The sequence below is a fragment of the Setaria italica genome, chromosome II (genome assembly GCF_000263155.2).
Source record: "Setaria italica strain Yugu1 chromosome II, Setaria_italica_v2.0, whole genome shotgun sequence".
NCBI lineage: Eukaryota > Viridiplantae > Streptophyta > Magnoliopsida > Poales > Poaceae > Setaria > Setaria italica.
In genome coordinates this window covers 32,634,357-32,692,252 of record NC_028451.1, presented here as the reverse complement: position 1 = coordinate 32,692,252, position 57,896 = coordinate 32,634,357, and the positions used below count along the sequence as shown (strand labels likewise).

At 50.4% G+C, this 57,896-nt stretch overlaps 4 protein-coding genes and 1 pseudogene across 5 annotated transcripts; 2 read left to right on the top strand and 3 right to left on the bottom strand.

Moving 5' to 3' along the window:
• Positions 1–20,376: 20,376 nt before the first annotated feature.
• On the bottom strand, positions 20,377–22,821 carry LOC101776683. 2 transcript variants are annotated; one of them, XM_022824100.1, is made up of 5 exons: positions 22,380–22,821; positions 22,188–22,291; positions 21,895–22,042; positions 21,005–21,268; positions 20,377–20,880 (listed from the first exon to the last, which is right to left on the bottom strand). In XM_022824100.1, exons 1-5 carry the CDS (start codon positions 22,630–22,632, stop codon positions 20,540–20,542), a joined length of 1,110 nt encoding a protein of 369 aa, XP_022679835.1. In that variant the 5' UTR covers positions 22,633–22,821; the 3' UTR covers positions 20,377–20,539. The 2 variants fall into 2 exon arrangements, with proteins under 2 accessions (XP_022679835.1, XP_004956968.1); XM_004956911.3 differs by having other exon boundaries at positions 20,377–20,877; positions 22,380–22,816.
• Positions 22,822–26,036: 3,215 nt separating this feature from the next.
• LOC101776284 (probable potassium transporter 17) lies at positions 26,037–30,690 on the bottom strand. The gene is made up of 8 exons (XM_004956910.4): positions 30,505–30,690; positions 28,828–29,050; positions 28,239–28,481; positions 28,111–28,161; positions 27,757–28,017; positions 27,621–27,673; positions 27,163–27,532; positions 26,037–27,072 (listed from the first exon to the last, which is right to left on the bottom strand). Exons 1-8 carry the CDS (start codon positions 30,616–30,618, stop codon positions 26,252–26,254), a joined length of 2,136 nt encoding a protein of 711 aa, XP_004956967.1. The 5' UTR covers positions 30,619–30,690; the 3' UTR covers positions 26,037–26,251.
• Positions 30,691–39,514: 8,824 nt separating this feature from the next.
• LOC101775880 (cytochrome P450 76M5) lies at positions 39,515–41,512 on the top strand. The gene is made up of 2 exons (XM_004956909.2): positions 39,515–40,542; positions 40,760–41,512. The coding sequence occupies exons 1-2, from the start codon at positions 39,661–39,663 to the stop codon at positions 41,387–41,389; spliced, it is 1,512 nt and encodes a 503-aa protein (XP_004956966.1). The 5' UTR covers positions 39,515–39,660; the 3' UTR covers positions 41,390–41,512.
• A 1,481-nt stretch (positions 41,513–42,993) lies between these two features.
• Positions 42,994–43,705, top strand: LOC105913673. The gene has a single exon (XM_012843325.2). It carries the CDS (start codon positions 43,011–43,013, stop codon positions 43,599–43,601), a length of 591 nt encoding a protein of 196 aa, XP_012698779.1. The 5' UTR covers positions 42,994–43,010; the 3' UTR covers positions 43,602–43,705.
• A 207-nt stretch (positions 43,706–43,912) lies between these two features.
• On the bottom strand, positions 43,913–44,731 carry LOC101763878 (annotated as a pseudogene).
• Positions 44,732–57,896: the final 13,165 nt, after the last annotated feature.

Below are 57,896 nucleotides of genomic sequence, written 5' to 3'. Positions count from 1 at the left end.
TCAAAAGAAGGCGAAAAGTTGACGGGCTCTTGCCCTCTTGTCCGCTTGGTCCACACTATCGCCGAATGGTTCACACAGGGCCTTCCATTGTTGAGGTGGACACATCACTTTTGTCCGCGGCACTGATGCCATTGATCTAGAAGACACGAAGAGAAAAGTTAGTTGCTGGAACGCGGTGCAAATTGTTGAAACTGGCATTTTATTGTTACTCGCGGCAAAGAAACGGTGGATGTGAAAACTCAAGAGGTACATTGCAGAGACGATGCAAGCAGCAGCCAACATCTCCTGACGATCGGGCCAGTGTTGAGCAGCGTCCGGATGCAGGGCTGGCAGCAGAAAAGCGAGAAAAGCTATTTCTCAGTCTCACTCCAGGATGATCCACGGCAACGGCAGCAGTCTGAAACTCTGAACGTATCTGCACACGATGCAAACATACCTACCTACAGTCTCACAAACGTTCAGCAGCCCAGCAGGCATCGCCTGGTGTCTGGTCCATGATCGACCGCCATGAGAGCAGAGCGCGCGGCTGCTGCTCCTCGCGCCTCAGCCCCACTCGCTCGCACAGTACAGTGCCCAGCACCAGCAGGCAGCAGCCCCGGGTCAGCGAGCGAAGCGGATAGCCGTGCATGGGAGCACGCAACGCCGCAGCTATACGCTAGTAGCCGAGCTCTGTCTCGGCTACAGCGCGGGGTCGAGCGAAGTCGCCAATAATTGTACCGGCAGCACGTGTTCGGCGATAGAAAGGGAAAGATTGCATTGGCTAGCCGCGAGTGATTTGCGTCTGGGGGGCGGGCTGTGCCGCGCTCGGCTCGGCCTGCCGCGGCCACGATCGGGCGGCAGCCTCTGGGAGCCAGGGGAGGGGAGCGGAGGGGAGGGCCAGCCGAGCGCCGCGGCCATGCCTGGGGCAGCCGTGGCTGGCCCTGGCCTTCGAGAGTGTCAGGACCAGGACGTCTGCAGGAGTAGGCTGGCCCGGCCGTGCTGCTCTCTCGCCTGTCGCTTGATCGTTTCAAATCTCGCGGCCAGCGGCCGTACCAGTGTGTCGCCTGTCGCCCGCCGGGGCAAAGCTGCTGGAGTGCCGGCCTTCCAGAGCGCGCGCATGGATGGCCGGGTCGCGAGTTCGCGGTCGAGCCACCAGGACGTACACGTGCGTCGTTCATCCACACCACACAGCATTGCTTGGCTCCGTTCATGTACGCTTGACGCACGAACCGTTTCGATCGCAAGTTTGAAACAAGCGAACGGTGTCCAACGGCCGGCACACTCACTGTTCATTTGACTTGAAAAACGCAATAATTGTTGGCTGCGAGTGTTACTGCTATAATCTGCTACGTTACCAGCGCTCGCGTCAGAGGTAGCCAGCGTGTAATAAGAAACTCACGATTACCACCAAAGGAGAAAAGAAGAGTGAACCTTACTACCCGAGGCTTCCCAGCTTGCCAAAACATCATCGAGGGTCCTCTATCTGTGCAAAATAGATGGGTTATCCTCTGCGTCAGCTTTGCTTGCACTATTTCCAAAGCATGACCAACCAATCAGAACTCCAAGAAAATTAAGCCACCTCGCCAAAACTCAGCTGGCTACTGGAATAACGAGGGTCATAATTCATTTCTTCAAATAAAATATTTTAATCTTGTTACCTTCGATGTCTTTCATTTGACTTTGTAAAAGTAAAAATCGACTGACACCTTGTTTCTTGATGGTTTGTGTTTAACTACACGAGGTTCGTCTCGGAAACACTAAGCACGTTGGTGCATCTAGTCGCAGCCAGGCAAAGCTGTCCATCACCTCAGTTCCCAGGTGCAAGAACCCTCACAGCAACAAGCCCCGACCTGCGGAAAGCTCCACCGTACCCTTGCGGCAAGCGCCAACATCCGCGGCAAGCTCGACCCTCGTGGAAACAATCCCCGCGGCAAGCGCCGATCTCGAGGAGGAAAGCTGCTTTCTAGTTTTGGCAACTTAGCAACTCAGCAACAACATCGTTACAGTCAGTCCTGCATGCATGCGAGGTTGCCAGGCACCAAGGCAGAGCGAGGGTGCAGACCATCGATCCAAGCTGCACTCGTCGCCGTACGTTGCATGCAACTCGAAACTACTATACCCAAGGCATGACACGAGGATGCAGTGCAAAGACACCTCCGATCGACTCAACCAAGCGATCGAAGCTCCACGTTATCTCTGCGTCATCTACACAGCCGCATATCACATCCGATCGTCAAGTCGATCAAAGCTGTCAGAGATCAAGAGCCCTGCATTCCAACACTCTCATATGGCCAAAAGTGAAGCATCGAAGCTGCCGAACACCACAGGATGGCATCGAGGCTGCTAGGCAGCACAGTAGCAAAGCTAAAAAACACAACACGTTACATGCAAGTGCATGCTCAAGCAGCCAGGCAGCGCTCCATTCGTCACCTCAGCTCTCAAGTACAACAACTCTGCAAGCAAGAACCCTCGCAGTATCGCCGGAGCCGAATCCTCGCAGTATCTCTCAAGCAAGAACTCTCGAAGTACCGTCGGAGCCGAACCCTCGTAGTATAGCCTCACAAAGTGAAGAAAGCAAGAAACACGAAAAGAAACTTCCGTCCCCCGAAGCTCTGGGGTCTAGACCACATGCAGAAAAGTTATCACCCACGCATGGTATAGTTTTTGTGCGTCCTTGAAGTGAACTGCCATGTAATGCAATATCAAAGCTGCCGGCCGCTCGCCGTTACAGCTTGGCAGCAAGTTCCCCATCAACAACAAGCTAGGCAAGAACCCTCGCAGAACACAGGTCATAAGATCTCATCAACTTAAGCTTAACAAGGTCACGAATCGAAGGTGCCAAGCAAGTTGCTAAGCATAGTCAATTGTATAACATCACCCTCGATGGTTCATCAAAGAGAAGCTAGACAGGAGCACGGCCAAGGTCTGGTGCAAGTTCCCTCCCGCGCATGCAACCTCGCGAGGGTCTGAGTGCCATGCAGTTCAGCCTGCACATTCCGGACGCACGCGAGGCTAGAGGCCAGCTCGGTTAACCTCGCAAAGTCGCAAATCAAGTTGTCCTCGGAGAACCTCCGGAAGCCAACCCTCGCGACAACCTCCGACAACCCTCGGAGGGTGCGGCCCATCTTCGCTAGAGGAAAGAAACAAGGTAAGTCCACAAATTAAATTAGCAAAAATACTGTTTTGCTAGGATTCAATCCTAAAACCTCTTACATTGAAGGTACGTCTTCTACCGAATAAACCATTCTAATTTGTATGGTAAGGTTCAATTTCTTTTTCTATTTGTCATATTACCGCAACATGAATAAACACTTACCTATGGAGTACAGCTTAATACAGTATACGTATTCAATAGTTTCAGTTTTGTAATAAGCTTTGGTTTCCTCTTACGATTGTTCATCTCGCACACTATCTACGTGCATATCTTGATCAATAATCATCTTGGATGACATTTGCCAAGGTCGTGGTCTTCTATAAAGAACATGATGAAGGGCATTACCTTATTGGTTTTCTATCAAAAGGCCACGGGTTGCTAAAGCTCAACGGTGAAAGAGCAAATCCCTTAGCCGCTTAAGCTCACAGCTAACGTCTACCTGATCAAACCTTGTTTCGGCTTCCGGAGTTGAGGTCCGAGCATGACACATACACCTTCGATCGATGATCATCTAGCTGCGATAACCACTTTGGTAAAAGTGCACAAAATTTTTGGGTCATTAAGCTTGGAACTTTGCACAGTTCATCGGGTGAACGTTACACGTGATAACCAGCTAAGACTTAAACCTTTGTTTGCTTTCTTAGACATGTTTTTTCTTCATGCTTCTTAGATTCGCGTATGCCAGATTTGTATAACATGTCTTTTGCCGTATTAGCTCCGAGGTTTAATGCTTCTTAGCTTTGGGTGAACCTTAGAATTTTTTTCTCTCACTAACTTGCAGGACTTCACCAATACAAGTTAACTCTAGCATGTGATTATTTGCACTACTCATACATGTGGCTATCTAACCTTTGACAACATATCACCAACTCATTTTCAATGCAATATTTTATCCCCTACGAGACTAAGTGGAAGCAACCCAGAGTTGCGATATCAACTAGAGCATGACGCTCAGAAAGTAAGTCCACAAAAGCTTGATCATAAGCAAGCTTTCATCAACTTATCTATTTATTTTTTTGTTACTATATTAATAATGCAAGTTACATCCTTAAAAAATAATGCGACTTACATCTTAATATTGAAATTTCTTTTCTCTAACATGCAGGTTCTCACCACTGTAAGTAGTTCTCCACCCACTTAAGTTACCCCTTGTATACTAAACCTTCGCATCTTTTTTAGGAATATTGGTTTTCACCTCGTAACCAAGTCAAGGATTGGGGCATGATATATTGGTTTTAATGGCGTGTTGGTTTTCATCAAGTGATATATCTTACGGACTTTTGGCTCTCATCACATCAACTAATTATCTCTATTGGCTTTCATCAGCCATTGACCTTTCACTATAATGGTTTTTAGAGCACCAAGTCACAACCTTCGAAGGTTGATTAAAGCGATTCAGGGCACTATTCTATTGTGTGCTTAAGTTTTAATCGAAACTAGTTTCTCTTAGAGGGTTGATGATACGACCAACTATGAGATATATCCTTGCATATGCAAGCATTTCATTCATATGCATCAAAGCATCGCATTGCATAGATGCATTACTTTCGTGCATGAATTATAATAGCCTGAGAGGCTACTACATTGTGTTTCTGCGCAATCGAGACTTTGGCTCTCAAACAGTAGAGCAAAGGTTTGCCAATCCCAACAGTGGACGCAAACACCTCGAACCTTGTGTTTCTGCGCAAGTAAAACCTTGCATTTTGTGCAAGTAATGCCTTGCATTTCTGTGCAAGCTCGAGCCAAAAGCAACAACAAGTTGCGGCATTGAATACATTTCTATGCAAGTTTAATTTCCCCTTAACCTCGCAATGGTCTAATTTTCATGATCGAAGCAACCAAGAGTTGTGAATCTGACCTTACTTTCTCATTTAATTTTCTAAGTTCACAAAACTCGAAGCAAGCTTTTGTCAACTTCCTTTTCTCATACTTACATCTGAGTTCTTTACTAAGGTTCAATGGAAGCAAAATTATTATATTGAACCTCGGAGTTAAGCAATATGGCAACAAAGTTCTAAGGTTGTCCAAAATATTTTTTACTCAAACAACAAGCGAGTGCATTATTTCTGCGGAATTACTTGCGAGGGTCCCCGCTACTACCCTCACATGATGGATTGTACTCAGGTGGTCTCGGATGTTGGCGAGGGTAATAGTTGCTGCCTCCTTTGAGGTTTGCGTTGCTTATCGATGGTGACAACATGACTTTGACGGTGCCAACAGTCATGCCTAGCACTGTCGATCTTTTAAAAGATATTTTACTCATGTGGTAGGAACCGTAGGGCCAACTTTACCTAAGTTGCAGATTCGACAAAGCTTGGCGCTTGAGAGGCTCAATCTCGGCATCATCATCGACTTCGTGTTGGCTCGAGGGGATCAACCTCGACGACATGCTAAAATTTTATTAGAGTTTGATTTAGAGGCCACTTGTTAGCATGGTTGTCGCATGAAAGAAAAATTCACGATGACCACATAAAGAAAGAGTTAGAGTTTGATTGCTTGGAAACCTGGATGACCAATCGAGGGTACAATACCCACGGAGGTTACTTGGGTCTGGCAACCACACACCTTCGATCTCCATTTTATGCACGTGTGCATCTGAATCTCGAGAGCAAAAATGTTTAATGTTTTTGGTCAACGAAAATCGGCCAATCCAATTGAAGATCATGTTCCTTGTCTCCAGTTAAATTACTTTGATCACGTAACCTTCGTTCTTTTCATCAGGCTTTGCAATATAGTATTCCTAATCATACTGTATATTTAAGTGGCTTGTGCATGGTGCATCCAGTTAGGACGTAACCTGCGTAGGATTTCCTGGTGACATCACTTAGCTGGGCCAAAATTTTCGCTAAGCAATGGTTCACTCCGCGAGGCTGCACAAGATAGTACAAAGACAACTCTGGAAAGCTTGCATCTTTTAATCTGGCATCGAGGGTGTTCAGCTACCTCTACTAGGCTATTTTCATGCACATGATTCCTAATCATCCTATTTCTTTTCATGACTCGCACTCAAGATAAGAACAGAACAGGCTCGTCACCCTCGCAACTGCCGGCTACCGTGTCCATGGCGCCGGCGCCGAGCGAAGCTGTTGCCTAGGGAACACAGCTAATATCGCTTACATCCACACACGAATGCTATCACCCTCGGCAGCACAGGAAGCTCCAGGTCATCTGCAGCAAGCGCCGAACCCTCGCAGCTCGAACCACTGCGGCCAACGCCGACCCTCGCGGCAAGCGTGGACATCCACCGCAAGCTATCTCATCCGAGTTTTTGGAGCTGGTGAACCTTCACGCAGCGACAGCTAGTGCGGACGGGCGAAACAAAAGGCCGAGGCTCACCACCTCAAGCAAGCAAAGCAGCTGGACTCCGTTCATAATTTTCAGCATGCACGAGAAACTACCAGCATGCAACCAGGCAGTTGGTCACCGCATGCATGTGCTAAACATGCATCAGCAAGCAGGCATGCACGCAGGCATTACCCTCGCATGCATGCACAAGGAAGCTAGGCGTCAGGGATCGAAGCTGTTCCTTAGTTTCTCAATCCCATGGAGCAGGAAGCTAGCACATCCGATTTCTATTCAAGCATCTGCACAACTTTCAATTGTCAAAGAAGCAGTTATTTTCTTTGGTTATTTTCTCAGCAACATTAAGTGGACGTATCCTCTAAGTCAGGATACTCTCGGAACTTTCGGAAGCTAAGCTGTGGAACCCTCGCAAGTGCCGCCAGTCCAAAACAGTAAGCGAGGGTTCCTCCTTGCCACACTAAGCCCGGATGCAAAGCGCATCCGGTGCACACCCAGCCCGCGGGGTCGACACGTGGACACCGAATAAATCCGACGGAAGCAAATTCGCGCGTCTGGGGAGGCCTTCAGCGGCTCGTCACGGCTCGGCTCGACTCCGGGAAACCGCGTGCTCGTTCGCTCGGAGAAACAGCTTTGCGTGACACGGACTGACTCCTGCTGGCAGCAGCAGGCGCGGAGGACATGCATGCTGCCGGGTCGTAACTCGTAAGGGAGATCTTGCCGGAGTCGAGACTGATGCCGCCTGACGGAGTCGAGGCCGATGCCTGCCTGAATCAAGTTCATGCAGGCGTAGAAGTCCCTTGACGGCGCTTCTTGCGCTCATCCGCGTGGCCATGGAGGTGCGGTGCGGACAGGCGCCGGCCGTACGTGAGGGACATAAGAAATCAATCGATCTCACAAATCAATCCAACTAGCACGTAGGGACAGAAGCTCGGCCGGCGAATAGGGCTCCCCATCAATCGAATTAGAAATTTCCCCACTGGATTGACCTCCCCAGCATCTGAATCGGAGGTTTCTTCTTCATCTGTCAAATGCCCCTAATCCCGAGCGCTGGTCTGGTTGAGCAGCGGAGCGGAAATAATATTTTAATCGCTTGAGTTCGACTAGTATTTGGAGGTCGATTTCCAGTTCGACACTAGTATTTGAGCATGTCCTCCGCGCCTGCTGCTGCCAGCAGTGAGTCGGTCTGTGTCGCGCAGAGCCGTTTCTCAGAGCGAGCGAGCACGCGGTTTACCGGAGCCGAGCCGAGCCGCGACGAGCCGCTGAAGGCCTTCCTAGACGCGCAAATTTGCTTCCGTCGGATTTATTCGGTGTCCACGTGTCAACCCCGCGGGCTGGGTGTGTAGCTGATGCGCTTTGCATTCGGGCTGCACCGAATTTTCTTCCCCTTCTCACGGCACTACAAGGTTGCCAGATCGAAGCTGCGGAACCCTCGCAAGTCAAGGCCTTGTTTAGTTGGTCAAATTGGGAGGTGCCAAATTACTGTGCTGGAACTGTAGCACACTGTAGCGTTTCGTTTGTATTTGTAAATTATTGTCCAAACAATGACTAATTAGGCTCAAAAGATTCGTCTCGCAAAGTACAACAAAACTGTGCAATTAGTTTTTAATTTCATCTACATTTAGTACTTCATGCATGTACCGCAAGTTTGATGTGATGGAGAATCTTCTTTTTGCATAGTGCCAAAGTTGGGAGTTGGAAGTGAAGTAAACAAGACCCAAGTTGCATTCGTAACCCCCTCAGAGGTGCAGACCAAGCTGCCCTTGGAACCTATGCACGTTAATGAAGCTCCTAAACAAGTTAGCAAGAAGGCTATTACACCAGCAAGCAAATGTCCAGATCGCTGATCGAAGCTGTGCAGCGGTCACGCTGCATTCTCTCCGAGCGAAGCTCCCAGTCACGGTCCGGCGCCAAGCTTCATACCATGCCACAACCTAGAGTGTGCAGATCGCGAGGGTCCAAGCACCATGCAGTTCTGACTGCGCACACTTGACGCGAGGTTGCAGACCAACTAATCCAACAAAAAGCTAAGGCTCGCCGAGTGCCACCGGCGAGTAGTGAACGCTTGAAGATCCCCCAGAGCGTATCTTTAAAGCACTTTAATTACTACTCATCCTTACCATATTTGCATCATATCAATTTACCTCCGTGTATTGCAGGATGTATCCTTTGTAACAATTTCACTTATTATTTTTCTTCACCATTTTTTGCACTTTTTCAATTTCATTGGTTATTTTCCAGCCAAGTTATTTTGGCAGAATGAAATTATATTGGCCAAACCTGATTGAGATTACTCTACTCACAAAAATGCTGACAGTTATTTGAGAACATAATGTGGAGCTACTATACTTAGTTTCCGAAAAGGTTAATGATCAAGCACAAGCAGTTTAGCTTCGATGCTTCCATATAAATCCTCTCTACGCTAGAAACATATCAATATGCAGCTTACCACAAGCAGTCTACGTGCACGCATCCTCCAGCAGACAAGTCATCTAAGCTACCAAGCCGAGCATCTATTGCTATATCATGGCATCGAAGCTGCCGGCAAGGTCCGTGTGGGAAAACCACCTAAATTAAACTAGCTTAAGTGTGCTAACCATCATCTTAATAGTTAATCCGGTCACCACACTTAAAATAGTGTAATCCGACAATCTGTCGGGTCAAGCCCGATTCAACCACTGAATACCTCGATCGAAACAACATGCAACAAGTCTCACACGAAAGTGAGCGCAGATGATTATAACATGGTATTTCAGTTTACAAACATAGAGTTCCCAACTTAAATTACAAATCGAGTTCGAAATACAAGCCAGATTTCTTAAATAAAATATAGCGAAAGCCTAAATGATAGAGTGCAAATAAAGATACATGACGAATTGACGACATGAGTAGCCTGCCAACATGTCATCCAACACGAGACCACCTCAAGGCGAGGTCGGAGACCACTCAACCGACCACCTTTCAGGTAAAGGACGGCCATCCCAAGGTTGACTGACAACCAACTCTATCGTTTCTTCACTAAGACCTGAAAGTAAACAACAAAGCAATTGAGTATACTAATACTCAATAAGACTTACCCGACTATGGTATATATGCCAGAAAGCAACTAAGAACGGATCCTTACTTTCAAGATTTAGCATCCAAATTAAAGTTGAGCTAACCATTCTAAGTGAGCAACATTTTCAAAACTTTTTAGCGTGGAAAAACAATTGATTAGGTAACAACATCAACATCATTCTCATTTTTTTGCGTTCCACTTCTTACTACGATGTGACACGGTGATCAAGGTTCCTTTAACCAAGAGTGGTAGCGGATCGATTCAATTTATTAACCTTGCAAGGTGGACCTATACACACGGCATATGCATGCCTCGTCGAGCCACATATGGCAAATGGTTCCCTTAAAGAGCAATGGCATTTGAGAACTCCTGCGAACCTCGAGTGCAATCCCCACCGGTACCTCCCCGGGCTAGCCATGAGTTACTGACTAGCACACAAATAGGAAACAGGACCAACTCAATCTACAATCGCCCGATAAGGTGCTAGGTTTTACCAGTTTTAACTACCTCTTTCTTCCAGCATGTGTATAGTATAGTTCAAACTCGACCAGCAGGGCCACAACGAACGAACCTTAATAGACACGGGTGGAGCGCAACCAACAACACTAACTTCAACTTCATTTCTATCTCCGCCTGGTCTCCAACTTTTCTTTCTTCAGTGATTCGTTCTCAAGTAACTTGCCATAATATCGAAAGGTCCTACGTCTCGTGAGCGACAGGCAATCACTCGACTTCTACCGTTCTTAATTAAGCATGGCACTTCTGTCGACCTTCACATGCTAGTATTGACTTGGGAGTCCTAGGGATCATGCAACTAAGGTTTCATTCAACTCCTAGGAACCTAATGCATAAAAGTAATACGTAAGTAGTAATATTGCATAGTCTTGAAATTATTGGTCATGCTCCCGTGCTTGCCCTCCAAACTAGCCTTGAGCTCTTCTGAATTTTGGTTCAGGTCTTGTGGTGCTTCAACTGGGGAGGCTTCGAGCTGCTCACTCTCGGACGCGGCGATCAATTCATAAAGACCATCGACTAGCGGGTTATCTATATGACAATGCATATGTATAAGTTGATTGAAAGACGATGACACAAGCATAACATCCATTTTAAAGGGTGCAGCAACTCAATCATAGAGGATTAAAAGTTAAAAGGAGAGCATCAAGACATAATGCTACCTACACAAGAAACATGATCATGGCTAAAACCATAGCAATACACACTAGAGCCTAAACAATAGGTTTATGCAATAACCATAATGATTTTGCTAGTGAACTTCTCAGAGATGAATATACTACTACTAGAGAGCATAAAGACTAATATGTAGGCCTACAAATCCTAGCAGCAAGTATCTTAAAAAAAACTAACTTTCAACATGAATAAGTGTTCAGCAAGCATCTGTTAGTAAACGATCATGAATGATTTACAAGAGCTTTCTCCCTACACAAGCGATTTACTGCAAAAAGTTTAGCTTTCTTGGACTACTACAAAATTTACTAAAAATCAAACATGATAAAGCTGCATATATGAAGAAGGGATTATAATTAGAGTTCTATCATCATTTTAGTGCTAAAAATTTTCCAGAATAGTTTTCAACACTAGTATATATTACTGTGAATTTATAAGGATTTTATGAGCACGAGAACTATTTATTCAAAATTAAGGACATTAAACAACATGCATTTTAATAAGCAACAGAAAAACATATTTCACAAGAACAAGTATTTTTACTAAGTATATATGAGCATTAGGAAGCCAACAAAATTTATTTTGCATTTTTATCATTTTTTATGATTTTATACAGATTTCCAAAGTTCCAGCCATTTCAAATAAAACTAAATTAGAAAAAGAAAAAGTTGCTTTCGCAGATAGGTCCTCAGAACAAAACTATCCTAGAGGATCTGCCCTTTCTTTGGCACTAAAGCCCCTAGATCTAGCACTTAGTCCCCTTGAACTTTTCCACCTTAGCACTTAAACCCAACACTTAACGGAAAACCCCTTGGAACTTCTTTTGCTCTCAGACATGACACCCCCACCGTCTTCCTCCTCAAGCCAGCTCATGGCTATCGGCGGCGACGCACCGGTGCCAGTGCGGTGGCGCATTGCCCCACCCTGATGACTACCCCTTCCCTTCCCCATGACCTGGCACACCTTCTCCCCCTCTTTTCTCCTCAAAACTCTAACCCTTGCCTATCCCTTGACTAGCTGTGGCGCACGACCGGCGGCGAGCTCGAAATCGAGCATGGCAATTAGTATAAATCCAAGAAAACATGGGCGCATCACAGCCAGGAGCTCACCACGGGTCGATTTTAGCTTCTGGTTGGAGAAGAGGAGGGCGAAAAGGTGGGCGTCGACAGTGAGGTGGGTGGTGGCGGGTGGCGGCACTAGCGGCGGCGGGAACTTCAACCTCCAGCAATGGGGGCCATGGCGGCGGGCAAGGTGAGGTGGAGAGGCTAGCTGGGAGGGTTGGCTAGGTGGAGGCGGCGATGATTTGGAAATGGCGAGGCAGAGCTCGCGGATTTGGCCGGCAGGTGGAATGGCTCGCTCGGCTTGCTCTGTTCAGGGGAGAAGGAGAAGGAAGAAAGACGAGGGAAGAAAAGAGAGCGGGGAGGGAGACATGAGGCGAACGCCGGGCGAGGATAAGGGCAAAGTTCTTGGACGTGCTCTGGCCAGCAGTGGCGGGGTGGGCGTGAGCAATGGCGCGGCCAGGCGCGACAATGGCGATGACGGTTGAGGAGGTGCTATCGTGCCGTCAACAGCATGGGCGGCAGAGTCAGTGGCGATGAAACAGCGGTGGTATGGCGTGCGCAGGTTTGACGGCACATGTGTAGTTGACTGCGAAAACGTGGGGTAGAGGGCCCGGCGGCATGGGCGTGCGCTCCGCCCTACCACCCGCAGCCGAGGATAGAGGGAGGAAAGGAGGGAGAAGAGAGAGTGATAAGCGAGCCCGCGCAATTTTTCTGAAATCACTTGGCATGTAATATTCAAATAAAATATCAGGAGCCACAGTTACATAGCAAAATTTTGAGCTGCTTCACAAAGTTTCATTTGATCAATAAATGACAAGGACTTTAAACATGATGCTCATGTTTATGTAGACGATTAAGTCTAATTATAATTTAAACACCCGGAGTGTTATAGTCCGTTGCTCACCATTACAGTCAGACAGCGAGGTTGCCGGCAAGCTTCTCCGACCCCCGGCGACAAGCTAGGCGACGAACACGATCTTCCGCGATGTGTCAAGCTTGAACCTCAACATCATCCTCGACTTCGCGTCTTTCGCTCCATCGGCTCGAGGGGTTCAACCTCAGCATCACCCTCGACTTTGCCTCCGCTGCATCGCCTTGAGGGGCTCACCCTTGGCATCACTGTTAGCATCGAAGTCATCACTGACTTCACATACGATTCAACCATAGCCACTACTACATCGACTACTTCCACTACATGTGAAGCTTCTCTCACGAACACCAGCCAAGAGGGGCTGGGTGTGTACTCGAGGACCAGTCTAGCATAATTGTCCGGTGCTCGTGAGAGAAAGTTCAAAGATGTTGCAGCTACCATCCGCGACGACTACTTCAACTACATCGGCTCTTGAAGCAAGGCCCACTAATCGAGGCTTGGGAGTGAAGCCGCATGCAGATCGAAGCTCGTCGTTCAGGCACTAAGCGTAGTATCTGAAGTTGGTAGATGTAAACCCAAGAGTGTGCGTGCTCTTTTCTCCATACCTCTTTTTTCCCATTGGGTTTCTAGGATGGAGTTTTTAGCGAGGCGCACACGGGAAGGTTGCAAAGGTCATTCCTCGCAATTGGAGTCTGAGTTGTCGGTCCCTTTTAATAGGAACAACTTTTAAGTCTTGTTGTGCCGGCTAAGACCGAATAGTTGAGGAGCTACTGTTGGGTACGCCTTAGGTGGACTAAGGCTAGGAACCCCCTTTGTATAAAAGAAGCCTGAAATGGGGGTTTAAGAGCTTGTCTGGGAGGGTTAGGGATTTAGTTGTAACATGGGATCTCTTTGTAAAGTTTAGGAACCTATATATAATATTCGATCCTACCAGTGGAATTAATGTAATTAGCCACCTCCTCCTCCTTATAAATAAATAGAGCCCTGTAACTTGTAACTTAGAGAAGAGAACTTTTAACTATTTATTCATTTAGCTCACTTGTTCACTTGGTTTGCTTCCTCTCTCTTCCTCTCTCATGTAACTCTAAACCCTAAACCCTAAATCTCTTATCCCAACAGTCCCGTGAAAAAAGCGAACGCCACGAAGCTCCATCAAAAGCCAGCTCGTCAGGCCCGTCCGTCCACCGGAGCACCGACGGCGCATCATCGCCACATCACGCGGCGCCGTCCCCACCCGACGTCTCAGCCCTGGCCGCGGTGGCACGCGCCGGGCCCCGCCGCGCCGGTCCGGAAAAGCGCGAACCACAGCTGGTGGCTTTTTCGGCCGTGCGACCGCGTGCGCCCTCACGTACTCACTCCCTGCCGGTCTCTGCGACGAAGAGAAGAGACGCCCTCCTCCTCCCGCCTCGCCGCACGGCACGCCGCTTTACCTCGCCTGCGCCTGCGTGTGGGGGGTAACGCAATCATGGCCCGCCCCACAGCCACGACGGAGGGCCACCCGAGCTCGGACGGACGCCGTGTGTACCATGTGCCGTCACGTCCTCGGCGACGGCCACGCGCAGCCCGCTTGCCCGCCCCGGCCGGCCGACACGGCCGATCCAAGCTCGCCCAAGCATCGAACGAATCATGCGGGGAGACGGAGGCACAGGGCTTCACCAGTAACCCCACCGATCTTTGTCTGTGCCTGTGACTTTGCGTCCGTCCCAATCTGTCTGTCCGTTCTGTTCATCTTTTTCTCGACGGGCGATCGATCATCGGTCGTCGCCTGCCCGGCCCTTGTGATCGGGCGTGTCCGTGGCAGATTGATTCCATCGATGATCGACGGGCACTGCCTTTCTCTGGACGCGTACGTTCTCTCTGCCTGCATTGCACTGATCGTGGTGCGTGCTTATCGCACTCGCGTTCGGAGTTTCCGGCAATGACGCTGCAATCATATATATTCATATATCACTTTTGTTCGAAGATGGTGTTGATCGGGTACATGCATTGCATGCCACGGTTTCGTAAAGTTTGCTTTTTTTTTTGTCAGGATCGTGGTAATATAGGGAGGATCGTACGAGAACCTTGAAAACTCTGACTGGTGTGTGTATTTTCCTTCAAACCTTAGCAATCTATATTGAGTTCGTGCACCATTTGACAAAAAAGAAATCCTCCAAGCATGCTTTGGTGAGCCCAAGCTTGATACCAACCCAAACCGTCGCCTTCATCGAGGGATGCCCAAGCTCGTAGGAGTTTTTAGTGGTCTATTATCAGACCAGAATGTGTGCAAAATTTTAAATCGTTTACCAGAAAGAAGAGAAAGAAGTACGTTCTTGTGACCAATGATCCATGGCATAAGTCAACTTACTTAATTTGTGGGTCTTTATTTTCTTGCAAAAATAGCATGTCACCAGGCTTTTTTTAAAAAAACTCTAACTAATTTGTATATTTTCCTTCATCAATTTATATTGAGTTGCGTGCACAAATGAATTAGTAGTTGTTTGACCCGGAAAGTTCCCAGCTCCCGTGAACCCAAGCCTGATACCAATCCAAACCAACTTCGCCAAGAAGATGGCTAAGCTCATATGAGCTTTTTAGCGCTTTTTTAAGAAGATCGGAAGATGCATATTTTCCCATGACCAAAAGGAAGAAGAGAAATAAGTCCGCTTGTGACCGGTAACTATGTGACACCATAAGTCAACATAGTTATTTTACCATGCAATTTTTTACAGTTTACCGCAAGGAAGAAGGCAAAGAAGTCATTGCGAGTGCCATTCAATGTTGTAATTGTAAGTCAATATAGGCCCCGTTTGATATCCTGTGCTAAACTTTAGCACAATGTTAAAGTTTAGCACCCTCAAATGGAGAGTTAAAATTTAGCAACTTGGAGTATTTGGATGGTGTGCTAAACTTTAGCACTTAGTTTGCAAAAGATAATTATAGCCCTACTTTTCCTCATCTCCTTTACCCCTCCTCACAGCCAGGGAGCTGCTTTCCCACCACCGTCCGATGGCGGCCGCCACGCCGCCACTGCAGGCGGAGGTGTCACCGTCACCGTCGCCGCAGGTGGGGCGCCCGGCCCCGTCCGCCGCCGCCGCGGCCAAGTGACCGGCGCCGTCGCTGCTACTTCAAGAAGCTCTCCCGCGTCCTCGCCGTCGTGGGGTTTCCTCCGAGCTGCTGCGTCGCCACCCTTCCCTCCCGCCACCGCCGCCGCTGCCTCCCTCCCTGCTCCTCCCTCGCGCCCCCTCCAGATCCGCGCGCCGCCATGGGTTGGGGTTGGGTGCGGGTAGGGTTGGGCGCGGCGGGGCTAGGTGGCTTGAGTGGCAGCCATTGCGCGGAGAGGCGGCACCGGAGGGCGGCAACCACCTCCTTGCGCCTGCCGAGGGGCGCCGGCCTAGGGTGGGCTCCGTGTCGGCGGAGAGGTCAAACGCCCAGCGCCTTCCGTGGGGGGGGGGGGGGCGGTTGGCTGCGGCGGCCATGGCCGCGGTGGGCGCGGACACGGTAGAGCGGCATTGCACGCAGGCGGAGGAGGCAGGGCCGGTGGAGGCAGTGGGAGCGGGCGGAGGAGGCAGGGCGGGCGGAGGCAGGTGGCAGGGAGGAGAGGAGAGAGGAGGGCAACCAAGGAAAATGTGGGTTTGGGACCACTTTTAGCATTATTAGTAGGTTTTAGCACCCCTTTGATGTGCTAAAGGAAAGTGGGGTGCTAAACTTTAGCACACCACTTTTAGCACATCTGTTTGGGAGCCCTAGTGCTAAAAGGGTGCTAAAAGTGGGGTGCTAAAGTTTAGCACCCCTATCCAAACAGGCCCATAGTTAATATATCAACTCCTTTTATTTTCTCATTAAAAAAAGATCACATGTGACGAGATGAGCACTCTTTTCATTTCAAATTATAAGTTGTTTTGGATTTTTTTTATCTAGAAAAGTCAAAACGACGAATAATTCCTGACGGATGAAGTATTCAACTACACAAGTAAAAAGAGTTTGAATATAACACCGATCCACCGTGGATTCGAAATGGACACACCAACACGACGAACTGTTTGAACACAACCCCATGGTTCCGCGGTTCACGGTTGTAGACGGGGCCTGCCGAAACAGTGCGGCAATAGGGCGAGCTGCACACACAGTGCCAGAGAGTACGCGGCACGAGACAAAACAAGAGTACATGGACATTGCACCCAACAGCACAACATGCATAGCGTCGATCGTCCTCCACGGTCCACCACGTCGAGAATAAGTGCACGGCCGCTTTCCGGGACGACACAAGCTAGTAATGAAACTCGTGTCCGCGACAAGCAAGCAAGGCGCCCAGGACTGCATTTGGTCGATCGCCATTGCTGCCCGTTGTCCATCATGCAGCCACCCTCCGGCCTGCGGACGCGCGGCGGTTAACGCCGCGGCCAGGTCCGAGTAGGCGCGAGCCGCAAATGCTGTCACGAGATGTAAATAAACGCACGCGGCGGCGGCGCACGGCGTGGTGGCGTCCACCACGGTGCGCGCGCCCGCCCGCCCAGATCGAACGCGCCGGCCTGCCGGCTGCCGGATCGGAGGAGGCCCATGCGCATGAACATGGTGCATGATTGGCTGCCCGCCGAGTCCAATTTAACCAAGCGGTGCGTGCGGATCTCGTAACCCCTGTACGGCCAGGCACGTACGACGCGGCGCATTGATCACGCGCATGAGCCATACCCACCCCCGAAAGCCGAAACTGACCCGGCCCGTGGAAGCCGCGGCTTCGTCCCTCTCCCAACCTGTCCCCGCAAAGTTTTGCGTCCGGTTCGAGCCTGGCGCCGTGCCGCGACGAGCTCATGCAACAACGGCGTTACTCCCTGGTCCTGGCCGTGGCCGGCCGGCGTAATCGAAACTGTTTGACATGCGACGACGATGGCTGCGTCGACCGGTGGTGTCAGTGCCACCCACAAGGCCACAACTGCTCGCGCTCTGCGAGCGTTAATTTGCCTGCCTGCACGCGCGTCGTCGTCCTTGTCGGTTTCCGTCTCTCTCGTGGGAAGGCCGAAGGGGGTGGTTACTGATTACAGCGGCAGGCAATGATTGACACGGGCCATTTCAAAACTGTGGGCACCGGATTATCGGGGGAAAGCTGTGGTTTGACTTGCGTGAAAGAGGCCGGGGGAGCAGCGGGGCACTGATGGAGTGATGGACTGATGGGCGGGCAGAGATACACATAGTGGTCACCCAGTGACTGATGTGTGTAAGGTTGTCGTCCTTGCATTGCATGGTATTAGAGGCATATCTCGCTCTAGACCTCTAGCACGTGAGGTTGGTGACAGAGTACGAAACATCACTAAGCTCCCATCTATGCTATGCTTGGGAGCTAATGATTAACACTCTTAAGCAGCAAGCGACTCATTTGTACACCATCAAGCTGTCAGCCGTGTGCGTGCATGCAGCGATTTTTCAGGTCGACTTTTCCTGGCCTCTAGTTGTCATGTGCACGTCATGTCAGAACCTTTAAAAAACAAAATCTGCATTATTAGATTGTCTCAAAAGGCAAATCTATACTATATTTCAGATATAATAATTGTGCCTGTAGTTCTCTCTCTCTCTCTTTTTAAAAAAAAGAAAAACTATAGGTACTGTTTAGCTCCTCCTTGTAACAAGCAGAAAACAGTTGAAAGCACAGTATGACGCAGCACAATCATTAGCAGAACATTAAGTCGTGCAATTAGCAATTTTGATCTGCATTATTGATTCAAGCACTTCCTTTCCTTCTTGCAAGGTTAGCCCATTTGCAGGTGTATGCAATGCAGCCCTACCAAACCACTACTATACAGATTCTGATGAGGACCAAATTATTGCTATCGTAAAGTCCTCGACATCGCATTCACGCCCTGCTTAGTTGCGAGATCACGAGTCCCTTGAATAACTTTGTTCCCTGGATTCATCACACAAAAAGGTGCCCAGCCCTGATCGATAAGGTGATCGATCGAGATGGCCCATGCATGCATGCATGAGAATGAATACTAGCACTACTGGATGAGCAGCCGTTGGGGGCTTTAATTCAAGTCATGCCTGCCCTAACTTTGGCGACACGACAGTGCCCCCACGCATATTTACGAGGCACCAACCAACGACCGCTCTCCGGTCACCCCCGGCCGTTTGATGCCACGGATCTAACGACAGCCGCAAAACTGCCTTGACTACCGACTGCTGGTTCGTCAACGTGCACGCATTTTCCACCATTTTTTAGAGGAATCGCTTGCCATTTGTTTACATACGAGCTCCAGGACCAGACACTACCCGTTTTCTCCCGGACAGGACGTACGGTAGACGGTACGTATACCTCAGTCACTCCTTGTTGACTTGGGTGTGCGTAGCGTCATCATTCGGTCGGTCTTTTGTTCCAGCAGCCACTTTGTTGAGCATGCCTCGATGTTACAAATGACAGTATACATGTGTGCCTTGATTCAAAAGGAGATTTTTCCTTTGCTGTAGGTGACGGAATGCCAATTACCCCTCTCGGTTTTCGAGCTACTAGGTTGTGTTTGCCCTTTGCCGTATACGTAGTGCGCTACACCCTGCGCTCAGCCGCCGCTACGTAGACAGGACAGGGCAGCACAGTATAATATGGTACGAACAATCCGGTCACATACTGTTCACTTGCTGTACGCCGAGTCATCATTCAGCCTGTCTTTCGATTTCATGCATGCCACGAAAAAATAACACAGAACGTAACTTCATTTCCAGTTTTTCTCCTCTCTGTTTTTTTGAACCGACCGGCGGCTATGTGACTAGCTCGCTTTCAAGTAGGTTGCCTTGTGCCGTACTATACTACTAGTGCTAGTACGCTACAGTGCGCCCAGCCACAGCCATGCATGCATGAGCCGAGATCGAGCAAGCCATCCATGCTTTGCTGTGCTTTTGCGCGGCCACAATGATGGAGCCGCTGCACTTTGGCTTTGGGGGGCTTTGGCTATGGCTGCGGCCTGCGTCTAGCTACGGATCGAACCAGATGCTCCGTTGCATGCTTTAATTTCACTCCCAAAAAATCAAAACGCACCCTTTTTCTTTTGTATCTTAACCTTCTTCTTCACCTCACACTGCTAGTACACGTAGCTTACTTTAGCCAGATGATGATTTTGTTCTGTCCTGCTCTACGCCGTCGTCTTTACCCCGACCCGTATATTCCCTTTGCCGAACACGTCAAAGACAAAAACCAACAAAAGGTGGCGAGGAGCCGAAGACTACGCGAGCCTCATACGCATGGACCGGCTCGCCGCTACGGGCTAAAATGTTCAGCTTTGCGTGCAACAACTACGATAGCATGCACGAGCGCGGGCGTCTGAATGTCTTGGTCTCGCAAGCAACAAGGCGCGCTGGGTCAAGCCCCCGGCGTTTTTAATCGTGTCCATCTTTGTTGTCGCGCTGTGGCGCGGCATCGACCAGCCAACAGCCAACGGCGCCGCGCCATGCGTGGAGATCGGAGAGCCAAGCCCAGCTCGAAGCCTCAAACTCGAAGCTACAGGCACAGTTACATCACAAGCATTTCCTCTCTTAAAAAAAACTGCTAACTGCATGGTGGCAGCGGCAGGCAGGGCCCACGATGGCTGTGCGGACAAAAGGAAAGGCAGCTGCCTCCAGCTTTTGGGAATGTAAGCAGCCGTAGCGCCACCTGTTTGTCTACGAGCGCCGCAACTGGAGCAGCCCGCCTTTGCCCTGCCGGCTGCCCAAGTGCCCATCGCCAACCAAACGATCCAACGAAAGTTCTCAGCTTGATCCAGTGCCTCCCCGCTGAGCAAAAGATTTCGGTTTTCGGGTGCACGCAGGAGAAAAAGAACTGAAGATACATTAGCAGATTTTTATTCGTTCGATTTACAGGTTACTCATCATATAATTTACACGGCATCGCAACTCGGAGGTCCAGTCACTTAGCCAGGCTAGCTAATCTACGTCGTCACCATCAGCAGCAGCGGCGGCACTCGCGCGAGCTAGCCCCGCGTCCTTATGATGGTTATGGTGCCGCGGCCGGCGGTGTGCAGGCGGGTGAAGCTGGACACGGCCTTGCCGGAGATGCCCGGCTGGTCCGCGGACACCCGCGGCGCGCAGGCGAACTCGCCCACGGGGTGCCGGACGGGGCGCGACGGCCGCATCAGGATGCGCGCGTTGATGTCCGCCAGCGTCGCGCCGCCGTCCAGCCCGTCGGGCTTCAGCAGCGCGAACGGGCACAGCACCCGCGCGGACGACGACGCCGGCGCTTCCGTCCTCCGCCGCTTGCTGCTCTCGCTCCCGCTGCACTCCGCCACCGCCGCCTGGTCCGACGACGACCCTGCTGAGCCAAGAGAGGCAGGCACACGTTCGATTAGCACGAAGCTAGCAGAATGATTGGATCTCAACTCTGGCCAAACTGTGCAATGTGTGCATGCGCGGCGTGACAAGACGAGACCCGGTCGCACCTTCGCGTGTCGCGCGTTTCAGCGACGGGGTGGAGGAGGTGGAGCTCCTCGGCAGCGGCGGGGTCCGCGCCCGCGACGCGCTCGGCGTGGCCGCGGCGCCCTGCACTTGCGTCTGGGCCCCGCCGCGGCAGTCGGAGGAGGAGGACGAGCTGAGGAGGGGCTCTGCCGCGGGGGCCTGCTGCTGGAACACTACCGCTTTCTCCGCGGGCAGCGGCGTGGGCCCGGTGCAGAAGATGGAGCTCAAGGGATCATCGCCGTCATCGTCTGCAGGACAGCAAAGCGAGAGGAATTGATTAGTCAGTTAACCAATCATCAACTGGGTTTAAAAAATAAGATGTGACGAAGAAGATTAGACTAGTAATTTAGTACTAGAAACTAGAATCTGGGGCGGCACTAGTACAATCTAAACACGTAGAACCCAGATGTGTCTTTTCTTCAAAAGACGCGCCCTGCCTGCTCTGGGCTATGCCTTGCAAGTCAGACGCAGGCATCATGCTCATTTGCAGTTCATAATTCTCATATAACTGCTCCACCTATAATAATATCAATCCAGTAATAATGGTTTTTATAATGCTACCAATCCATGCAGGAATCATGGGGCCGTGACAATTAGTACGTGCCGCTAATCTCCGCGCGGGCCCCACGCCCCGTTCTCCGGTGGCAACTGGCGACGACGCACGCATTGACAAAGCGCCATTGTTTAACGCTTACTACTAGCTCTACGACCTGGCGTTTCCTCTGCCTCCATGGTGGTGATGTAGGCGAGGCGCGGGACCAGCAAGAGTACAACAAGACCTAAAACTGACAGCACACCCCCGGTTGCAGACGAAATTCGGTCAATCCGGACGGGGGAGCGGGAGTGTTCAAACGGGCGCGGGGGAGGAGCTCACAGTCACAGTGGAAGAAGGAGTTGGTGGAGGTGGCAGCAGCAGCGCAGGTCGTGGTCGTCGTCGTCTGCTCGTGCGTGACGCAGCTGGAATTGAAGGCGTCCTGCTGCTCGCCCACGTCGCCGTCGTGGCTGCTCGCGTCCCAGAAATTCTGCAGGAGCCGAGAACACGCAAGAGGGGGTTTAATGAGCAGAGTAAATTCAGAGGAAGCGTAGCGAGCGAGGAGGATGGGCTGCTGACGATGGCTGCTGGGTCGTGGACTCGTGGCCTGTTTGACCATTTGCGCGTAAACGTACCAGGAGGAGGTCGTCGAGCTCGCCGGGGATTGCGGCGACGGCGTCGTGCGGCGCCGGCGCCGGAGGAGGAGGGGCGGCCAGCAACGGAGTCTCCATGCCTGCAACTGCACGGAGGAAACCAGCGACGGGGATCAGAGACTCCGGACAGCACAATGGGGGAGGGGATTAGGGGAAGGAAACGAGGGTACGTACGGAGCGGGAAGAGGTCGTGGACGTCGGCGGCGAGGAGGCCGAAGCAGCCGAAGGGCGCCGGCGCCGGCGGCTGCTCCCACCCGAGCACGAAGCAGTCGCCACCGCTGCTGCCGTAGCCGTAGCCGCCGCCGCCGTAGCCGTCGAAGCAGCCGGTGTTTGTAGCGGCCGCCGCCATCCCCATCCCCATCATGTGGAACGGCCACGCCTGCCTCCCCTGCAGCAGCTGCACCTCCCTCTCCTGCGCCGTCTCCATGGCTCAATCAGCAGCAACAGGGACGATATGATGTGGCGAGAGAGAGACTGCGAAGAGTGGCAGTGACTAGTGAGAAGGGTGGTGGGTCGAGGAGACACGGCTCGGCGTGCTTAAATAGCAAGGTCTTTCCTTTCCCTCCGCCGAGGGCGTGAAAGGCAAACAAAAGCGTGCAAGCCTAGCGACTCCTAGCATGTCAAGTCCACCACCACTCAACACAGTAACACACACACACACGCCTCTGTTACCGTGCAGCAGTGTCACTTGTTTATGTGCCGCGAGCGGTGTACGCTTGCTACTTGTACGTACTTTGGTTCACTTTTCCTGGCTGGGGACGACTTCTTAGGCGCGGTCAGTCCCCACTGCCCAGTCAGTTAAGATAAGAGGGATAAAAAAAAAGGAAGAGGGGGGCGATATGGGTGGGGTTGAGTAGACGAGTACCAAAGTCCAAGCGAAGCCACGAAAGCAAAAGATGAGGGTGGTTGAGAGCCGCCGAGCTCTTTCTCGTGATTCGTTATGTTCTTCCCGTGCCGCCGCTTTGTTCCTCCTCCCTCGGTCCCTCCTAAGCTTGAAGAGAGATCTTCCTTTCTTTATGCTTCTTCGCCCCCTCCCTCTTGTTTTATGCTTTCAATCCCTTTCTTTCTCTCGGCGGATCCGAATTTGCTTTTGTTTTGAGTGCTGATCCCATCGGTTTGTTCCTGGGAATCACGAACCACGGACGCCTGCGGCGACCGGTTCGAAAATTGTCGGCAGAGGCTTTCGTGCCTTCGTCTTCAGTTTACTGGTTTTGTTTAGTCAGCTTAGCATCTTTTTTCCTCCGTCACATGCTCCCTAATCATCTTTCTTTTGGATTTTTTCGGCTCAAAAGTCTCCTCCTATCGATCTTCGTCGTTTAGAGAATGACAATATACAGGACTGCGAGTTTGTTGTGCTTACGCCCCGATTTATATACGTTTGGTGTCAGTTACGAGTAGGTCAAAGCTCTGCGCGAGCAGCCATTGCTCTAGTGAGGACGTGAGGTCGGGTGAAAACTGAAAAGGGACGTAGTAGTATTGGATCAGCAGCTTCGTCAGCTTTTTCTCACCCGGAAACGCCAGCAGTCACAGCGCCGAAAAGGCAGCAACGGTTTTTCTCCCTGGCAAATTTTGAACTCCACATTTCTACTTGACTTTCAATTTGAACTCTGTGTGATCAAGTAGCAAGGATATGAACAATTGAACATGCAGTCGTTGCTGAGTAGAATTACATACAGATTTAAAAATGTCTTGGGGCCAAGCATTCACACTGAAGCTACTGCAGGGATTTGATCCGGGACCTTCTTTGCCTCGTCTTTACCCCACAGAAGCTCCTCTTTTTCTAAAGGTTACTACTCTACCAGAAGTAGAAGCAGAGGGTTTGGTGGCCAACTCGGCCGGGGGCTAGCTAATCAATCTCTCTCTAGTTCCGGGGTCCCCTTCTCTTTTTCCCTCACCGCTCACTGCTTTATTTAGGCGGTGGGCTGAATTATTACAGCCCATCAAGTGGCTAGAGGTGAGACAAATCCAAGCAAAACGGGCTCCACGTAATAAAATCGAGGCCGGAGATTTGGGCGCCCGGCAGGCTCAAGTCCAACTACAACCCAACCAAAAGCCACCGAGTTACCTACCTCTCCCTATCCCTACACGGGGCGGGCCCCACAGCGTCAGCCATCGGGTCAACGGCGGGCGGAGAAGCACACAGATTCTCCGTCATGATTCCCGTAGTTGGATTGGAGGAGACCACGCATGCAACTGTGACCTCGTCGTATTCAGATTCAGCTACGCTTTCCACCATTTTCTCATGCGGTTTTTCTTTTGGGTGGATTTTGCTAGCTTTTAACTTTCGTTTTTTCTTTCGAATTACCTTTCACTTTCGAATTTGTGTCTTGCTCGCGTATTACTATGGCTTTTCCATGAATGCGGAAATGTGATTCGGGGATGTGGGAATCTCTGGCTTTTTAGAACTGCATGGCTCAGTGAAAACCGAAGCGCTGAAAGCTAATTTCTGCAGCAAACACTGCTCCAAACTTACATGCAACGAGCTCAGCTCCTGAACCGGCCCCATGCCCGGAGCGCAGGCTTGCAGCAGGCACCTGGCCCCAGCGTTCTGGAAGCAGGCTGGAACTGCCCTGGGCTCGCTCGAGTACCGGGGCTAGCGACAGTGCACAACGATACTGCTACTGCTCAGATCAGGCACAACACAACAATCTCGTAGCAGCGACACAGGGAGACGTCTACAGTATTACGTGTGTTATTTTTCGTATTAAAAATTGTAAATGTTCGTTCTTTCTCCTTTCGAGAAAAGGGCTGCAGTGAGCGCATAATATGTGGTGACGAAAAAGATGTACAATTTCAGTGCAGACAGTATCTCTGCCTTTACTCACTTTTCCGTCACTTTTGGAGCCTGATTTCCCCACCAATCACGCCCCTCGGTGAGCTTTATTGGTTTCCATTGTACCTATTTGTCTCCTACCTCAGTCACAGTCACTCCACTAAGACTTCCTTACCGTCCGGTGAATTTCATGCAAAACGAGCTGAGCTTGACGCTCAAGATCATATGAATCGGTGAACTAATTAACAACGGTTCACTGCATTTGCCATGTTCCGTCGAATTCTGTAATGAAACACAAATCGCCGGAGAGGGACAGCACCAGCACACAGGTGGAGTACGTTTCAGGAATTAACAACGGTTCACTGCATTTGCCATGTTCCGTCGAATTCTGTATTCTGTAATGAAACACAAATCGCCGGAGAGACGGACAGCACCAGCGCACAGGTGGAGCACATTTCAGGAGGTGTTTGGATACTAGATGCTAAACTTTAGCAGTGTTACATCGGATGTTCGAATGCTATTTAGGAGGACTAAATATGAGCTAATTATAAAACTAATTGCAGAACCCTGTGCTAATTCGCGAGATGAATCTATTAAGCCAATTAATTCATCATTAGCAAATGGTTACTGTAGCACCACATTGTCAAATCATGAACTAATTAGGCTTAATAGATTCGTCTCGTGAATTATACTCCATTTGTGTAGTTAGTTTTGTAATTAGCCTATGTTTAATACTTCTAATTAGCATCCAAACATTCGATGTGATGGGTGATAAACTTTAGCAGGTATATCAAACACCCCCACTGAACAATGCAAACCAAGGTTTATCTGGCTATCCGTTCACTAGCTGTTTCTACGATTGGACGCCAAAGGGACGATCTAGCTAGTAGGCTTCGTTTTCCTCACCCCCAAGAAGCCAAGAACAGCTGATGGGATGTAAATTGTCCTCATGGCACAAAACTGATAGCCACCTTTTTGCATCCCACTGTTCTAGTTTGAATCACGCAACCAGAAAAGCACTGCTACGGAACAGACAAACAATGGTGAAATCGTACTACTGAAAAAGAAACAAAGGCCCCTTACCAGTTACCATCCAATGCCATGCCAATTGGTAAATTCTGACTAACTCCTGCACTTCCATCGCAGTTTTACTTTTACTGCGTTCATATGAACTACTTACACTAGTGCATTCCACGGGCATACTCATTAACTCATTGTGATGTACTGATGGTGCATATTGTTTTACTAGTTACTACGCTGACAACAGGATCGATCAGACCTTGTACAACATGCCGATCTCGACTCGCTGCTGCAGCGGCGTTCCGAGCGCCGGCAGCGCGGAGCGGCAGATGCCGTGCAGGAACTCGTAGAACCCGAGCATGACCCTGTCGAACCACCCGGCATCCTCGCCAACGTATAACCTCATCTTACCGCGAACGTGCACCACGCTGGCCTTCCATGCCGCCTCCAGCCGCGCGGCCTCGTCCGCACCCGCCTCCGTCTGGACATGCCGACGCAGGTGGCTCATGACCTGCGCGGCGAGGTCGTCGTCGCGGAGGCTGTCAGCGTAACCGTACTGGATGGTGCAGCCGTACACCCCGCTGGGTCCCAGCCTCCTGACGAGGATCCTTTCCCGCTGCTCCACCTTGGCCACCAGCAGGTACCTTAGGGTGACGAAGACCGTGGCCGCGTGCAGCGAACTCATGTTCTTGATGTAGTGGCCGAGGATCGGGGTGAGTCCGTCCTGGATGTTGCTGTAGAAGAAGCACAGCCCGGGGACCCTCTGGACCTCGGGCCTCGCGAGGAGCTCGCCGAGGCGCTCTACTGTCACCTTGTTCGACATCTCGTACTCAATCTTCCGTTGCCTGCCGTAATACCACCCAAACATGACCAGCGCCAGGATCATGGACACGGCAAAGGGGAGCCACCCGCCTTCAGGGATCTTGGTGAAGACCGCGCTGACGTAAGATCCTTCCATGATGAAGAAAGGCACAAAGAACAGCGCCACGAGAGCAGGTGGTGTCCTCCATATGATGATCATCACCAGAGCGAGCATGATGGTGGTTATGAGCATGACCATGATGACCACAACACCTGCAGTAACAGTCACGCATCAGTTCATCAGGAACAAAGCAGTTATTAGTTGCATACCAGCAAATGCAGCATTTTGCAGAATTCACTTACCGAATGCGTTCCCTATCGCGTTTCCAGCACCGAAGCCTAGGACGACACCAACGCATAGTACCATGAGGATGTAGTTGGTTTCTGGGGAGTAAACCTCTCCTTCTTTATGCTGAGACGTGTGCACCACCTTGACACGCGGAAAGTAGTCCAGGACAACCGATTGCTTGATGACTGAAAATGTCGCAGATATTAAGGATTGGCTTGCCACGATCGCTGCCAGTGTTGTGATGACAAACATGGGCCAGTAAACAGGGCGAGGCACAAATTTGTAGAACCCATCACTGTAGTCATTGACATTGTTGATAAGGTACGCCGTTTGCCCAGCATATGTGAGAACCAGAGAAGGATATATGCTAGACAGAAAAGCTATCTGAAAAGGAAAACATGGCGTTTAACTGACTGTATCATGAACAGTAACAGGGAAAGAAATTCAAGCTTGTAGTGCTGATGAAAATAACCTGAATACCCTTCTTGCTGAAGTGACCGAGGTCTGCAAACATAGCTTCAGCACCTGTATGCGTGCAAGATCCGTAATTACACAAGTGTGGCACCATATTTGACAGATAAAATGCTTGAACATGGTGAAGTTGTTACCTGTGATGCATAGAACAGTTCCACCAAGCATGCGCCACCCTTCCTTTTTATTTCTTAGGAAGAAGCGGACGATATAATGAGGTGAAATGGCTTTGAAGATGCCAGGATAGTAATTAAAGATGCTATACACGCCGATGATTGGAGTGGTGAAAGTCCATACTGCCATGATTGGTGAAAACAGAAAGCTCACTTTTGAAGTCCCGTACTTTTGCAGCAAGAATAAGCCGATAAGGATCGCAGCAGACAGGGCTTCAACTACAGCTGGAGACAAAGGGAAGGATCAGTCTACTAGAAATGCCATTATCAGAAAGATGGTTGTCACTATTTCTTGGTTACAGCTGTCCAACCACTTACACTTGCTGACAGAAGGAAATGGCGCTCTTAGTCCATTGATGGCTGATAATACTGGAAAGAGACAAAGAATGAAGCGTCAGATATTAATGGAATCACAAATATAGACTACCTTAAGCATGAGGGCAAACCTGAAATAGCAGGAGTCAGTATGCCATCCCCAATGAGCATGCACATCCCCAGTATTGCCATGAACAACAGTACTCTTCTAGCTGTTATGCTTCTCTCAAAGAACTTCCCTAGCCAACTAGGCCTTCTATCTATTGCAGACTGATTGTGAAGTAAAGGCTCATCTTCTGAATAAACCTTTTTGGAAGGAAGTATACCTATATCGGCATGCCTGCACAACAGAGAATACATGGCAAATGTACCACCTACAAAAGAAAAGTTTTCTTAGCAATTTGGATGGTTGCAGAACAATACTCGATCTGTCTGTGAAAAAACAAAGACTTTTCTAGAAACTACAGTCTCTCTCCCCTATATCAGACCTTCAGTTTTGTTCATCAAATAAATAGACTGAGCAATAATAGATCATACTATCTACTCCTATAATGGACTTCATAGTGCATAGTAGTAATGCAACTGTCTTTATACAGTAAAGATGAGAGTTATCTAAGTTACTCCGTACATGCAAGGTCTAAATATCAGATTTTTAAGAACTTTCTTCCAGCATGGCCGTAAACTCCAGAAGTAGAAAGGCAGCAACAGCACGGTAGTTACCTTCACCATGATCGTTGGCATTGAGTGCTATGCCTACATACTTGACAACACCAATCAAAGTAAGAGTCCAAAACATTATGCTGTATAATCCCATGTAGTCATCTTTTGTGGGAGATGCCAAGTTCATCGAGGGATAAACATAGAGGGGAGATGTTACGAGGCCACCAAAGACAACACCGAGAGTCTTATAAGCAAGGAATAGGTCTTTGCGGAAATTTCCACCCTGCTCAGAGTTGAGGGAAGACATTTAGAATGTAATGAGGCAGAAAGATAACAATTCAACTTTGTTCTTGGAATCCCAAATAAGATTAACATCATGCACTTCACCACATTGAACGTATAAAGCAATCAGCCATCTGTATGCGTAGGTAATAGCTAGAGTCAAAGTCGAACAAAACCCCAAAGTTCTCCATTCACTGTGCAGAACTGCAGATGAAACAGCATGTTGCCCATGTGGAAATATGATGGGTTAATGACCAGTGACTTAAGCAATATGGCAAGTCACATCGTGAATTATGCACATGTATATCATCAGCAAGTTGTCATGACTAACTTTGAGAATATACATCGGAAGAAAAGTTAGGGAAAATGATCACATGATAGCGTCAATAAAAGAGGAGAAATCTAGTTAGTCACGGCATATGCTTAAATGCATACAGCATCCAGGAACCCCCAGTGCTAATTAAACCATGTCGTGTTCTCAAAAAATACACCTAGTGTTTCTGAGACTGGAATGCCGGATGCTAACGAGCTCTGGTAAGAGATCTAATCGCATAAACGACAGAATACAGGTGTAGAATTTTTTTTGCTTGCCGACGGCGAACAGGGGAAAAGGACTACAGATTGACACGTCCTCTGCTCAAGTCTTAAGATTAAAAGATGTAATCACATCTATGACGAAGACTATATATGCTGACAAATTTGACATCTTTATGTTAAACAAGAGATGGGGACCAAAAGCAAATAATTTAGCATGTTAAACAACCCCCCCCCCCCCCAACCCCCCCACAAAAAAAAATTGCTGACTTTTCTAGAACAGATAGTGGAGGACTGGAGGCGAAAAGTGGGCAGAGGTTCTGCTCACTGCAAGGTTACAAGATCATTCGTTGCCAATGCTCACCGGCGCAGAACACACGGGCTTTTGGAACCGACGCGCCGAGCTATCGCGGCGGCCAGAGTTCTGGCTTCTGAGTTCCGAGGTCACACTGGCAGCTCTGTTTGCACCGGCACAGCCGGGTCCCGATTCCCCATGTCCCCGTCACAGGAATCCACACGTCACAGGAATAACTTCCATCACTGAAACTGAAAATTGCCTAACAACTGGAGAACATGCAGGCAGGAAGAAAGATGCTTATTCTTTCATGCAATCTCCAACGGATGAAACAGTAAAAGGAGCCATGCTAATGCCTGAAGCCCCTGAGGCCCTGAACCTGTAAGAGGGGACTCTGTTTTCTGTCAAGATGGGCGTACGAGCGGGAAAGAAAGAGGAGGTCGCGACGATTTTACGAAGACCCCGAGTGAAAACAAAAAGGAAATCCGATGGGAGGAGATAGCGACAATTTCACGGAGACCCGAGTGAAAACAAAAGGAAATCAGGTGGAGTACGTCCTAGGCAAGGCAGAGTAGAGAGCCTCGGAAAGAAGGTAGGCGGGGCGAGGTTTTCGCGGGCGCACTGACCTCCGTCTCCGCCCGGTCCCGGTCAGCCGCGGCCGCGGCCGAGGCAGCTGACGCGCCGCCGCGGCGGGAGCTGAGGTGGCCCGCCTCGAGATCCACGTGTGCCCCGGTCCTCATGTCCAGCAGCTGGGGAGAGCGCCGGGGGCGGAGCCGAAACAAAAGGCGCCGTCCGGCCTAGTGCTACGGACGACCGCACGGGCGCGGCTGCGCGAGGCATGGTCACGAGCCTTTATAGCCACCGATCCCCGCCTGCGCCTCGTTGTGATATTGTGGACCGTAAAGACTGGACCTAGGGATGGGATGGCAATCGGGCGGATTCAGACCCGAAACCCGCGGGTTTGAGACCTGGCGGGTGTGGGAGCAGGTTTGGTTTCTCCTTCACGGGGCTGCGGGTTCGAGGTCCTGAAATGAGTCGGGACGGGGGTGGACTTTGATTTATCCCTGCAGGCGTCCACAGGCTCCCGAAGTTAGATCCAGCCAGCAGCCTAGCATGAATACTCAGTGTAAGAATTTTAGCCAACGAAGCCAACAAGGCCAGCCCACAACGCACCTAATGTTACATTCCAGCCAAAAACATATATAGCCCAGCCAACTTGGAAACCCTGCTCGCAATCCGCACGCCTCTACCGCGCCGCCCCCTCCCTCTCTCCCCGCGCCGCCGGCCGCTCCTCCCCCTCTTCTCTGAGCCGCTCGCCGCTCCTCCCTCTCTTCTCTGCGCCGCTCGCCGCTCCTCCCTCTCTCCCCAGTGCCGCCTAGCCCTCTGCCGCCGTGCGCTACCCAGCCCGAACCCCGCGGGCCGCGGCTCCTTATCGACCAACCTGGCGCCACCCAGCCCTTCGTCGTCGCGCGCAACCCTAAACTAGCGGTGGTGAAGGAGCGATTTGGCTGCAGCAGGGCTCGATTCGAAAGCCGATGGCAGGTATGGAGGGCATGGCGCGGCCACTGGCCAGGAGGAGGGTGCAGTGGCGCTGTAGAGGTGAGGGGTGGCGGCGTTTCTAGCAGAGGTGAGGGGCTCGGGTTTTGGGGTCCCCGTCGGGTTTTGGGGCCCCGCGGGGTTCGGGGGCGGGTGCACATTTTCACTCGAAATGAGGTTCGGGGCCGGGTCAAGTTTTATTCTCGGGTTTCGGGGTGGGTCCGCAGAAGCTCCACCTGACCCCGACCGGTCCCGTTGCTATCCCTAACTGGACCTCTGGAAGGATAGAGAGTCCCTCTGGAAGGATAGAGAGTCCACCGACGATGAAAAGTAGGGGAGAAAGGGACTGAGCGAGGGAGGAAGAGAAGAGACGCCCGCCGCGACAGCCGCGGTGCAGGCCTACTCCATGCTTGTGTGTGAACGAGAGCGTACGTGACGGACCCCGGTCGTGTTGGGTGAGAACTTTTGTCATCAGAGAGGGAGCCGCAGGACCCATGCTCATGGGCCATATGAACCATCAGCTCACACGGCCCATGAGCTAGGTGTTTTTTTCTCGAATAGAGCAAGGTGATGGATGGTTCGTGCAAGGCCATATGATACTATAGGGATCCACATCACTCACTTAAAAATGCAAGATGGAAAAGTTAGCAATAAGAAGGCGAGATTCATATGTTAACACACATTGGGTGTGATTGATAAATGAGAAAAAGTTGGGATTCAAATGCTGAACAGCTAATAGATTGAAGATACAAAGTGATCAAACTTCATATGTTGAATATCAAGCCAAAGTCCTAGGTGGACAATACTCAAGATAAAGGTATAAATGATATGTGATTAGTGTATTCAATGAGTTTTGATTAGGAGGAAGGAAGATAGCACGGGTGTTTTTATTGGTAAATAGATTTTCTATGCGAACTTGAGTACCCCTATTGAATTGAAGGACTGTACTATCAAGATGCTTGAGTACTCCTATGGATGAAATGTTGATACCTATTCTCCCTCAAACGCGAGTGATCAAACTCACTTCATTATTCTGCTTCCATGCAAGTTAAACAAAACCACTATTGAAGTGGGCTTGCCGCACCCTGGAGACCATGGCTATGGAGATCTTCACCGAGCACGGGTGGTCATCCTTTAAGAGGATTAGCGCTTAATTAGTTGCACCTATGCTTAGTTCACTTTTTGAGAGCTTTTGTTTAAAATTGTTGCTTGAAAGCACTGTAATAAGGATTGGTTGTGTGCAAACCTCTGCAGAGGCAGGAATAGAAATTTCTTTTTTCTAAAAAAATGCAAGTTAAACAAAAATAAAAAAGACTGCCTTTTCATAAACAAATAATGGAAGCAGAAGAGGAGACAAAGGCCAGGACAAACAATTGGACCACTCTCCAACGACGCTGGAAAAATAGCAGCGAGCTTGCGTACCGAGAAACATTTATCAGAACCAAAACTGCACAAGAACAATGTAGAGCACAAGTGCATCAATCATGTTCCACTTTCAAGGATGATAGTATCTATTTGCCATATCACTTGATTCTACCCAATATGAAGAATTCAGCTTGTTGTTGCTGTTTATACATTGATTCTACCCAATATGAAGAATTTAGCTTGCTGTTGCTGTTTATACATCTTGTGTGAGTGAAACAAGCCTGCATACGTAATGCCTTGGCTGTGGATTCTTGAAATACTAATTCAAAGTCATTCTCACAATTGCAAGCTATTGTGAATGCATAAAGCGACCAAATTCGCTATAATGTCAATTGGTCTTTGCAATACCTCTCAAATTGAGGATGAAGAAATATAAAATGATTCAATATCACATCCACAAGTTTTTATGATCATAAATAAAGTGAGGTGAGTAATCAGCCCAAACGGTGAATATGACACAATTACCTTGAAATTGATGATGGCCAGATTACTCTTGAACACCTCTTGTTTGTTTTCGCTTGTCTTTCAATGTATCTTGGATTATGCAAATATCCAGCAACAAACTTTCTCCAACTACTAACCTCGTCTTCACCAAGTTGTAAAATTTTGATAGCCAAAGTAGCAGCCATACCGGTCAAACCGGTCTCAATAGTGGTTGTCAGCACCAAGGGAACGGGGGTCCCTCGAGAAGGCACTTACAAGTGGGGTCCGCTAGCAAAAAGAGGTTTTCACCATGTAGAGCCTAATTAAGGTGATAGGCCCTGCGAGTCCGAAGCTTGGAAAGGACCCAGAAAAAACAGCCTCCACATTGTGGGACCTATTGAGGGCCCACGCGGTGGAGCGGGATGAAGTCGGGGAGGCCTCCCGGGAAGCCGCCTGGGAAGGCTCGCTTCGAAGCTAAGGAAGCAATGACATACCCTGGCGAGAGAAGGGCGCGACAATCGAGGCAAGCCATCAGTAGGCGCCCTGTCCCCGTAAAAACACATCATCACGGTTGATAGGACGTGTCTGGATGCCTCGAGGACTGGTGGCCTTACCCATCCCGTCCAACAGGCGGCGGGCGCTGCCCTTGTGTCAAGAGCGCCCGCTCGGCTCCTGGCTGCCCTCTGCCAGAAGGGCAGGCCCACCACGCGGACTCGGGAAATGACAAGAGCTTCCCAAAAGTGGCAAAGGCTTCTCGGAAGGGATCCTGAGAACCAGGTTCATCGCCCCTAAACCTGAGATAGTGGGTCCTGGCTGAGAGAGTAATGATTACCAAAGTAAAATGTTAAAATATGAAGATTGACATATAGAGGACTTGGGCGGGGTGCTCCGGCACCATGTGTACTAAGGCAAAGGAGCGTCAGGGCAAGTGGACGGCATGTCAGAAAAACTGTAGCAAGGAGGGCAACCATTGGGCCGCCGTGTTCCCATGCACGATGTAAAGGGATAGATTAAGGGTGCAAGGCTCGCCCCAACCAGTCCCCCCCCCATGCGCCTGGCCTATAAAAAGACCGGCTCTTGTACAAACAAGGGAGACAACTTAAGCAACATAACATACAGGATGTAGGGTGTTACGCTTTTGAGCAGCCTGAACCTATCTAAAAACTCTCTTAGCAAAGTCACACACTACCTCCCCTAAATGCCTCTCGAATCCCTATGCACAAACTAACCCTAGGCCGGATCTCTAAAAGGGGGTCCCTCCGGATCCCCGCTCTCAGTGCTTGACCAACGTCAACTAGCACGCCAGGTAGGGGGATAGTGGTGCGTTTAGATTTGAAGCTTCCCATCCGCGCAGAAGCAATGGGGAGCCATTTTGATTACCGTCGAGCTCATCGCAGTGAGTCAGCTGGCGAAGCCAGTGAGGGGCAGGAAACGCCCCACTGACTGGCGGCAGCGTCACAGGCGGCGACGCCTGTCCCTGCTCCGCGGTGGCCGAATGCCGCGGCTTCAGCACCGCCGCGCATCAACACTCCCCACTCGGTCTCCAGCGGAATGGTCTCCGTTGTGGGTCAGGTGGCTCGCTTCCGGGAGGAGGCAAACAAGCGCGCTGAAGCAACGGCCAGCTAGCGTGGCTCCTGCGCCCATCGTGGCCTTGATTTTGACAACTTGCCACCGGGAGAAGCCCTGGTGGCTGCTTAGGCCCTCCTCCATCACCCACCGGTGAAGGTTGGAGTCGAGACCCTGGAGGGGTGATGGCTAGAAGATCTGGCCAAAGTAGTGGGCAAGGCCTAGGCTCCTTACGGGCCGAGCGAAAGCTCGCACGGCTAAACCGTCCGAGATGGACGTGGCTCCGGTTCCGCCCGCCATCTATCCCCTAGCTGGTCCCGGAGGACCATTATGTCTCTCCCCGCTCCATGCAACAGAACCTGCGCACCCTCCTTGAGCGGAACCGCTTGAAGGAAGACGGGCGGGTCACCCTGAAGCGGAGCCCGGAGCGGCATCATGAGCCGCCCCAGACGGAAGACCAAGCCTCGTCCGGATCCACCCCTAGGTGGGATTCTCAACAGGAAGGGAGAGCTTGTACAGATGGGGACAATGATGCCGGTCCCTATGGGGCCAGGTGCCGCTCCTTCACGGCTGACCTCCATCGGGTCGACTGGCTGACCAAGTTTCGGCCTGAGATCCTGGAGAAATATGACGGCAACGATTCGGAGGAGTTCCTCCAAATCTACACGACGACCATTCAGGCCGCTGCCGGGGGACCAAAAGTCATGGCCAACTACTTCCATGTAACCCTCCGCGGGTCAGCACGGTCGTAGCTCATGAACTTCCCTGCTGGATTTGTTCATTCATGGGCTGACCTGAGTGAACAATTCATCGCCAACTTTGCGGGCTCATTCACCCACCCTGGCATGGAGAGCGATCCCCATGCCATTCGTCAGTGGGACGACGAAACCCTGCGGCAGTACATCTAGCGTTTTAGTCAAGTCCGCAACACCATCCCTCGCATCACCCCAACCTCAGTGATAGTTGCTTTCAAGCAAGGTCTCACTAACCAGCAGCTAAGGGGGAAGCTTGGGACCCACAATATCGAAACTGTGGCCGAATTGTTCGCCTTGGCCGACAAATATGCCTGAGAGGCTGAAGCATAGGCCCTACCCCCTCCGCAGGAGGCAGCCGCCCAGCAAGAAGAGAGGCGTACCCGACCTGGCCAGGGCTAGGGGGACAAAAAAAATAAGAGGAAGGATGTCGCCGCGCTAGGTCCGGAGGGTCAGAACCGACCTCCACTACCCAGTCCGCCAGGTGGCAAGAAGCTGCCAACGCCGGCGCGTCCTGCGGGCGGCAAATGGGTTGAGATCCACAAGACCGACCGACACGACCTAACCGAATGCCGATTGGTCAAAGGTTTGGCCGAGAACCACCAGAAGGAGATGGTGCACTACGCCTACTCAACCCTCAAGATCCTGGGGCCATCCGGTGTCTTCTCGGTGAAAACTAACAGAAAAGGGGCAGTGTACTGTGCCGAGAAACTCTTCGAGGCACTAGCCACCGCCACACCCACCGAAGATAATGAGCGCCCAGAGCAGAACCCGCACCCTCCAACCAAGCAGTGCATCATCCCCGATAACGCCGCGCTCACTAAGGAGGTTCAGCTCGGAGATGGCCTTGGCAAGACCGTCAAGGTCGGGGCCTAGCTGGGCGACAAATACGAAGGCACGCTCATCACTTTCCTCCGGGCAAATGTCGATGTGTTTGCGTGGGAATTGTCGGACATGCCCGAGGTCCCCAGGAAGGTGATTGAGCACAAACTTGCCGTGCATCCCGACGCGCGGCCCATGCAACAAAAAGTACGACGGCAAGCTCCGGAAAGGCAAGACTTCATCTGCGAGCAAGTCCGCAAGATGCTAGAGGCTAGGATTATACAGGAGGTCCTCCACCCCGAGTGGTTGGCTAACCCGGTCATCGTGCTGAAGGCGAACGGAAAGCTCCGGATGTGCGTCGATTACACCGACCTCAACAAGGCTTGCCTGAAGGATCCTTTTCCGCTACCCCATACCGACCAAGTTGTCGATTCCACGGTGGGGTGCGACCTCCTTTGTTTTCTGGACGTGTACTCCGAGTACTACCAGATAAGCATAGCTAGGGAGGATGAAGAGAAGATGACGTTCGCCACTCCTGTGGGGACGTATTGTTACGTGCGCATGCCTTTCGGCCTCAAGAATGCCGGTCCTACTTTTCAGCGGACCATGCGCATCACGCTGGGGGATCAGCAAGGTCGGAATGTTGAAGCATACATCGACAACATCGTCGTCAAGACCTGAGACCAAGTTACACTGCTCGCAAATTTGTTCGAAACATTTGACAATCTGCGAGTGACATGCATGAAGCTCAACCTGGAGAAGTGCTTGTTTGGCGTACCGTCGGGGAAACTCTTGGGGTTCCTCGTCTCCAACCGGGAAATCGCAGCAAACCCTGAGAAGCTGGAGGACATCGAATGCATGCAACCTCCCACCCGCCTGAAGGGCGTGCAACGCCTCACCGGTTGCGTGGCAGCTCTTGGGAGGTTCATTTCAAGGCTAGGGGGCTCCCCCTCTTCCGGCTGCTCAAGAAGATAGGACGTTTCGAGTGGAACGAAGAAGCAAGCGAAGCCCTGAGACAGTTGAAGTTGTACCTCTTGACACCGCCGACATTGGTCGCCCCCAGAGATGAGGAGCCCTTACTCCTGTATATCACCGCAACCCCCCAGTGGTGAGCGCGGCTCTGGTGGTCGAAAGGGAGGAGCAAGACCCACCTCTCAAGGAGCAAGACTCCTATGATATCAATTTCGGTCTCAAACATAGAGAAGGATCCAATCCGCTGGGCGCATGCATGTGCCTATTCTTTGGTATCTCTATTATGGTTCCCTAGAGGAGTGCATGTGAGCAAGTCCACATTGTTGCGATTTCATTGACAGAGAAGGATCGATATCCTAACTACTGTGCGCATGCGTGTGATCCTTTCCTCTTTCGTGCAGCCACTGTATGTTAAATGGCCCTGAACTTATATGAAGGCTTTGTTTTCTGGCGAGGAGAGCATACAAACTGCAAACAGGGATAGGTGACGGTGAAGACTGGTAAGACGCAAGTGAAAATGAAAGGAAATCAGGTAAGCTCGTAAACTGTGGAAGGAAGGAAGGAAGGCTGGTTTTCTACTGCTCCTGGTCGGTGGCAGTTGGACCGCCGCCGCGGCCGTGGCCGGAGCGGAGGTGCCCCGCCTCGAGGTCCATACTGGCTCCAATCGTCATCTGGAGCTCACAGAGCGTCTTGCCGGTGGGGCAGAGCCGAAAACATAGCGCGGCTGCCGTCCGTCTAGGCAAATAGCGAGGCTGATGAGTGGCGCGCCTTTGCAGCGACGTCTCAGCCTCGCTATCACTGTCACGCACGTCTCAGTCAGTGCTCGGAACACGTTAGTACTATTTTGAACGATAATGTATATTCACAAAGAAAGTCAATCTTAACTGTGGGCCCTTACTAAAAGAAAATCTTAGCTGGGGACAAGTGGTTCATCTCGATTTGCCAAGCTCCCCCTATCCACAATCCCGAGCAGTCGTCGGCAGATTTTGGAGTCACTTTTCCAAGGCCGCCGCGCACCAACCAAGTCGTCCAAAGAGCAGCCCCTGCCAATGACATTTCAGCCTCCTCGTCGACCGTGACACACGCGAGTCCCACAGTGGTTTTCTTTTTGGTTCGAAACCGCGCCCGGTGATTTTTTTAGCATCCTCACTGGCTCGCATCACCTTCTGCTACGCGACGCCGGGTGGTGGCATCACGAAATCTGCTCCGCGAAGGCGTCAAAGATGGAGTGTGTGGTGTGAGGCAGCTTCGCGGAGATCTGGGATTCTGGCAGCCAAGTCAGCCAACTAATCCAACTTCTGTCCGGTGCGCAAGTGCCGGCGTTGGCGTGGTCACGCACCGTCGTGTCCAGTTCAAAGAGAAATATGAAACGAACAGATTTTGATTAAGAAGCAATGGTCATCAGTACTCCTAGCTAGTAACAAACTAACAATTATAGGAAACGTAGGTCGTCGGTCACGCTGGACGCATTTCGCTTTTCTTTTCTCGGCCTACTAAGACCATGTACGCCTACACGCTCCTCGGCTATATTAGCACTCAGATTCATGTAGATTTACCATCACAGCGTAGAGGCCATACTCTATTTCTCAAAATGTAAGACGTGGTTTGATCCAGTGTGATCTCCCACATTACACTCTTAATGATTGATATCCTATATATTATATTGTTCGTGGTCATGAAACTGAGTACTCCCACTGCTCCGAAAAAAATAATACAATTCTAGCTGTGTATCGGGATAAACACGTGTCCATATACATAGTTAGAATTGCAATTTTTATGGGATGAAGGGAGTATAAGAAATGTTTTCAAATGTGAATCCAACAACATTAATTGATATAGATATAATGGATGAGGAGAATATACCTTGTAATGCTCAAACGTGGGACATCCGATTCTACACACGTTGAACAACAACCTAATTAACTTTTGCATGATCCGGTAAAGTCCATGTTTTCATGTTTTATAACATGTTCCTATACAAGTAAAAGTTTTTTTTAATAATTCTTGCATTTTTTAAAGCTTTGGCAGACTTTTCCGAAAGCATCTTTTTTAAGAAAAGAATCTCCAAAGTTTTCAAGAAAATTTTCTAGAAAACTCTGAAGCATTACTTGAAAAGTTTTCTACAAAGACTTTACAAGCATTATTAGTTCAAGCCGGCTAATAATCTATTCTCCAAAAGAAACTAAAGCTCAATGACTGGTGATTGCGCAACTATATAAGACTGCATACAGCTCAATCAAGAATCCAGTCCCCATCTGGCTTCTGTCCATACTATCCCAAGCAAACATGGAAGCTTCAACCTTGCTATGGTTCCTCTACCTCTCACTCGCCTCCTGCCTCCTTTACAAGCTCTTGCTTTCGACCAAGACGAGCTCCGATAAGGCGAGGCGGCCGCCCGGGCCGGCGCCTCTGCCACTCATCGGCAACATCCTCGACCTCCGCGGGGAGCCGCACCACGCCCTCGCCAGGCTCGCCGAGATGCACGGCCCCGTCATGTCCCTGAGGCTCGGCACCACCGACGCCATCGTGGCCTCCTCCGCCGCGGCGGCGCACGACGTGCTGCAGAGGTACGACCACGTCCTGGCGGCGCGGTCGGTGACCGACGCCGGGCGCGCGCTGGGGAACCACGAGCACTCCGTCATCTGGCTCCCCGGCAGCAGCCCGCTGTGGAGGCGGCTCCGCGCCGTGTGCACCAACCACCTCTTCTCGGCGCGCGGGCTGGACGCGACGCGCGCCGCGCGGGAGGAGAAGGCGAGGGAGCTGGTCGCGTGCCTGGGCCGCCACGCCGGCGCCGGCGAGGCCGTGGACGTGGGGCGCATCGTCTTCTCGTGCGTGCTCAACGTCGTCTCGAACGTGCTCTTCTCCGAGGACGTGGCCGACCTCAGCTCCGACCGCGCGCAGGAGCTGGAGATGCTGGTCAGAGACACGGTCGAGGAGGCCTGCAAGCCCAACCTCTCGGACCTCTTCCCCGCGCTCGCCAAGCTCGACCTGCAGGGCCGGCGCCGGCGCAGCGCTGAGCTCATCGGCAGGTTCTACGACTTCTTCGACGCAATCATCGCGCGCCGTCTCAACGGCGCCGCCGGTGGAAAGGAGGATTTCTTAGACGTGTTGCTTCAGCTTCGCTCGGAGGATCAGCTCAGCCTCCAAACTATCAAGTCCTTTCTTTTGGTACGTTTCTGTCCAATCGTCGAACCCCGTACTGTCGATTTCATCGTGTTGCCATGTTATTCGTCAGCTTTGAAAAACTGACAAAAACTTGCTCCACAAATTTCGCATTCACCTTATCGCAATCTTGCAGATTTGTCAAAGGCGCTGATTTTTTTTTCAAACTGCTCTAAAGAAAATACACGGTAACATCTGGTTTTTCTTTTGACCACGCGTGCAGGATCTGTTTGCCGCCGGGACGGACACGAACGCGATCTCGGTGGAGTGGACGATGGCGGAGCTGCTCCGGCACCCGGCCGTGATGTCTAAGGTCCGCGCCGAGCTGCGGGACGCGCTGGGCTCGAAGCCGCACCCGGACGAGTCGGACATCGACAGGCTCCCCTACCTCCGCGCCGTGGTGATGGAGTCGATGCGGCTGCACCCGCCGAGCCCGATGCTGATGCCGCACCTGGCCATGGCCGACGGTGCCGAGGTCGGCAGCTTCGCGGTGCCGAGCGGCACCAAGGTGATCGTCAACCTATGGGCCGTCATGCGTGACCCGGCGCTGTGGCCGGAGCCGGAGGCGTTCTCGCCGGAGCGGTTCGTGGGCGCGTGCGACGCGGACTTCCGCGGGGGGAAGGAGAAGGACCGACTGGAGTTCATGCCGTTCGGGGCCGGGCGGAGGGCGTGCCCCGGCACGCCGATGGCCACGCGGGTGGTGACGCTGCTGCTGGCATCCATGCTGCACGCCTTTGAGTGGAGGCTTCCCGAGGGGATGCAGCCCGGGGACGTGGATGTCAGGGACCGCTTCGGCACGTCGCTCAACATGGTCACGTCGCTCAGGGCCGTGCCGGTGCCGGTGCACCGGTGATCCACGACACGTGACACCCAGATGATTACTCGCATCCTCATGTCCGAAGGGTCCCAATTGTAGCATTCCACTGAATGTTTCAGAACTAGTATAAAAATCCAAGGAGGTCCTTTATGACAGGCAGAGATATAGTTCACCAAGAGCTAATGCAGCCATCAAAGCACCAATCTCAGACGATGCGGAATTCTTAGCATCATTTGGAGCGAACAACCTCTTTTCCTTGTGCAACTACATCATTAGGAAAGCACCCCAACTTAAAGCTATCAAGGAACAACTTCCTGAAGATGCACTGAAGCAATAGGATTCAGGCATCACAACCACACCCAGTAGCATGAATCAATACCAGCAGCAGTCATTTAGACCAGTCCCAGTTTCCATAGCATTAAGTATGGTGTTATGTAGGCAAAAAATTGAGGTGGCAAGAGAGTTAACGAGGAGAGATGTAAAAATATGAAAAAATTGGGTCTCATGCAGACATGGTGTTGACACGATCTCCAACAAAGAATAAGGGAGGGGAGAAAGGAGAGAAAAATTATTACAGCCCCACGTAAAAAAATCATGAGTTGGAGGTGTAGTTTTTAGAGCTGATGTCTTGATGATTTGGTAAGATTGACACTACTTATGGACATCGTGGGACGGTGATGCAATCTACAGGCAAATGGTGGTCATGCGCATAAAGGAAAGCTGGTCGTCGCTCTAGATATCAAGTGGCAGAGTAGCTCCCCACCGAAGAGTCTTCCGATCCTCTGCCCTGATTTAGGCAGTAGGGAGGCGACGGAGTAGGAGAGAAGGTTCATAGCTCCGTATCCGCATCGGTTTGGGTATCATTGCCTCCTGTAATCCGAGTGGAACCGGCCAGGCTAACCAACACCCGTTTCAACTCGGAAGCAATGTAGATGTTCTACTTAAAACAATAACGGAAGCACGGCCATGAAGGGATCAAGGCGCCTAGTTAAGTCTAGATACGCGGATTTGGGATTCGATCGGGAAGGCAGAAACATGGGTGGTGACATCCAGGCATCCCCGACGACGTCCTCGAGCTCATCCTCCTGCACCTGGCTTCCCCCGTCAACCTCATCCGCGCGGCGACGACGTGCAAGCGGTGGCACGGCATCGTCGCCGGCGCCCGATTCCTCCGCCGCTTCGGTTCGCTCAACGGACGCCACCTCGTCGCCGGCTCCTACCACAACAGCCGCTTCCTGGACTCCTCCGAGCTCGAGCCCGAGCCCGAGCACCAGGCCCCGGCCTTCGTCGGCTCCTACCACAACGGCCGCTTCCTGGACTCCTCCGAGCCCGAGCCCGAGCCCGAGTACGCGCCCCCGGCATTCGTCGCCTCCTCGCCACCGGCCGCCGGTGGCGTCGACGGCGAACGCTTCTCCCTCGACTTCCTCTGGGAACCCGACGAGGTCGTCGACCCGTACTTCTGGAGGATCAAGGATAGCCGCGGCGGCCTCCTCCTGTGGGCTCTCGAGGAGCGGTACGACTTCAGCCCCACCTGGAGCTTGCACGTGGTTGTCTGCGATCCCCTCGCGCGGCGCTACAGGGCGATCCCTCCCTTGGTGAAGCCCGACCGCTACCACATCCACTCCGGGCCATTCCTCCTCGACGGTGACGTGGCTCCATGTTCACCTCACGTAAGCGTGACCGCGGCTCGTGGCGCGGGTACAGCGTGGACGGGCAGAGGATGAGGCTCTTCATGGGGCGCACCAGGGCGTCTCTGTACTGGCAAGGCGAAGGGAAGACGGTGACGGCTCTTGACCGGAGCACGGCCGAGCTCTCGTGTTCCGAGCTACCAGGTACGGAAGACTGGGACGGGCGGAGCACGGCGTTGAGGGTGGCCGCCGGCCGGGACGGCGAGGCGCGCGTCCTTACCACTTGGCCCGGCGGCGTTCTGAAGGTCTTCGCTCTGCCCCGGGGCGACGGCGAGTGGGCGCACGAGAAGACGATAGATCTGTCGGCGGTGGCGCGTGGGCTGCCGGGGTACCGTCCGACGTATTTCTCCGGTGAGGTGGCGTCGTGGACCAACGTGACTGACACGGCGCTGGTTGTGCTGTGGTGGCGGGAGGAATCGTGGGCGTTTCGTTTGGATATCGAGGCCGTCGAGGCGGAGCTCGTGCCCATCGACGGCTTCTGTGATGTGGCGTTCCCGTGCGAGCTGCCATGGCCGCCGGTCTTGCGTCGTCGTGCACGCAAACTTCCCGCCGGTGTCTAAAATTTTCTACCTGCGCCGGCTTGCATGTGTATGTGTGTAACCTGTTTCCATAAAAAATGGTCATATATATTCGTTTACACTGATGAAACATTCAGCTTCTTTTCTGCATCGGATGTTCAAGACAGCAATAATCTCTTAACGAGGTTCAGTAAATCTCACCAGTGACGACACAAACACACAATAATGCATTCATCTCGATTGAGAAACAACACCCAGTACAAATACTACTTAGATACGAACTGATGACTGGTTTCACGCAAGCCAGACTTAGACTCACGCATGCAGTTGTGTGAATCACTATGACTTGCCGCTTAGACCTCGACCTCCAATGGCATGAGCTCATGCACGTCGTCGCCACTGCACGCCGGCCCGCACTTGTGCATCTTCAGGCCGTCGTCGTCCTCGTCTGCAGTTACCGGCACCCGTCCGTAGGTTGCCTCCGATGGATACCTGATGGATACCTCTTGCACACGTACAAGTAGAGCGCGACGACAAACAAAGCCACGAGGGACATGCACCACCCAAACTGCAGGTTGACGAGAGCCTTGGCGCGGTGAAGGCTGTCGTCGTTCTCGCAGCGCACGGCGTCGCGGTGGTGCTCACGCACGAGCGAGCAGCCCTTGGGTACCAGGCTCGGGATCCACATGACACCGATGACAACGAGCCGCAGCCCTTGGAAAGCGATGCCCGCCGACCGGACCAGGCTCACCGCGAAGCTCCGCGGGAAGCCGACGCCGAGGAGCGCCGTGGCGAGGCCCACAGAAGCCATGACCTCCACGAACAGGTGGAACTGACCCTCGACGCCGGCGTGGTCGGTGGAGTGGAAGTGGAACACGAGCAGCTCCTGGGCAAAGACGAAAGCTAGGAGGAGCATGCAGACCGTGCGGCGGCCCGGAGCCCTGGCGCGGGAGGTACAGCGCGTAGCCGGCGTAGACGACGAACGCGGCGAAGAAGACGGCGTGCTCGTGGTTGGGCAGGCGTCTCGACGGGATGGAGCCATCGGCGTCGAACGGCAGGAAGGTCCTGTGGCCGACGAACAGCTGCGTGTCTGCCTCGAAGATGCTGGCGGCGATGATGACGATGAGCTCGAGGTAGCGGACGCGCGGTGCTGGGAACCAGACCGGCGCAAATTCGAATTTGTTTCACAAGCTTGTGTCTAAGATTCTTAAACCCAACTAGTGTCTTGTACCACGGGCTGATTCTCACAAACTCTTGTAGTTTTAAAGCCCACGGCCTGTCTTGTACTCCGTACTTCTGTTATTATGCTCGAGATACTGGGCCAGTTTGTTGGCCCATCTAACCTTTCAATACTGCATGTTAAAAGGGCGCCTATGTGCATGGGCTAAAGCCCAATAACTAACAAAAGCAATGACATATGTGATTGATCGAACCATTTAGTTCTGTTCCCGGACACTACTGCAATCTGCTTGCACATGCATGCATGGAAAATGTTTCAAAAGTCTATTAGAATGTTAGAGACTTAGAGCGTCAAAACCTGAGCCAGGGCGGCAAAACTAAAATTACATGGAAAAAGTGAAAACCTTTGCAAGGTTAGTATGAAAATAAAGAACATTCCGATAACCTATTTGTCTAAGCTTGTTACATACTAGATTTAGCATGACATATTTTCCACATGCATAGGCTTGTTTGTAGACTATGTTTGTATGCTCGTGCTATCCTATTTATAAAAAAATTATATGAACTGAGCATAGTTTCTTATCATGTAACCTGCACTTCGTCAATCTCAAGATATGTCAGTCCAATCTCTCGAATGTGCTTACAAGGGTGAGATGTTTCTGTGTGGTCACGGTGAGTGTATGAGCATCAACATCTATATTGTGCTTTGGGAAAAAGGAAAATATGAACAACAATTGGATAAAACGATTTGATTTGAAAAGCAAAAAGGCAACCGAAAAGTTATTACAAACTAAAAAAAATTCCTTCACCTTTCTTTTCATTTCTAGAAAGGCCACGCACAGTAGTGTATGTTTCCACATTGGTTTGCCAAGATTGAAATTCAACACAACTCTCGTACAGTAGCTTCCTTCTCGCCGGAATTCACAAGGTGCGGTGGTGGCACAATCACCATGATTTCCCGCATTATTACTTGCTCAGCATGTGGATTTACTCCGGATCCGGCGATCGTGCTCTCTCATACTACATGACAAAGTCATCATCGGCGTTAGGTACACAGAAAGGCGCCGGGCCTTTTGCGGTGCCCAGATAAAGCCTTCTCCGTTTTTCATTTCTCCCAATGGATAAAAAGTTTCGGAACAGCCGCGGAAGAAACATCAAGGATTATATTGTACTGAAGCCAACAAGCTCATCTCGGTGAAACACAAGTACACGGTCACAGTGCATCTTGCCGACGAGCTTTTCGCCCGGCCGGGACATCATGTTCGCCGACGGAATGATGCACGAGTAGCCTGGGCTCTTCTTTCTCTGCTTGCTCTCTGCTTTTGCCTGCAGGATTGGACAGCGAACTGAGAGCGTCGTCTTCGGACGAAAAGGGAGCGAATTCATCATTTTTTGAAAGGAAAAGGGCACGAGAGTGTGCCTATTTTATTGATAAGGAGCGAATTCATCATTAATCAAAGGAAAAATGTAACCAATTATATTGTTTCCAGAAAATGAGTCGTAGGTAGTAAAACGAGCTTTCTGGAACCAGTTCAAACTTTAAACCGTTCTAACTCGGATGCTGTGAAGGAAGTAAGGTATGCTGTGAAGGTTAATGGTGATTTAACTGACACTTTTATTCCTACGAGGGGTATTAGACAGGGAGATCCCATCAGCCCTTACCTATTTTTGGTATGCACTGAACGTCTCTCTTGTTTGTTGAAGAAGAAAGAGGCTGATGGTGAGCTTAAGGGACTGTGTAATGGCATTGGTCCCCCTGTGTCACACTTATTATTTGCAGATGATAGTATTTTCTTTGCAAAGAGTGATCTCAGAAGTGTTAGGGCCTTAAAATCAGATCTCCAAGTTTATTGTGAAGGTTCAGGGCAGAAGGTGAACTTTTCGAAGTCCTCTGTTTTCTTTGGTTCACATTGTCATGATAACACAAGGATGCAAGTAATGGCCTGCCTTGAAGTCCAAAATGAGGCTCAGAAAGATACTTATTTAGGCATGCCTACGGATGTAGGGAGGTCGCCTACTGATACCTTCAAGTTCTTGCCAGAAAGAGTGTGGAAAAGAATTAACAGCTGGACTCACCGTCATTTGTCTAGAGCTGGGAAAGAAATCTTGTTGAAGGCTGTAGTTCAGTCGATTCCAACCTTTGTTATGAGTTGTATTCAGATACCAGTGTCCACGTGTGAAAAGATGAGGAGATATATTGCTGATGCCTGGTGGGGTGTGGAAAATGGCAGAAAGAAGATGCATTGAAAGTCTTGGGATTGGCTCTGATCATCTCCTAAGTATCTTGGTGGCTTGGCTTTCGGGATCTCTCTTTGTTTAACCAAGCCATGTTAGGCCGCCAGGGGTGGCGTCTGCTTACAGAACCAGATAACTTATGTGCAAGGGTTCTTAGAGGACGATATTTTCCTTTTTCTAATTTCTGGCATGCTAGCTGCCCCCGTTCAGCTTCATATACATGGCGCAGTATCCTTCACGGAAAAAAACTGCTGGAACAAGGGGTGAAGTGGTGTATTGGGAATGGCAAGTCAGTTCAGATTTCTCATGACAAGTGGGTTTCGGATGAATTGTTTGGTTTGGTGAAACCTGTCTTACCACTACCTGATTACCAAACTGTGGGTGCTTGGATTGATCCTACTACAGGTCAGTGGGAAGTCGATACTGTTGATGCTTTTTTTTTTCACCACATATAGCATCCAAGATTTTGCAAATTCCTGTTGGTAATATTGATCGTGATGACTTTGTTACCTGGCCCTATACCAAGAGTGGTACGTACTCAGTTAAATCAGCTTATAATTTGGCTCGGTCTGCTTCATTTTCTGAATCAAGAAGCCGGACAAATACAGGTTCAACATCTGATTCTGATATTGCAGCAAAAATGTGGAAAAAGTTGTGGGCGATCAAGGCGCCAAGTAAAATGAAAATCATTCTGTGGCGTTTGGCACATGATTGCTTAGCAACTGGATTTCAATTGCAACGTAGGAACATTCCAGCATGTTCCCTTTGTTGTTTCTGTGGCAGGACGGAGAGAGTTGAACATTGTTTTTTGATGTGCCAATTGCCTCAGCAGTTAGGGATCCTATAAAGCATCTGTATGGCATACATCTAGGTAGAAAGAATCTGAGTAATGCAAGACTATGGTTGTTTGACCTGCTGGAAAGATGCAATGAAACTCAAGCTGTTGTTGTCGCAGTTGTGTGCTGGCATATATGGGAGGCCCGCAATGATGTTAGGAATTCTGAAATTAAAGTTTGCCCCAAATCACTTGTTAAGAAGATACAAGTATATGTGGATCTGATCATGATGCATTGTCTTAAACTAATTCATCCTTTAAGGTGTGCGAAGTAAAGGCCAGGTAAAGTGCAGCGCACGAAGAACTTTACGCAGGGCCCCTTCACAACCAGGCAACCAGCACACATTTCCCACGATCCCAAGAACAACACCATCGCGGAGCCGACGCACGCCTGGCCCTGCGAAATCCTTTTTTTCACTGCAAATGAAAAAGGCCCGTGCAGCTCTGCACCGCATGCCGCCGTATCTGCCATGGTGCTCCACTTCACAAATCACACAGCACGAGAGCTTTGCCTCTCTGGTCAAAGATGAGTGCGAGTCAGAAGGGAAAGAAAGCTATAGCTAGCTTTGATGTTTTTGCCTCTAGATCGCTAGCCCATTTCCTTTCCTTTCCTTTCCACTGGCTTATCTGCTTTCTCTCCCTCTCTCTTTTTCTTCTTCCTTTACTGCTGCAGCTGATGAGATCCAGATGATGGTCCAGCTGCACGCTCACCCTGCACCTAATCCTTCGGGTTTGACTTTCGCAATCATTCGTTCCTCATTGTTTAGCTTATTTCGAAAGGCATGCTGTCATGACGCCCATCATTGTTGGTTGCGTCACGTACTCCAAGTGGCACGAAATGATCGATCGCCTTCAGCGAGCACGCACCCTCTTCGCCATATGCATAGTACGGTGCAAGCGTAGAACTCCGACTCCCAACCGCCTGAGATCGTACGCTCCACACCACTTGTGTGCATCCACGCGAGCGAGCAGTCGCTTCTAGACAAGCGAAGGTGAGACCCCGATGGATCGAACGGTGTGTACTGTACGTCACAAGTCTGTGGTCTCGACACTGTCAGCGCGGGCTCCATATACTCCCACCAAGACAATACTACTAGTAGTCATGATTGATTTTGGTTGCATGATGTAGCAGCTAGCCTTGGAGCGACGTGTTCGTCGCGTTGCATGCCCGTCGTCCCGACATGCATGGATCCACATCGCCAGGCTTTTTCGCTGCGCCCGGTCCATCCCGGCATCATTAGGGCCATGATGGCGAGTGGAGAACAGCGAGCGCAAGGTTTTTCCTTGCTCCGGTGGCCGGCTCAGGTGCTGTTCCACGTACGCTGCTGCTGCGCAGGTGCTCGATCGCACTGTTGCTGCTGCTATTTGTCATAACTGAAGGCACGGGACGGGAGCAAGCGCCCGCGCGGGGGTCTGGTCGGAGGAGTCGTGATTGAAGTGATTGCGTGCATATCCTCCTCACGATCAATTTCCAAACTCAAACCTGTTTTCTACTTATAGGGCCATCTGACAGATCGGGTGTGCTTTTAACTTCAACTTGCCTGCTGGCGGATCACGAGCGCGACCACTAGTCCATGCTGCTCGCATGATGCGCGGAACAAAAGGGAGTGCGTGGTTTCAGCGGGCAGGCATGCCTGCAATTATCATGCGGCCGTACATGGCGAGCAGCGAGAGCCAACAGTGCCTGGTACTATCGGGTTAGGTTTGGCTGCCAAAGGGCATCCAATGCGACCAACAAACGCAGATGCAAACAAGCGTACGTAACTCGGTCGATTGTGCATCTGGCTGCTGCACAAACACACTTTGTGTACTTTTGTCGGCAATGCACGCAGCGGGCCGGTCAGGGGTGGGACGATCATTCTCGCCGCCCGCCGCTCGTCGTAAAACCACATGACGGCAGGCAACGGCCGGGGCGTAGATGGGGATTAATCAGGAGCGAGAGCGAGCATGCAGGCGGCAGTGCAGCGCACGTCCTTTTTCCTTTTGGCCTCCCAATAATTCTCCCCAGCCGGTCAGGGGCGCAGGGCTGGCCATGCCGCGCGCGTCTCGATGCGGGGCGGCGACGAGCCGACGATCGAGAGCGAATGACGAGGGCCATCATGGACGGCCGGGCCGGCCTCACGACGTCGGGCGGGGAGGGACAATTAACGAGCGCGCCCTCTCCGAGTCTCCGTCGTCGACGCGCGGGGGGGCCTGGGCATGCAGCGGCGCCATGCGCTTTTCAGCGGTCGATCGGGCCAGGTCGAGGCCTCGCCGCTTTCACCTTGCTTCTTGCATCGGAACAGACTTCTCGGTTGTTTTTTTACGGTGGTAAACTTGTAGTGCTGGGCAAGCAGTGCTGGGCCGTTGGTCGGAACCGGCGAGCAGCCAGCAACAGGGACCACGGACTGTCGGACGCCATCGGATTCCCTAGCATGTCTCCGTCACGATACCGCTCCGCCTCCGTTGCAACCAAAGCCAAACCCCGGCATCCATGCTGTTGCTGCGCCCCGGACCCGGCGGCAAAGGAGGCGGCCGAGCGGTGGTGGTGGAGCCGGGGCAATCACGGGGAAATAATTGCGGGACCGGGGGATTGGGCCATTGGGGGAAGCCGTGAGCGCGACCGTACTAATGATTGCGCCTGGGGGCGCTGTCGGCCCGACGCCGACCTGCGGGCCCGCGCAGGGATGATTGGAAGACTGGTAGCCTGGTGGGGCCGTGGGCGCCTGGGGCCTGGCCTGGGAGGAAGTGCGCCGGGCGGGCTCACGAAGCCTGGGCTTGCTTTGTTTCTTCTGCTTGGGTTCCGGCGGCCCAGCGCCCCGGGCCCGTGCGCTCTCGTGTCGTGCAGGGAGCCCACCACGGGCTCCTAGCCTCATACGCGACGCGTCGTGGGGCCAACAATGCTGCTCAGGGGGCAGTACGTTACGCATACAATTATCTTTAAAAAATAAACATTTGGCACATGTAGCCCGTACTTATACTACTTGCGACGTCGTCTACGTATAACTGCTGGCCGGATTGGCATTCATAACGTATACATACATGCTCCGTACTCCACTAGCTAGTATGACTACATGGCTCCGATCAAGCAAAGCAAACGAATGTCAAACTGAACACGCCACAGCGATGTAATAAGAACGCACCTCAATCCAGCTCCTCAAGGTGTGCCCCACCAAATTTAATCCCATCACATCAAATATTTAGATATTAATTAGGAGTATTAAATATAGATTATTTATAAAATCCATTGCACGTATAGAGGCTAAACGGCGATACGAATCTATTAAGCCTAATTAGTTTATGATTTGATAATGTGTTGTTACAGTAGCTATTTGCTAATGATGGACGCCGTTTAGCCTCCATCTGTGCAATTAGTTTTATAATTAACTCATATTTAATTTTTCTAATTAGCCTCCGAATATTCGATACGATACGGATTAAACTTTAGCTAAGTAAACAAACAGCCCCAGACTTCCTCTCCCCACGGGTCCGGTCCCGAAGATCTCATCTTCGCCGTGCGCACGGCGGCGACCTTGACCTTTGCCGCCGTAATAAAACCTCCCCTCACCAACCGGCAGTCCGGCACTTGATGAGCGCGGATCGAAGGTCAGTGATGCTAGACAGTTATAGCAGCGCATATTGCACGCTCCATCCACTATTACTCCTCGTCGATCGTACTAGTACCGGGCAATGGCTAAATGCATGGCTATCATGGATGGTTGGAGCTGCACAGCACACGGCCATGGCCCATGGACGGCCTGATGAGTTCCTGCACGTACATACCTGCCATAAGATCAGACGACATGCAATACAAGATCAGCCCGAGGCAGTACCAGTACCACCACAACGATGCACGCACCTCGGACTCCGCCCCGCGATCACACACCCCTGCGTACATCTACGCAGGCTGCCGCGCTGCCTAATAGCTTGCCAAGGGCGACTCCTGTTGTCCACCGTGCAAACCGAGGCTCCCATCTGCTCACGCCAGCCTGCTCCGCGCGTCTGCATGCCCGTGGTCGGCGGCATGGGCCGCTGGCCGCTGCCTCCGATCCCTCCGATCCTGTTGCGCATCAATCATGCGAAGGCTGCTAGCTCTGCGCCACGGTCTGGCTTTACTGGTATACCGAGGTGCGCCAAGAAGAAAAAGTCGCAACAGGATGATCCAGTTCGTGACGTCCTTGTGCCATATGCCATGCGCCGAGCCCGAGCCCGCTCCATCTACGCTGACAGTGTGCCGTTCTATCGCCGCGTCAGGTCATGTAAACATACGGTCACATTGTACTGTAGATGCGCTTCTCCGGCCGGAAGGTCTCGCAATTTGCAATGCGTGACATGTATGGAGATACGCTTTTTTGCAATGCGTGGCATGTAGGGAAATAAGGATCAGAATTTTACGTCATTGAATAGTAGTATATAGTAGAGAAAAGCACAGGGGATATCGTCTGCCAACGCAGCAAAAAAGCATATCCTCACAATGGAAAAGGACCAGGAGTTTCCTCGTACGTCCATTGAGGTAGGAGAAAAAAAGAGAGAAATGGTAAGAACCCTTGCGGACCGACGAATATCTATCCACCGTGTTCCCACCGCGACGCGACGGGAACCGCTTCCATTATTGCCTTGTCCCGATCGGCGAGTGGCGCTCGGCCGGCGTCGCGACAGGTCCACGATCGATTCGATCAGCAGCGCCGCGTGAGATCACATGGCGACATACTGACATGGAGTACATCCTTGTCAATACTCGCACAACTGTTACTGTTGTTCCTTGAACCGAGACATGTGCGCATCCCTTTGTACTTTGGCCCCCCGGAGCATAATACTCCGCCTCTCCACATCGTATCGTAGCCTATCGATCAGGATGTCCCAGAGTTCAGGGCTGTTTTGTGCGTGTACTAGAACGTAGGTACCATAAGAGCCTGTTTAGTTCCTCAAAATCCCAACTTTAGCACTACGTAAAAAGAAGATTTCCCATCACATCAAACTTGCGGTACATGCATGGAGTACTAAATGTAGACGAAAATCAAAAACTAATTGTACAGTTTTGTACAGTTTTGTTGTACTTTGCGAGACGAATCTTTTGAGCCTAATTAGTCAATATTTGGATAATAATTCACAAATACAAATGAAATGCTACAGTTGCGCATTTATGGCAAAATGCAAACTTTGCCACTCCCAATTTGGGAACTAAGAGCAACTCCAAGAGTACTCCAAAAAATTCTTCCCCAAAACTATGTATTGGGGGTTCTTCCAAAAAAAAATTCCCCCAAAAACATATCAATCCACAACGGATCGCTAATAAATAGCCCCCAATATTTTATAACAGGCCACGTCATCGTAATGGGTCCATCGGAAGAGACGTGCGAGTGTGCGGGAATCAGGATTGGGGGAGGAACGCCAACGCTAAAATATACGCGGTAGTAGACTGTTTTTTAGCGTTGCTAAAAAATTGGGGAAGGTTTGGGTGGACTGTTGGAGTTCGTTTTTTCTCTTTTTTTCCCTAAGAAAATATTAGGATAAGATTAGCAGCCTCTTGGTGCCAGCATTAATTTTAACCGGGAATAGGTAAATTCAAACTGATGGATGCCTAAAATTTAGGTGCTGGACGGGTTGACAAATGCTTAACGGGGCTTAGGGACTTCATTTAAATTTTAAAATCATTAAAGTCAGCATCAGCCTTCGCTTGAGCCTATAGAAATAGGATCCTTTATCAAAGCTTTGAAGAGGAAGGCTTGGATCTTTGAAGAGGAAGGCGCAAGCCTCTACTTGGCTCCCTTGTGGAGGCCCTAGAAGTATCCCTGGGGTTGGACTCGAAGCCGGAGCGGGAGATGTATCCGCCGTCGCCGCCGGGCGCCTTCATCATCCCGCCTGCGCCGCCTCCGCCACTGCAACCGGAGCTCGCCTTGCCTGCACAACCGCCGCCGCCCATGGGTTAGCGAGGAGAGTGCCTATGCAGTACTGCAGAGATCATCCTCTCCATTCTGGGCGACTTGAGCAAGCCCATCTTCTTTTGGGTCATTGACTGCAAAGACTTAAGTACACCAACCAACTAAGAACGGTGCAAGAGCATCTCCAACATACTACCTCTATTGACTCTCTGTTCAAGTTGGGAAGAAGATTCCTCTCTATATTGAGTTGCTCATCCCAACAGACTATCCATTTCCCACTCTCCAAATTCCAACAGCTAGTTTCCTCTCTAAAAATCCGCACTCTCCATCCACTCCCACTACGAGAAATGTTCCGATTAGTGACGAACCAAAAAGTGTCATAAATCCGTACTCTCCATTCCTCTGTGTACTAAGTTGCTCATTCCAATAAACTATCCATTTCCCACTCTCCAAATCCCAACAGCTAGTTTCCTCTATAAAAATCCGCACTCTCCATCCACTCCCACTACAAGAAATGTTCCGACTAGTGACGAACCAAAAAGTGTCATAAACACATTTTTTGCATTATAAACCATGATTTATGATGCGGGAGTGATAAAAACCCTTCGTCATTAGTCGAGCGTCATAAATCGTGACTAGTTATGTTTCTCATTTCGGTGCATCACTGAGATAATGATGAATAAAAATTCGTCCCACATGTCGTCATAAAACTATTTCGGAGTTTGTGTCACCTTGGATAAGAATCCAAAGTGGCTCCGACATGGCAGAGGTGTTATGACAATTTTGGTTCGTCACAAATTGAAGCTCAGTCCATGTAAGAGCCTTTATGAGCCCAATTTTGTTTGGCCATTTTTAGCCCATTTTAGGTTTTTGCGCTATTTTTTATGCCGAAAAATGTTAGTTGCACGCCATATTGGACCTTTTTCTGGGCCTTAGACCATCTAACGAAGAGCCATTATTGTATTTTGCAATACCATATTGGGCTGTTTTTTTCTAGACACTAGCCCATTATTGCATTTCACAATGCCATATATTCAATTTTAGATGCTGATCACCATCACAATCACAAACATAAAAACAACTCATTTCCAACTTCCATATTGTTCACATCACAATCAATGAATAATTCACCAGCAACAATAATGCAACATAGAACAAGTTCAGCATCAATAATGCAACATACAACAAAAGTTCATCAGTAACAAACAACAAGTTCACCAGCAACACACTTCAGTTGAGGGAAGGATTCACCTGGCTCTGACTGGTGCTGAAGTGAATCAGGCTAGAAATCAAAGTATGCAACTGTTTTGTGGTGTTCTTCAAAGCTTTGAGCTCTTCTGTCTGAGACTTCATGTTGTTTCTTACGTTTTAGCCCTCAATCTCAGTGCACCCATCTCAGACTCCTGTTCAACAATCTTTTGCCGAAGTTGTGCCCCCTTATTTCTCACTCTCAAGATCAGCTTGGATTTTTTCTACCTGCAACACAGTACCAACCCTAGTCCTTTTCTTTGAGGGTGAGTGAATGCCAGCAACCTCCCGAAATATCCTAGATTGGACAACTTCAGCCACTGCTTCAGCAGCAGTCTTTGGTTGGTCGTCTCAAGGTTGGGCGATAATTTGTTCCATCCAAGCCTAATAAAAGAAAGAAAATGAATGGACTCACCAAAGGACTCACAAATGTTTCTAGTGTTGTTGCTGCAAAGAAGAATGCAAAGTAAACAAGTACTTACAATGGCTGCCTATACTGGAGCGGTGTAGCCATTTTGCTGCAATGGAAATTCTTGAAAAGATCAATTGATGTTGGGTCTCCTTCAACTTTCTTCTTCCTCTAATATGATGTGAAAATAGGCATAAATTGTTAGCTGGGAATAAGGAGCATTAGCAAGTTCATCAAATAAAGTACAGAGCAAAAACATGACTTGTTCAGTTGCTTACCACAACATGAGCCTGTGCAACGTGGCTTCTAGATCCTATGCGCTGAGGATACCTGACCAATCCACGATTATCGGTGTTTGTAGTACACCTCTCCTTTACAATAATGAAAACTCATGTAAGAGTAATGAATAAGAGGAACAAATCAGTATATGCAAATGTGCTAGTGGCAAGTTGAAGTTCTATCATACCCTGTGAAGTTGGCTAGACCACATCGTAACCAGTTTGTTCCACTGGTTGTCATTCATAGTGGCCATAGGAGTTTTGGTTGGGACTTCATTTGCTGCAAGATCATCGAAGTACTTTTTCTTGAGCCGGTACCTCCCCTGCCTCTGTTGTGACTTGAGCATGTCAATGCATGCCTCTATGACAGGTTGACTGGTGGTGTCAGTATCAAATTATCCCTATATTAAGCACAACACTACAGTAGTCAGAAAAATAGATGAAAATAAAGGATGAAAAGAACTATGGTAGTAGATGAGTCAATATATACACACCACCAGTTTGCCAATGTAGTCCTTGAGATATTTTTCATTCTAAGCCTTGTAGTCCTTCCAGCAAGTAAGGATCGATATATGCCCACGAAGTCTGATCCCACCCTCTGATGCAAACTTTGTAGCTTGCATTGGTGCCTCTGGCCATTTGAGCCCTTCTCGAACATGGATCGGAAGTTTGGTGTGTAACCCTCTGCTTATCCTGTCCAGATCTTTGCCCAACCTTCTTGAATCCCGTGGCACTTGTACTCTTGTGGAAGGGCGTGCATCACCTAGCAATTTTGTTACGGTCATACAGGTGGTGTGTTAATAATGATTTGGTTGCTAATTCCGATGTTCCAATTTTTTAGCTTTGGGAAAAAAAGAACAAATGACTTGCCTTCGCTATTCGTCATATCGACGATGCCCTTAGTGTGGGTGGCTGTTGCTTGGCCTTCAATTGGCAATTCTTGTGAATCAGGAGTCATCCCATCTGAAACTCCTGCCTGAGCTAAAGCTAATGCCTTTTCCCTAGTTACTCTAGGAGGCATACTGTCACAGGCATTAGATGCTCGAATTCTCTTGGACAACCCTCTTCCCCCGCTGATAGGTATGCTATCACTGATCTGATTAGACAAATTGCCTAAACAAAAATAATGAGAAGCAATCCTGCATAACTGATATAAGAAATTTGGTAGGCAACAATAAATACCTCATGTTGGCATGTCTCTTGGTCAGATTCAGGTCGTTCCTGAGACAGGTCATACTTCGGATCTGGATGTTCACTTTTTCTTTCACTTCTTGTTTCATTGGTATCCTTTCTTTGTCCTTTTATAGCCTATTTAAGGATGCTTGCGTCTTTTCCAACGCCGAGGGAAGACAGTACCTTCTGGTTCCTTAAGATACATGTAGTCCTCTTCTGCTCGTAAGGTGTGAGCTCCGATTCTTTATGTTAGGAAAAGAAAGAAACTTCTGTAAAATTATCCAACCACTGTAAACGAAACAAACTACTGTACAAGAAACAAACTGCTACAAATCTAAAGGTAGAGTGCACCAAAACAAGATCCAATATAGGATGTTCCTAGCCAAAACAACATCTAGGAAAGGATGTTCCAAGCCAACCCTATACGAGCCGAAACGGCAAACTACTGTAAAAGAAATAAATTAATGTAAAATCATAAATGTACTGCTCCTCAAAACAAGATCCAAGATAGAATATAGCTACCAAACCTTGTGCTAGCCCAAAGGACAATCTAGTAAAAGAAACAAATTAGCGTATACATGGGAACTGCTAGATCTGCAAACAAACAACAAAGTAAAAGTAGTAACAAAACCAATTAAGGAAACACTTTAATCACAACACCGGGGATGCTTAACTGGGGAGGAAAACATTGTACCTGGTTGTTGATGTTTCCTTCGTACGACCTTCCCGCCTAGTGCCATTGCGCCGCCGCTGGTCCTATGGAGGGAGATGGGAAATGGGTGGTAGCTATGAGGGGAAGATTGTGTATATCGGTGAGTAGGTGAAGATTTGGGATGGGTTTGAGGAAGTGAAGGGGAACTGATGGCAGAAAGGTTTTGGATGCGGAAGATTTGGGCAGAGGGAGGGAAGTGATAGGGTATTTGGCCAATTGGGTGGATGGCCCTATCACATTACCAATATACCCTTTTGCTATGCTGGTGGATGAAACAGGGTGTTGTTGGGAAGGGGGGAGGAAAATTGACATTTCACATCTATCACACGGCTTGGCTTGGGCGTCTAAATATTTGAATAGCGCGCCAGAAAGATTTTAGGGTTGGTCCGCGCTAGGTAATGGCGACC

Bases quoted from the DNA above. Each gene is read 5' to 3' on its own strand.
- LOC105913673 (XM_012843325.2), top strand. From the start codon at position 43,011: ATGTTCACCTCACGTAAGCGTGACCGCGGCTCGTGGCGCGGGTACAGC.
- LOC101775880 (XM_004956909.2), top strand. From the start codon at position 39,661: ATGGAAGCTTCAACCTTGCTATGGTTCCTCTACCTCTCACTCGCCTCC. The intron at 40,543-40,759 runs GTACGTTTCTGT...CCACGCGTGCAG, and splicing joins CTATCAAGTCCTTTCTTTTG to GATCTGTTTGCCGCCGGGAC.
- LOC101776683 (XM_022824100.1), bottom strand. From the start codon at position 22,632: ATGGAGACGGCGCAGGAGAGGGAGGTGCAGCTGCTGCAGGGGAGGCAG. The intron at 21,269-21,894 runs GTGAGCTCCTCC...GCTGTCCTGCAG, and splicing joins CTCCTTCTTCCACTGTGACT to ACGATGACGGCGATGATCCC. The intron at 20,881-21,004 runs GTGCGACCGGGT...CTCTTGGCTCAG, and splicing joins GAAACGCGCGACACGCGAAG to CAGGGTCGTCGTCGGACCAG.
- LOC101776284 (XM_004956910.4), bottom strand. From the start codon at position 30,618: ATGAGGACCGGGGCACACGTGGATCTCGAGGCGGGCCACCTCAGCTCC. The intron at 28,162-28,238 runs GTTTGCCCTCAT...GTCTCTTTCCAG, and splicing joins ACTGACTCCTGCTATTTCAG to TATTATCAGCCATCAATGGA. The intron at 27,533-27,620 runs GTTATTTTCATC...TTTCCTTTTCAG, and splicing joins TCAGCAAGAAGGGTATTCAG to ATAGCTTTTCTGTCTAGCAT.